The 70,899-nt window shown below is 49.1% G+C and overlaps 2 protein-coding genes across 4 annotated transcripts; one reads left to right on the top strand and one right to left on the bottom strand.

The window, feature by feature from the left end:
- The first annotated feature begins 397 nt into the window (after positions 1–397).
- TMEM37 (transmembrane protein 37) lies at positions 398–8,269 on the top strand. Of its 2 annotated transcripts, XM_081142450.1 has the most exons (3): positions 401–487; positions 5,469–5,792; positions 5,903–7,221. In XM_081142450.1, exons 1-3 carry the CDS (start codon positions 467–469, stop codon positions 6,278–6,280), a joined length of 723 nt encoding a protein of 240 aa, XP_080998576.1. In that variant the 5' UTR covers positions 401–466; the 3' UTR covers positions 6,281–7,221. The 2 variants fall into 2 exon arrangements, with proteins under 2 accessions (XP_080998577.1, XP_080998576.1); XM_081142451.1 differs by having other exon boundaries at positions 398–487; positions 5,469–8,269.
- SCTR (secretin receptor) lies at positions 8,236–43,357 on the bottom strand (the record flags this gene model as incomplete). 2 transcript variants are annotated; one of them, XM_081142448.1, is made up of 12 exons in its annotated part: positions 8,236–8,575; positions 9,621–9,662; positions 9,804–9,917; positions 14,325–14,451; positions 15,876–15,967; positions 18,520–18,589; positions 20,033–20,093; positions 27,155–27,308; positions 29,197–29,326; positions 30,566–30,663; positions 38,006–38,118; positions 43,228–43,275. In XM_081142448.1, the coding sequence occupies 12 exons, from the start codon at positions 43,244–43,246 to the stop codon at positions 8,405–8,407; spliced, it is 1,191 nt and encodes a 396-aa protein (XP_080998574.1). In that variant the 3' UTR covers positions 8,236–8,404. The 2 variants fall into 2 exon arrangements, with proteins under 2 accessions (XP_080998574.1, XP_080998575.1); XM_081142449.1 differs by lacking the exon at positions 9,804–9,917 and having other exon boundaries at positions 43,228–43,357.
- Between the last annotated feature and the right edge of the window lie 27,542 nt (positions 43,358–70,899).

Consider the following 70,899-nt stretch of genomic DNA (forward strand, 5'->3'; position numbering starts at 1 on the left):
TCCGCCCTCGAGGAGTCTGGCCCCCGAGGGACGTCCCCTCCGAGGTTCGGAAGCGAGGGAGTGACTCCCGGCCCCCGTCGGCCGCCGCAGCCCTCCCCCTAGTGGCCGATCCTCCCCCTCGGACCCGGGGGACCCTACCCCGGCGGACGGGGTCCCCGCACCTTCCCCGCGAGCCCGGCCTTCTCCCCACGTGCCCGCTCCCGGGGCTCCCCCGCGCCGCCCCGCGGATTCCGAGTAAACAGAGCCGGGGCGGGCGGCGGCCGAGCCCGCGGAGCCCGCCCCGGATTAGCCGCTCCGCCGAGAAAGCCGCCTCCCCCCGCCCTCCGGCCCGCCCCGCGGCCTCCGCTCCGCCCCGCCCGGGAAGAGGTCCCGGGACCGCGCCGGCGGCCGCGGCAGAGCGGCGGGAGGCGGCGCGGCGAGCGCGGCGAGCGCGGCGAGCGCGGCGAGCGCGGGACCCGGACGCAGCATGACGGCCATCGCGGTGCAGGTAGCCCGGGGCCGGGCCGCCCCGTCTGCCCTCCGTGGGCGAGGGGAGGGACTTCGCACCGCGAGCCAGCCCCACCCGCGGGCCGTGGCCGGGAGGGGGGCTGGGGTGCCCCTCGCCGGCGCCGGCGGGCGGGAAGCGACCTGAGGGCGCCCGGCTGCTCCCGGTCCTGCAAGCCCCCGGGCTCCCCAACTTCTTTTTCTGCTTCCCGTTGGAGTCACCGGTGCCCGTCGGTTAGGTTCACCAGAAAGGTCCCCCTTTTTTAAAAAGTAGGTGCATCTGGGGTGGAGGATCAACAGAACCCACTTGCAAAGTGAGGCTTGCCTCGTGGGACCTGAGGATTCGTCTCGGGGCAGCCAGAACTTTCTTGGGGGGGGGCAAGAAAGACTATCTCCCCTCCCCCAAACTGCGTTTGGGGTTCTCCGCCTGGGATGGACTCGCTGGGGCGCGCGGACGCCTCCGAGAAAAGGGTGTAGTGCGAGGAGCGGCCGCATCCCCGAAGTTCTGTTTTCTTCTCAGCGGTGCAAGATGTTTGTGTTGGCCGGGAGCCCACCCACTCCTACCCCCTCGGGCGTGGGGCTGTCCCCAGGGAAGTCAGCAGGTGGGGGGACCGCGCCCCAGCGCTCGCGCTGCCTTCGCGCGGAGACTTCCCGCCAGCCCGCCTCCCCCGGGTGCGCCGTCTGGGCTGTGCTGAGATTTGAAGCTCGGTGACTTGGTGCGCAAGTACCCCCCCCCCCAAGCTGACCCCCGTAGATACTGCTCCGCCCATTTTATAGGCGAGGCAGCTGAAATTGGGAGGGGAAGGAACCTGTCCATGCAGTCAGCTAAGCGACGGGCTCAAGATTCAAAAGCAGGACTTCTTGGCTCCAAATCTCACTCGCACTTTCTGCCTTTCCATAGCAGTAAACCCCCCCCCCCGGAGGCCACCCCCAAACCCCTTCTAGCTGGGACACAGCTGCTGCGGGTGGGGGGGGAGAGGGGAGAGGGAAGGGGGGTTGGGAGTTGCGGGGGGAGTTGGGAAACGCGATGCAGCAAGTTCCTCCTCTTTGCGCTCAGACAGAATCCTGAGTCCGACCAGGCAGCCCCGGGGGACAGGCCCTGGGAAGTAGAGGACGGGCACTGAGGAGGGGAGACCGGGCTCTGAGGAGGGGAGACCGGGCTGTGGTCTCTCCCCCTGAGGAGCTGACGGCGCATTAGCAAAGAAAGACTTGTAAACAAGGAATTAGAGGAGATCGGGAAGTGAGCGCTAAATTAATTGGTGCAAAAACTGCGGGCTGGATTGAAGGGGGGTGCTTTGTCCTGGGCCAGGAGGGGCAGGAAGACTCAGTCCGTAGGGGAGGAAGAAGAGGGAGGAGGAGGCGGCGGCCCGCTGGGGGGAGGGGGGGGCAGAGGTAGGAGGTCACAGGCTGCCTGGCGAGGGAGGGGGCTGCGCTTATATGACAGCAGTCGCTGCAGCTTAGGTGCGCCTAACCAAGGTGCCAGGAACTGTTCTAAGCACCTGGAGGAATAACTCATTGCAGCCCCACAACCACCACAGGACGTAGGTACTGTTATCTCCATTTATAGGAGAGAAGAGAGAGGATAACTTGCCAGAGGTCAAGCAGCTAAAAAGCTGGCTCTGGGCACTGCATGTCCGGTGCGCTGGGATGGCTCAAGGGATGGTAGCAGGCCAACTGCATTGAAATTTCCAGCCAGTGATGTTGAGGGCCTGACCTGGGCATGGGCAAAGCGGGGGCAGCTAGGGGGCCTGTGTGGGGGTGTGGAGGATGAGTGGTAAGCAGCCCAGAGTGCCTGCTTGGATGTTGATGGGAGCAGATGGGGTCTTGGGTTAGAAGACCTTGGCTTGGGACTCAAAGGCCCAGGAGTGTCAAGCATCACTGTTCTGTGGGTCACAAGAAATCATTCATTTGAGCTAACAGACAAAAAAAGGGGAAACATTTGCCCTTTTTAAACAGAGAATGTCAGAGCTCTAAGAGATTAAAGTGACTTGCCCAAGGTCACAGAGCCCCGGGGCTGGCAGGTCAGGGGCAGAACTCAACTGCCCTCATCTCTGCCCACTGGACCTCCACTACCCACACTGCTACCAGCTCCCTCCAGGAGAGGACTTCAGGTTCTGGGTCGCTAGTGGAGGTGCCAGAAGCTGGAGTGTGGTGCCTGGTGGTTAGGAATGAAGACTCCAATGTGCGTTATAATTGTTACTAATAATAATAGCTCTGGTGAAGTGGGAGTTGCTCGTGTGCCAAGCACCTCTATATACATGATCTCCTTTAATCCTTGGGAGTTTTACTTGTGGTCAAAGTTTAAAGGAGCCCTGCTTTGTAGTGGGAGGGATAAATGAACTGGTATCAGCTGTATTCTCTTTCTGGTCTTGGTGTGATAGCTGAGGGCCTGGAGAGTAAAGTCCTGTCTGTGCTCAGGACAGGTGGGGCCAGGAGAGGGACAGGACGTGCCTGTTCTCCAGACAGCCTAATGTCTAGGGTCAGAAGGTTTCTGGGTCCTGTGTTCTTGTGACTTGTACTCTGCATCTGGGGCTCTCCCATCCAAGGACCTTATCTGCCTCTGGGAGTGTTGTAACTTCACCAGGTGCCTTCATGGCTACTGCTTTTCTGCAGAAGTCACCAACTCCATTTTGTAGGTGAGAAGACAAAGGCCAAAGAGGTTAAGAAACCACCAAGGACTATGCCTTTAATGGTTTGTAGACTCAGAGGTTTCAAAGTTTCCTTGGTTTGTTTCTTAGCACTAGAGCCCTTTTTCCTAATGCTTTCTAATGCAGACTTAGATTCCCACTGTGTCCGGCAGGTTACAGGGATCTGCTGTAGCTGGAATGAGGAAGGGGCCCAGAGCCAGCTTCCCCCACGTCCCTGCTTGAGCACCTGGAAGCCCCTCTAGGAAGCAAGGGGACACAGTTTGAGAATCATAGCCCCGACTCCTGCCTCCGTGCTTGACCCCGTGCCCACGGCTGACTTTGTTCTGACCCCTCGGGTACCACTCTGTGCTCTAATGCTTTTCCTCGCCAGCACTATTGAGCCCTGACACTGGCCCTGCACTTGGAAGGCTGCAGCTGGTGTTTATGGGCTCAATGCATCTCATCCTCTGCACATTAATTGTCTGGGCGGCTGTAACAGGCTTTGTTGTGATTTCCGTGAGTGAGCTTGGACAAGTCACCTGACCTCTGCAGGACAGTTTCTCTCTTTGCATACTCCCCACAGAGCCTCCTGCTCTACCAGCGGCCCAGGTTTGAGAGTAAAAGAGGACCCTACCTAAGCAGAAGTGCAGAAGCAAATGAGGTCCTTATTCATGTATCCCTGGGACTGCAATTAGCAGTAGCTCCTGCTCACCTCTGCAAGTTATCACCCAGCCTGTTCTTGCTAGGGCTCTAACCACAGGACTGTCCCAGGAGCCTGGCTTTGCTTTGTGTCCCTCACTGAGGTGTGGCCTGGACTCGCCTCTGGAAGCTTCCATTGGCACATGGCATAGGGTGTAGCCCAGAGTCCCCATTCAGTTCCTCAGCGTTGGCTCTCATGCGTGAGCTCACTTGTTTTGTTTACCTCCCCAAATGGTGTGTAACCTGTGTTGCTTCCACATAACGGGCTGGGCGGGAGACTTCAGTTTAAAGGCAGGTGGAAGTGACAGTGGTTGCAAACTTGACCGTTCATTTATCTCATGGCTCTTCTTGCGCGCCATTGAACTCCCAGGTCACGCACTGTTCCAGGTGCTGGGGACCCAGCAGTTCTTTACGAGAGGCCCCGCCCTCTTAGAGAGCATAATCTCCGCGTGAGATAGATAATATGAAATACAAACCAGAAGGAATGGATAACTTGTGATCAGAATGGTGAAGAAAACAGACGCCTGATGGAAAATGACAGGAGGGGACCTGGTTTGGGTTGGGTAGGCAGAAAAGACATCTCTGACATTTCAGCTGAGACAGAGCCTTTCGGGTGGAGGGGCCAGTAGGTATGAGAGAAGAAAGTTCCAGGCTTGTCCTAGGCATGGAAGGAGGGCTACTGCGCCTGAGGGAGGTGGCCGCTGGGGCATGAAGCTGGAGAGGGAGTTGGCGGGTCCGCAGTGCCTGTGGGCTGGATAAGGCGTTTACTCTGAAACTGAAGGGTTTCTTTTGCTTTCTGGCTAGTGATCAGGAATGGCACCTGGGTTGTGTCTGAGTGCTATGAGATAAGGGACACTTCACTGGACACCTGGCTCAGCTTGCCAGAAGGCGGGCCGGGAGTGGGGGGAGGGGGGAACCAGGGGCTGAAGAGGAGTCTCAGTGGCTCCCACCCACCCGGCAAGAGGCTGCTGGAACAGAAATTCTCCTTGGCAAGTTTCTGGGAGGGGCAGAGTGAGACTGAAGGGCAAGGTGCACACATCATTGTCAGTACTGGGGAAAACAGGTTAATAAAACATAGGCTGGACAGAATGTGGAAAGTGCAGAGCCAGCTGGGTGAGGACTAGGAGCAGAGTGGACTTGGTCTGGGAAGTTCTGGGGAGAGGGAAACCAGCATGTATTATGTTCCAGTGGCTTTTACAACCCTCACAAGCCTTCCAGGCAGTTTTCTTGTTTTGCTTATAAAGAAATCCAGGCTGGCTGCAAGCTCAAGGTCACGCTAGCCAGGCCAGGCAGGTTTTCCGAATTCAGAAGGGACTGGGATTTGGCCAGGCAGTAATTTGGATTCATTCCTCAGGAGGATCACTGAGGAAAGGTCAGGGAGCCCTTCGGGCCTGGTGAATAACTTGCCAGACGGTGTTTATAGGTCACGAGTGGAGAGTAGGGAACAGGTGGAATGGGGGAAGGGACCCCAAAAAGGTGAGTCTGTGCTGAAAGTATGGGGGAGCTGGGGAGGAAGCTGAGCAGAGGCTTCCCAGTGTCCCAGGCTGCATGACGTTGCTGCGGGAAGGTGGAGGCGGGTTCAGATCTTCCCTGCACAGGATGCGGGGGGGGGGGGGGGGGGGGGCCTCCCTGACTTGCCACCTCTGTGGTGTCTTCCAGGCTCAGAGGCTGCTGGGCCGAAAGAGGCCCCGCCGGTCCTTCTTTGACTCCTTCGTCCGGACCCTCATCATCGTGTGCGCTGCCCTGGCCGTGGTCCTCTCCTCTGTCTCCATCTGTGATGGTCACTGGCTCCTGGCCGAGGACCGCCTCTTCGGGCTGTGGCACTTCTGCACCAGCTCCAACCAGACTGGGCCACACTGCTTCAGGGACCTGAGTCGGGCCGGCGTGCCAGGGCTGGCTGTGGGCATGGTCCTGGCCCGCAGCGTGGGCGCCTTGGCCGTGGTGGCCGCTGTGTTTGGCCTGGAGCTCCTCATGGTGTCCCAGGTGTGTGAGGACGTCCACTCGCGGCGCAAGTGGGCCCTGGGCTGCATGCTGCTCCTCGTGGCCTTCGCCCTCTGCTCCGTGGGGCTGCTGAGCTTTGTGGTCCTCCTCAGGAGCCAGGTCACGCTCATGGGCCTCACCCTGATGTTCTGGTGCCAGTTCACCGCCTCCTGTCTCCTCTTCTTGAACGCCATCAGTGGCCTCCACGTCAACAGCATCACCCATCCCTGGGGCCCACTGAGCGACTTTTAGGCCCTCCAAGGACATCTGGTTCTACAAGAAAGTGGTCAAGATGGGACTTTTCCAACACGTGCCTTCTGGTTGGGCTGGGGTGGGACAGTGACCTTGAAACTGCTGCCTCTTACCCAATAACCTTTGGGGGGTCAGCCAGAAGTGGCCTAGGGGCCTGTGCCCAGGGCGAGAGGGCAGGAGGGTGCCCCAGTGCCACCAACCGCACAGACTTTGCCAGCTTACTGGGCTGTAGATTGTAGAACACGTTTGAAAATCCTTTTCTTGAATCCTTTCTCCCAGGACGGGAATAGATTTGGAAGCAGCTCTGGTAACTGGTGCCTGGGCTGGCTGTACAGCCAAGTGCTGTTCACACCTGTACTATATGGCTCTGTGCTGGGAAACGAACTGAGGGGTCTCTGGGCCTCCCGTGGCTGCTAAGAGTGGATCTTCTTCTAGCTAAGGGTGTCCATTCGGTGCCTAGGACTTCTCCCACCAACTCACAGGACCTCTGTGCACTCTTCCCTGCTTTAGCCTTGGTCATGCCAGGGAGGCAGAGATCTGGATTCCCTCAGAATTTCTCGCACGTGGTAGGTTTTCAAACCGTTTTACTTGATTTGCCCTCTGCCCTTTGGGGAGCCCCATAATCCCTGTATAACCCAGCTTCCAGCAGCTGGTTGTTTCTGGGAGCTCTGACGGTGGGAATCCTGCCTGACGTCTTAGAGAAGAATTTTTGAGCAAGCCTTCCAGAAAATCCCACCTGACTCTAATGCACACCCTCCCTGAGGTGAGTGTGCATGTCCATCTGTGATGAGGATCAGACAGCCTCAGTATCATCTCTGATCCTGCAACACACTCAGAGAGCAGTGTCTGGAGCTGCTGGACCTGGGGTAACAAGTATTAAACATCCCAAAGACGCACGCAGGTGAAGGGGACCAGGAGCCAGTGAAGATTTATGTCCTCACCAGCAGATCAGGGTTTTGGGGTATTAAATGGCCCCTTTCCAGTCCCTTTGTGCCCTCAGCCCATTTTATTCCACACTAGCCCCTTCCTGCCCCCTCACCTGATGAATTCTGGCTGTCCTGGTTCATCTGACTGCCACTGAATATATGAGCTTTTGGTCACTGCAGTTCCCCTTCCTCAGCTGGGCTGGGTGCCTGTACCTACCTCTTGTGACTTTTAAAAAACTTTTATTCCAAAATGCACACGTGGAGATGTCTCAAGAAAGGTGTTGTGGACCAATTGGTAATTGGAGAGCAGAGCTCATCAACCATATATGCTGGGTTCTTAGCCCTGGAAGTGGGCACCTGGCCTCACCAGGAGCAGTCTATAAAAGGCAGAGGGCGACCTTGTCTGCAGGGCAGAGGCGCAAAGTTGGGGGGCCAGGGCCCAGAGAGGGATAGCACTCATCCTTGGCCACCCAAAGCTAGGACTAGAGCTGGGCCCACTCACCGGCAAGATACCCTTTCCTCTACACGGGGGGTGGGGTGGGGGTCTCAACTTTGTCCAGATGCCTTCGCCTGAGCACTGGTAGTTTTGTTTTGTAAAAGGATTCAAGTATTGAGTTCTATTTAATCCTCACGAGGCTGGTGGGGAGGGAATGTTGGTATTCAAGGGAACTGAGAACAGAGAGGAAAGGGTGAGACTAGAATCCCCAAAGGATGGGGAGACAGGCCCTGGTGAAAGAGAGACAGCCTTGGAGCATGGGGATTTGATACCAAAAGCCCTGGACTGGACAGCTGCTCCTTCCTTGCTAGTCGTTTGGGCAAGTCCCAGGGCTGTGGTGAGCCCGTTCCTCTTCCACCGAATGGCATCATGCCCCATCTCCTGCTGTACCTGCCTTGGGGGCTGTGGATAACTGACTGAAAGTCAGTGAGAACAGAGGGGTGCCTCAGACCATGTTAGGGCTACTACAACGGAGCTGGGCGGCCTGGGGCTCTCCTGGCCTCCACTGGGACTTGATCAGATTAATTCAGCTGCCATCTCGAAGGCTCTAGGATGAGCGCTACTGGACAGGTGAGTTGCAGTGAGAGGCAGGGAGGGTCCACCTAGGACCAAGGACCTTGATTTCTCGTGTTTCCTGGGCTTCTAAGTTTGTCCCTGAAAACTAGAGCTGGGATCAGGGAAGCCCCCCGCTCCAGGAAGGGGTAGGGAGTGGACCAGAGCATCCTCCCTCACCTGTGTCTCAGGCAAAAAGACTGACAAATACAGACCAGATCTCTTCCCAGTTACCATTTATTTTCCTTTTTTCTAAGGCCTGGAGGAGAGGCCATTAGTCACAGGAGACAGCCCGTGATGTCCGTGGGGAAGATGGGCTGTCCCGGAGCAGGGTGCTGCCCTCTCGGGACCCGGCCTGGCCCGTGTCCACAGGTGACCCTGCTCTAGCCTCAGATGACGCTGGTCCTCCAGGTGCCCCGGCTCGACTCTGAGGGGCTGGCCTTGGTGCCGTGGGTGAGGCTGCTGGTGCCAATGCTAAAGGAGTTGCTGAGGGCCACAGGGCGCAGGGGGAGCTCGCGCAGGTGCCACTGCCGCCACTTCTTCTGAACCTCCAGCTGCACCTGCCCCGGAGACCAGCCATCAGCCCAGGAGGGAACGAGGAGCTGGTGCCCAGAGCCCTGCTTAGTCCCCTCACGCCCCTGGGGCCTCTGCACGGGCCCTGCCACTCTTGCCCAGTAGTCATGCCTTCCCACCTCCTGCAGGCCACTCATATTGACCAATTCTAGTCCAAAGTCCAGGGGGTACTGAGGCCCTTCCCTGGGCTCAGTCACCTGCCATCTCACTACATATGTCCTGAGGAAGGGGCTTGGAGTTGTCACACTAACTCCAGAATGCCCCAGTCCACATCACCCCATGGAACCAGAGGACACATCCCCAGGAAGCCACCCTGGCTCAGAGCAAATCTGAGGGCCAGGGAGCTGCTTTGGAAATTTCTTCCACAAACCCCAGCTGTGACAGCAAAACCTGGGAGGCCTGGCTTGATCCCTCAGCTTTGGGAAACAGAAGTTACTCCTACTAGAGAGTGGCGAAGCAGACATGGTCAGCAGTCACAGAAAGACCTATGTGCAGTGCCATGTTCAACTACTGATCACACAGCTGCTGTGTGCCAGGAGCCTCATGTCCTGGCCCAAATGCTGTACAAGGGCACAGGCCTTGAGGTACGCGTGCAGCCCCAAAGGAGTCAGTGCCCATCTGGGGGTCTCTGAACTGGCAGAAATGTCATCTGAGCCACGCATTTTACAGATGGGAAGACTGAGGCCCAGAGCGGGGCATTGGTCCACCCGGCCAGCAGCAGAGCAATCGGGAGCTGGGGGTTGGGTTGGGGCGCCTGCACTTTCCTCCCTTTCTTGAACTTCCCGGGGTAAGAAGCACCTGGGGGGTAGGGAGGGGATAGGGCCCCGCAATTGTTTACCAAGCCCTCCAGCTGATTCTGTTGCTTCCGTAAAGTGACTCAGACTCCTCCAAAAGAGGCCCAAGTCAGAAGACCTGGGCCTGCCCTGCCCACACCCCACCACCCTCCCTGCCACCCTTTCCAGGTAGCTCCCCTGACCCCAAAACCAGTGACAGGAGCTCCTCCAGGCATTGGGGCAGCCCAAGTGCACTCACCTCCCCGTTGAGGAAGCAGTAGAGGACAGCCACCACCAGGCCCTGCAGAGGGGGGCGCAGGGTTAGCACAGGTGCTCCAGCTCCAGCCTCCCTCCCACCTCCTCCCCAGCTCTTTAATCACCAGCCCCAGGCTCACTCCCCCACCTCCCTGGAAGTGTTCCAGAGCCTTCTCACACCCCTCACCTCAAGAGGAATGGGCACCCCCAGGGTCCCTCTCGTTTGTTGTCCCCAGTGTCTAGTGTAGACCTTGCACATCCCATAGTGTCGGTAACATTGAAGTGACGGCTGCCAATTACACTGAGGGGAAGGCAAGTCACCTGAATTAGGTGGGCCATCTGGAGAAGCAGGGAGTGGCGGCCCCTGAAACACGCCCACCCCAGGAGGAGGGTGTGGGCCAGACCCTTGGCTCATAGTGGGCTCATGTTTCAGACAAGCTGGACCTTTGGACGGGAACTGCCATCTTCCAGTAATTCACCAAAACGACTGGCACAAAGGGAAAGGGGGGAGGCCCTCCCATAGGTTCTCTAGGCCTTTTAGGAAACAAGAAGTTGTTCCTTGGGCCACATGGGTGTGAATCTACAAGAACGGCGATACTGTGGACATCAAGGGAATGGGCACTATTCAAAAAGGAATGTCCCACAAATGTTCCCTTGGCAAACCTGGAAGGGTCCACAGTGTCACCCAGCAAGCAGTGGGCACTGTAAACCAACAAGGGCAAGATTCTTGCCAAGAGAATGCAAGTGCATGTTGAGCATGTTGAGCACTCTTGAGAGCCAGGCAGCCTCCGAAACGGGAGCCACCTGAAGGAGAGTGATCCGAAAAGGAAGGGAGCCAAAGAGAAAGGTGTCTGGGCTGAACTAAAGCCCAGCCCGCTCCGCTGGGGCAGCTGGCCTGTGAGGACCGTGGGAAGGCGCCTGTGCTGCGGGGGCCACTGCCAGGGAATTCACAGCACCATAGGTATAAAAAGCAAAAGGCCTCTGTACTGGTAAACATGTTTCAGTTGAGTAGAAGTGTGGTGCTTCCTCTCCCAAAGAAATATTTAAAGAAAAAAAAAGATAAGCAGGACATCTGGAGAGGTTTAAACATGGAGGACTATTCCATTTGAAAAATCAATGTGTGGTCAGAGCAAAGCCTGCGTGCGGCCCCGGTCAGCGGGCAGTGGGGCTCCCTGGTCAGGGGCCTCGGGGCCACATCCACTTTGTGTTCCCTGGGGTTGTGAAGTCTGCGCCTCCCTGTTATCTGGAGCTCCTGTTTATCCAATGGTGCCCCCTGGGATCCTGGCGTATAGCTCTGCCGGGGTAAGGATTACAGCTGGGAGCAGGATTTGAGCCTGATAGGCGTGCATAGAACCATGAGCAGCGAGCGAGGTCTCTGCAGTGCAAATACCCTGCTCACTTCCTCAGGGACCCACCTCGGGCCAGCCGGCTCTTCCTTACATTACAGTCCCTGCCCAGAGGCCCAGGTGTCACACTCTGACCTCACCCAGAGGCCTAGGCGTCACACTCTGACCTCAGTGGCCCAAGCCCTCTTCACTACTCCCATCCAGGCCTACCCTTAGCTTCTTACTACATTGGAAAGGACCCCAAAGAGCAATAAACCAGCCTGATTATAGGGGGCTTAATCCTGACGACTGCTCAGGGGTGTTGGCATTTAACCAGGTTTAGTGACAAAACTAGGACTTGCTTTAGATTTTCAGGCATCAATGACTGCTGCCTAGAATGGTGACAGCTTTGGGAGGGGGAGGGAAACACACTCAAAGCAGTGGTTTCCAAATTCTGCTGCACATTAGAATCACCTGTGAGCTCTGCCCAGGTTTCACTCCGCACCCCAAGTCCGAATGTCTGGGGGTGGGGCATCAGCAGCTTTGAACGATCCCCTGGTGGTTGGGATGGGCATCACTTATGGGAACCACTGTCAGGACCGTGTAGGGCAGGCTGAGATAAACAGCTCCGAGCACAGCTTGGCCTGCACAACTGTGGGCTCCTGGGTGCCAGGTGCTTCATTTAATCCTTGCCAAAGCTCTAGGAGGAGGGTGGGAGGAGCCCCTACTCAGGTGAGTGAACTGAGTCACAGGGATTTAGGCAGGACGGGAGCTGTGTGCGCGTGGCCCAGAGCTGGCAGTCAGGCTGCCAGCTGAGGCTGCTGCCCACCTCACCTGGCCCGGGGTTGCCTGGCCTCCCGGTCTGGGCCTCAAGGGTCCATATTTTCACCGTTCAGGGGAGGCAGGAGCCCTGGGCGAGGGAAAGTCATATGTGCTCCAGGTACATATAAGGCAGGCCTCACGCAGCCAACAACCTTGAGAAACTCTACAATCATTCAAAATGGAGTCTTTAAAGAATTTCAATGACACGGCTAATTGTTCAGGATGGACATGACGGAGAATTAAACAGACCAGCGGGATACAAACCACATGGCATGATCCCAGTTACACACGCCTATGGGTGCACCAGTGCGTGTCTCCCTGCACAGGAGAGACACTTGGAAGGAGACACACCCACATCTCAACAAATGTCATTTCTGGGTTCTAGATTATGAAAAATTTTTTCAACTTTTCCTTACTTTCCAAATTTCCATCAATAAGCAAATTTTAGTTCTACAATTAGAAAGAGCTAATAAACTTTCATTTTTAAAAATATATGTCAGGGGTAATAGTATTGTCATTCTGTATGTTTTCTTTTTTTAGAAATGCCTACTAAAATATTTACATTTGAAATAAAACTATGTCTTGGATTTGTCTGAAATGATGGGGTGGGGGGCGGAGGTAAAACAGGTGAGCCATTGGCAATGGCTACGGGGATTCACTATGCTCTTCGCTTTTATAAATTTTGTATAATACAAATTTTAAAAATATATGTTATATATAACATAAATGCATACTATATCATAAAATTATATATATATTTGTATATAGACAAATGTTCTTCAAAAACAACTCTTAAAGACCCCTTTTCTTTGTAAACATTTCTATGGGAACATTAGGAAAGTGCCCTTGGTTTTTGTGGACAAGCCATCTCCCCAGAGAAAAGCCTTTGCATGGGTGGTCCACAGCCCCAGCTCCAAGCCCCGGCACCAAAGGGCAGGGAGTCCCATCCATACGGGGGGCAGACCTGGTCTCCTTGCTCTCAGAGAGCTCTCTACCCCTCTGTCCACTGGGCGAGGCCTTCCATCTGTCTGGACCTGGAATCCCCCACCTGCTAAATGGGCCACTGTGAGCCCAGCCTCCCTATATACTCCAAGAGCAGTGGGATGAAAGCTTCCTGGCCCAGAGAAAAAGAATCATGGGTTACATAAGAAGCTGGGTTTCTGGAGGTCTGGGTGCCTCCAGGGGCTCTGGGCAGAAAGGAGGCTCAAAGAAGAGCAGAGAGGACAGCCCTGGGGTAGGCTCTGAGGGCGTGAGCTAAGGCAAGAGTTGACTCCACTCAATAATGTGTTCCCAGCTATGTCTCCTCCCTGGAACCTGAGAGTGACGAAAGGATGGCCCTGGCAGGCCCACCCTGAACAGAACTCTGGGAATGAGGGCGGCTCTGAGCACCCGCCCTGGGGCCCAGACCAGCTAGTGAGGTGGGGGGCAACACCATCCACATTGTTGCGGACAGGCTGGCCTCTTTAGGAAAACCCACTGGGAAAAATTTCTCTCAGGCCCCAAAGCCTATAATCACCAGGCCTTTCCCGGGCACTAACTTGTTTTCATCTATGGATACTGGAAATCTTGAAATAAGTTGTATGTCTGTCTTTGCTTTGGCTACTAGGAAGCTCCAAACCCAATTTATGACCCACTTCTTCTGCCTTTATAGGACTTGAATTGAATTTGCTTCTGTGTATGAACTCTTTCAGCTTTATTTTCTTTTTTCACTGATCCCTCATCTATTTCTTTTCTGCCCTCTGTATGTTTTTCCTGAAAGCCACATCACATTATTTTTGGAAGGAGACAGCTGAGTAAATAAACAACCCGTGACATTTGGGAGTCACTTCTGCCCAAACATGTTTACTACTGTTTCTTGACCTCACAACATCTGTTGAATTAGTAGGTAGGTGATTTCTCCCTTCACTTTTTTTCCTTTTAAGTTGGTTTTTATTTTTAATAAGTTGTGCATGCACATGGTTTCAAAGAATCAAATGATTCCTGTCACACAAAAACAGCAGCCTCCTGACACCCCCACCCCCACTTCCTGTTCCTCAGACGCAACTGCTTGGAAGTCTCTTAACTGATTCTAAATAATATGCTGATGTTGCTACTTCTGAATTTTTCGGTTTGGGGCATTTTTATGGACTTCCCAGTACAAATATGAGGATATTATTCTTTCAAACACCCTCCCACAACACTCATCTTCCTGCCTCACTTTTTGATGGCTCGGCCAGAGCCCTCAGGGCTTACATTAATTACTGTGGCTGTGTAGACGCTGGGAGTTGCACAATATAGCGTATTAGGGTTACTGTTTCCTTCTGTTTTCCCTGGAATCAGTCTCTCTGCCCTTAGTCTTACCTCCCACCCCCGCTTGACTGGGGGGGAACTTGGGTTCCCCTCAGGGCCACACAGCACAGTGCAGTCCTGCCCCCGCTGCTCTGGGTCTCTGCTAAGTGAGGCATCCACCTTGCCAAACCAACTGCACCCTCCCGGGTCTGGCTCGCTGCTTTGGGGCCTGCAGGCTTCTCTAAGGAAGCAGGAAACTCCTTTCACTTAAAGTCACAGCCCCTGAAACTCACCTGGAATGAGCCAAGGGCAAGTTCAAAAAACAGCTGGATCTCCATGGCCTCATCTGGCGAGAAGGCAAAGATGATATAGTGGGCGCCGAAGAGAGGGATCAGCAGGAGGGTGGACTTGGCCAGGCGCCTGAGGACACAGACACGCGCAGTCTGTCCCTCGCCCCGCCTGCGGGCGCACGGCTTCACACACACCATCCACCTACTTGCAGGAGGCGGGTGTGGCAGTGTCCCCAAACTTTTTTAGTTTTACTTTTTTTTTTTGGAAAATTTTCAACTCTCATGTACCCATCACTGAGATACAACACTTATCAACCCAAGGCCACACTTATCAACCCATGACCAGTCTCAAAACTTTCTGATCAGGCACCCCTACTAGTAAAAAAGCCTGAACATGGACCCACTCAAATAACCATTTATTCATAAATAATGTGCATATATGACTCCACTCTAGGCCTAATATAGTATCAGCAAAGCCCGCGTTCTTATTCGTTTGATAATAAGGAGAAGTTTTTTCATTTTCTTCCCAGGTTAGAGTGACCAAATTTAGCAAGTAAAAATACAGGATGCCCAGCTTAATTTGAATTTCCGATAAACAATGGATTTTGGGGGAGTATAAGTACTAAAAAACTATTTGTTGTTTATCCAAAATTCAGATTGAACTGAGCAGCCAGTATTTTATCTGGAAATTTCACCCTGTATGCCCAACTCCACCCTACTTTGGAGCCCACTGCCCTTAAGACATCCCAAGGAATCTGTCACCAAGTAATCCAGGCTGCTGCTGGATTCTTAACACTCTGAACATCGCAGAGAAAGCCTTTGTGAGACACTAGTTTGCCTTTGACTTCTGTGATGGGTTGAATTGTGTCTCCACCCAAATTCACAAGTTGAAGCTCTAACCTGCAGAATGCGACTATATTCTCAAATAGGGCCTATAAAGAGGCTATTTAGTTGAGGTCATTAGCATGGGGCTTCCGTCCAACTGACACCAGGGATGTGAGCACAGAGAAAAAAACCATATAAGACACAGCCAGAAGGCAGCTGTCGGCAAGCCAAGGACAGAGGCCTCAGTTGAAACCAAATCTGCTGACACCTTCATCTTGGATTTCCAGCCTCCAGAACTGTGAGAAAATTAATATCCTTTGTTCAAGCCACCCAGTCTGTGGGATTTTGTTATGGCAGCCCTAGTGAACTAATACAGCACCTCTCTTTAACATCTTAAAGGCTTTAAAGTATTTCTGGATGCACATCTTAAAAATCTGGTGAAAGTTAAGGTCATTCTCCCCTGAAAAATAGATAACACTATCTTTGCCCCAAGGGTAAAGTTTCTGCCTCCTGAGATCCTACAGAGATTTTCTAACTCCTCCCCCCCAGGGAAGTGTCTCAGGCTTCACAATGGACCCATCCCCCCCCCCATTTATACCACAAACTCCTTGGAACTCGGTCACGGTTTTCCCTTCTCCTCCATCTCCATAGTGCCTAGCACCTGTTGGGTAAACAGTTGGTGCTCGTATCTGTGTGCTGAGCATGCCTAAGTCTTTGCCCCCCACTTACTTATAATGGTTTACTTCATTTCCTCTTGTTTCTTGGGTTCTGAGTTTTCTCATCAGGATTCTTAGAATGTTTATAAACAGGATGAAATTAATCTGTAAAACACAAGGCAGAGGCCTTTAAAAGTGATTTGCATTCCCTGCACCTCTTCTGGCCCTGCCCCTGGACCTGAAAGCAGAGAAGGCACTGCAGACCACACCCAAGCTGCCCCCCAGGATGGCACATCACTGCTCCCCCCACCCCTCTCCTCCTAATGAAACAAGCTCTGTGGAGGCCCTGGAGACCCAGCACTCCTCCCCACCCTGGGCGGCAGGACTCTAAGGCCGGCTCAGCTGCAGCAGGATTCCTCACGCTTAGAGTCCTCTGGGGAGCTTGTCAAAATACAGGCCTGGGTGGGCCTGAGATGCTGCATTTCTAACCAGCTCCTGGGAATGCTAAAGCTGGTCCTTGGACTACACTTTAAGTAGAGCCTTTACAGATAGGTTCTCAAAGTTTAGAGTGCAGATTGCTGCATCTTCGGTAGGGCCCAAGAATTTGCATTTTTATTAGCTCCTAGACAATGCTGAAGCTGCTGGTCTAGGGGTCACACAGAACTGCTTCAGTGCCTTATAGTCACTTGGCAGCTCAGTCACCAGCTCCAGGAAGCCATCCTTGATTACCGCCCTTTCCTAATTCATTGTAGCTAAGGCTAATGATACTGCGTAAGAGCACTTGAAATATGTGAGAGGGGCCAAATACATGCATCTGTCAAACTTCTATGTTTGTCCACTTACCTGCCAATTCCATCATAACTTCCTAGAGGACAGGAATGGAGTCTCTTCACTTCTTTGGTGTCTCCTCCCCCAACCCTGGTGCCCAGTGCCTGAACATTATGAAGTTGCCCACATAGCGGCACCTCTCCTCCCCTCTCCCCCACCAGCCCCAGCACCCTTTACAGAAGCAGGGAGGAGTGGGGTCACCCAGCCAGGCACCCTCTGTGTTCATACAAATAGCCTGGGGCTGGGGGACATTTGCCCAAACCACAGGATTAGTGCCCAGTCTAGGACTCCTAGCCAGGTTGTTATGCATCTTGCTCTGAGCTGGCTGTGTATGGGGCGAACTAATAAAGGCTATTAATTTTATTTCATTTGATTGTCTTAGAGTTGTATTTAATTGAATAGGAAGCACTTGTAAGCAAAAGAAAAAATTCGTAAGATCCCAAGTATGAGATGGAAATAATGGAATTCTAGGCCGAGTGACAGGCTGGCTGGGGGACATTTTGCATCAGGAGTCCCCACCCCACATCCCTCAATCACGATGGACCGCAGTCCCGTGAAGTCAGCCTGGACACTGGGGCTGGCCGCCCCTCAGCTGGGGCCCCACCGGGCTGGGCTGTCAGAGTCCCAGAGTTACAGAAGGGAAACCGGTTTAACTAGATGAGGAAACGTCCTCCTGGGGGAATAGTACGCAGCTGCGCACGCTGGTCGGTCAAGGAACTTCAAAGGGCTTGGGAGCGCTCACATCTATTGCTAAGAAAAACAAACAAACAAACTAGGATACAAAACCATATTAAGCATTTAGTGGGGGAAAAAGTATGTGCACTCAAAGGAAAAAATAGGAAGGAGCCCTGGCTGGTTAGCTCAGTCGGTTAGAGCGTTGTCCTGATACCCCAAGGTTGTAGGTCCCATTCCCCATCCAGGCACATGAAAGAAATCAATGAATGCATCCATAAGTGGAATAACTAATTGATGTCTCTCTCTCTCCCCTCCTTTCTCTCTAAAATCAACCAATCAATAAAAAATTTTAAAAAAGATAAGACGGAAAAACACGTGTTTTCACGATGTGTATCTAGATGCTAATGGTGATTTATGGGTGATTTTATTCCTGTTTAAAATACATATTTTGTGACTTCCCTTTTTTTTTTTATGCAAATGCTATCATTTTCCAAAAAGAAGAAAGAAAGCCATGGGACCCGTCTCCTCCGCTGGCTGCAGGAGGTCACCCAGCCAGCCGTGGAAGAGGACAGAGCTGCTGTCCCAGCCACCGCGCTCTCCCTGCCCCAGCCAGGCCCTGGGAGGCACCCTGTCAACTGGTCCTGCTGCCTTGGGGTCCCTCTGAGTCCTGTGCCCAGCTGTGGGGCTGATTCAGCGCATGAGACAACCCCACTGTGTCCCCCCTGTGTCTTCCCTCCTGTCCCCATATTCTTGTCTGTAGCCTCAGCAGAAGCACCTGGAAACTTACAGTTAAGACTAGTGCCCAGGCCAGAAACCACAGCCTCACTCAGCTTCCCAGCCACAGCCCAGCCCTCCCTCCACGGTCCCAGCTCAGAGATCCTTCCCAGTTTAACAAGAGGACGCTTATAAAAACACCGAGACCCAAAGATCTGAACCAGTGGAGTGGAATTAAGCCAGCCAGTTTAGGGCAAGGGCTCTGCTCCCCACATTTCAGCGCCTGATCGTGAGTTACATGAGCTCCTGCGTGTCCCTGACCCCACTGCCGTTCCCATTCCCCAGGGGTGGAACCGCTGCTGGCCAACCTCGGGAAGCCCTGAGGCTCATTCCTCCCACACCTGGAGGGAGCAGCGCCAGCCTGTCCCTTCTGTCCCCACAGCCAGTCACTGTTGGGTCTCCCTCACTGAAGCCCAGTGCAGGGGAGGATGGCCACTTACCAGGATGGACAGGATCACAGGCCCTCGAATGACCCACCAGACGGACGCGTTGGCGTTGATGTCCCAGCACCTACGGAGGCACAGCCAGGGTCGTTAGGCGTGAGGAGCTGGGCTGACCAGAAAAGACTCATTCCCTGAGGTGCCCTTGGTATGAAGGACCCATGCCGTGGTCCTGCCCCGTGGCTGTGTGCTCAGAAGCGACCCCCTGCTGCCACCCGGAGCACTGCTGGGGCTGAGGAGCGGCGCCCTGACTCCGCGCGTGCTGGTGAGCGTCGGGGAGCAGACGCGTGAACTGGGAGCCAGAGACTCCAGATCTCAAAGCTGGCAAAGTGGCAAACTCAACTGCCAGCAGGAGCCAGGCAGGTGACTTCAGTGAGTGAAGTGGCTGGGGGACTGGCATGTGACCTCCCAACCCCGGGGACATCAGGTGTGGGGGGTTCTTGGCAAATTGGAGAGCGTGTGCCTGGCCTAAGGCAGCCGCAGCTCTGTTCCAGCTGGTTTTGCCACAAAAGAAAGTAGGAAATGTTAATGGGACTTCCCGTTTTTCCTAGAGAAGCTGAAAATCCACATTATTTTTTTAAAAGTGGATTTACCCAATTAAAAAAATTATTTTGAAGCAATTATTCGGGGCCGATTTTGAACTGCAAGTCACTTCTAAGCCTCTTCGACCAGGTCTCCTTCCTGGCCTGGTGTGACAGCGAGGACCAGCCTCCTGCCTTGTCCTGCCGCCTCACTTCCTCCCTGGCTTCACCCAAGCTTTCTTTCCAGGTGCCTAGTCCCTGAAGGCCCCCGCGCTCACCTCCTGCCCCAGCACCTCACATCTTTAAAGAACAAGAAGCTGTTGAGGATGTGGCTGCCACTCTCCAGGCTGGCTCTCAGACACCCAGGTATAGTAGGGAGAAGCGAGGGGAGAGCCCAGGAGAGAGGGAAAGCTGGCTTGGCCCTAACAGCTTCCCGGCTGAGCAGCACCCACTTGGAGTTTTGTTTTGGTTTGGTTCTTTTGTTTGTTTGTTTTTTGTTTTGTTTTTAAAAGAAGGGGGAGAGAGAGAGAGAGAGAGAGAGAGATATCAATGATGAGCGAGTCATTGATAGTCTGCCTTGTGCACGCCCCGACTGGGGATAGAGGCCAAAACCCGGGCATGTGCCCTGACTGGAAATTGAACTGCTATCTCCTGGATCCTAGGTCGATGCTCAACCACCGAGCCACGCCCGGCAGGGCCTGCCCCGAGTTTTGAAGCTCTTGTCTGACACAGGACTAACCACAGAGCTGCTGGGGAGGCAGGTGGGGAGGGAAGCCAGAGAGGGTGCAGGTGAGGTGGAGGCCTCGGCCCACCTGTGAGCTCACCCCCTTGGAGAGCGGGGCACTGGGCAGCCTGGCACTCCAGAGAATTTTCCTGTGGCCCCAGTGTGAGAAACAGGCCTCTCCCAGACAGTTCCAAAGAAGTGTCCATCCTGTCTGAAGAGCTGGACGATATAAAATACACTCTTGTTACCTCTCCTTCAAGCAGCTTACCCAACATCTTCCAGAAAGTGTCTGGTGATAGCCCACGAAGTGACAAAAATGGCTGGGGAACCTGAGGATTTAAAACAAAAGGAGAGGACTCGATTTTCCAAACTCATGAGGAACAGGACAGTCAGGTATGGGGGCCCAGATAGGCAGCAAGTGCTATGGAAACTGCCTTGTAAAGAAATCTTGTGTAAATATGTAGTTTCCTGCTTCAAGGGTACCAGGGGTGTGCTGGGGACTGAGGCAGGATCAGATGGGTCCTGAAGGCCACAAAGGGCATGAGGTCCCTGAGGAGCCTGAGCCAGACTCTGGAGGACCTCTGCAGAGAAGAGAGGGGACGCAGTGATGGTCTACACCTGTGGTGTCCAGGACAGGGGTCACTTGCCACATGTGGCTATTGAGTGCTTGATATGTGGCTGGTCCCAATGCAGATGTGCTGGAGGGGCAAGATAGATACCAGATTTTGAAGATTTAGTACAAATAAAAGAATGTAAAAGATGTTATGAACAATTTTTATGTTGATTATACGTTAAAATGAAAATATGTGATTTATATTTGGTTAAATAAAACATTATAGTTAATGTCATCTATTTCTTTCTACTGTGGCTACTAGAAAATGTTACATTACACGTGTGGCTCAGATGCTATTTCTAATGGACATGCTTGTCTACGTGCTGAATGGTCAGAGGCCCACCCGGGCTGCTGTTTTCAGACCCCTAGCAGCCAGGTTTCTACCCTTGCTTCAGCCGTCCGCCTCTACCTCAGGCAGGAGATTAAAGGGCCTATAGATAGCGATGCTGGCGCCCCTCCAACCCCGTGGCCACTTCCAGTCCAGTCTCCTTTGAGACACATGCCCCCCCACGCAGGGCCTTCAGTCAGCTCTGAAGTGACCATGCTTAATAAACATGAAGTCAAGGCCAATGACACCTGACGGAAGCTGATTACAGAAATGACAAGAACCAAAACAATCAGAGAAAAGGAACTCAGAGGAAACAGACCTTATGGGCTGCAGGAGGAAGCTGAATAAAGGACTCTAAGGGACATCATCAGAGAGATAAAAGATTACATGTGCAAGATACAGGCAAGATGCTGAAACCAGGGGGCACTCAGAGAACAAGGAAGAGGGCGCAGAAACTGAATACAGGATAAGCAAGATTTTAAAAAATGCCATAGATGTGTTCGAAGATAAAGACTAGGAATTTCCCAGAAAGCAGGACACAAAGGGTGAAATTAAGAGCAGGAAGACACAATGAGAAAATTAGAGGTTGATTCCAGGACTGCACTACCTGGTTAAAAGTTTCAGTAAGAGGATAAAAACCAGAGGGGGGAAATGATCAAATAGATAATGTAAGAATATTGTCTAAGAAATGAAGAATGTGAGTTTCCAGATGAAAAGGCACCAGATGCGAGCAAAAAGAATGAAGACAAACTTTCATGGGGACACATCCCTATGACATTTTAAAACATGGGACAGAGAGATAATCCTGCAGCTTATATAGAGAGATGAATAAAAAGGCTTAAGAAACAGACTGACATGGCACGTCCCATAACAACAGATGCCAAAACAGAAGGTCTTGAAAATTCTGGGGGAAATGAATCTAATTTCTATGACCAATAAAACTACAAATCAGGAGTGAAAGTTGAACAAAGATATTGTTAGATATGCAATGCATAAAAATGTACCTTCCATGAACTCTTTCTTAGAGAGATATTGGAGGATGTGCTCCAACACAACTAGAGAGTAAACCGTAGAGAGGGATAAAAGAATAGGATTTGTGGAGGAAAATAGAGGAAATTTTCAGCACAAAGGTTAATGGAATTGAGCAAATCTAGGGAACAACCAGTCCAAATAGAGCAGGAGGGCAAAAGTCTCTAGAAAGTGCACTGGTGAAGTTAAAAAGAAACAGTAGACCCAAAATGGAGCCACTTTTGCTAGGCCTTACCAAAACTTAATTCCTAACCTAGCTGCAGTTTCAGCCTCTCCCAGGAGTGAAATTTTATATCAGTCAATCTGGAATTCTCTGATCAGACTAGTGAAGTCATCTGCCTAATGAGGCCTGTGCCTTCCCCTAAGGGAAGGTGACACTGCGTGAAATAACCCACTCTTTTAACTTTCTTGCCCACCCTCTTTCTGCCTGTAAAAACCTTCCATTTTGAATCACTTAAAAAAGCCAATTAGATCTTCAAATTTACTCCACTGAATTTGGTTCTTTAATAGTGAGTATATTTGGTTGAATAGTATACCCCCGAAATTTATATCTACCCAGGGCCTTAGAACGTGACCTTATTTGGAAATAGGGTCTTTGCAGGTGCAATTGTTTGAAACGAAGTCATACTTATAAGAATGCCAGTCATTTTGGGAACCTAATCCAATATGACTGGTGTTCTTATAAGAAGGCCACAAGAGACACAGAAAGAGAGGAGACACAGAGGAAAGAAAGCCATATAAAGATAGAGGCAGAAATTGGAATGATGCAGCTACAAGTCACCAAGAAGCAACTATCAGGAGCTAGGAGAGATGGGTGGAACATGCTGTCCCTCAGAGCCCTCAGAAGGAATCAACCCTGCCAACACCTCAGTTTTTGAACTTCTGGTCTCCAGAACTGTGAGAGGATAAACTTCTGTTGTTTTAAGCCACCAAGTTTGTGGTAATTTGTTAAAACAGCCCTAGGAAACTAATATACAGCAGGAAGAAAACAAACAAATGGGAACTAATAGATTTTATGTTGCATTTGATGATTTGGAAAATAGCATTGGAGGGTTTTCCAGTTCTGTTGGACAATTTGGGAGAATTAATACAGCAATATAAAATAAATAACTAAATTAAAAATAACTGCATGAAAAACAAATAGTTAAATATTGGGAAATCATTGCATACCACCTGGCCCAGTAAAACAGTATTTACATAGATAAAATGATGTATACATTGACTATGATTTAACCAAAAACTGTGAAAAACTCTAATAGTAGGATAAAGGTAGTGGATGAAGAATTTTTATACCCTTATCTCCATCATCAGGAGTCAATAAATAATGCCTCAGGTGGATGAATTAAGAAATAGAATATCGTTTAGAAGCATGAGAGTACATTTTAATAGGAACAGTTATAGAATTGAAAATGTGTTACCTCTGGGAAGCAGAAGCAGGGAGAGGAGACAGCTTTTTAAAAATTATTACAAGCCTTGTAGTCCTATTTAATTCTTTAAACCAAGAACATGCATAACTTTGATAAAAGTAGCAATTTCAAAAAATTTCCTGCCTCAATTTGCTCCCAAATTGGACAAAGAATACCGATTTTGAGGTCCACCTGTTCATTTTTTTCCATCTCTAATAGAGAGATAGTGGAAGAGTGAAAAACTGACAATGGCTTGAGTCAAGGTTCTCAGTGTGGTCCTCCGGATCAGCAGTGTCGGGATCACTTAGGCCCTTGTTAGAAATGTAGAGTCTCAGGCTCTACCCCTGGCCAGTGGCTCAGAGACTCTGGGGCCCAGCCTGCTGGGTGTGACACTGTAGGGGAGGAAGAAATTTTCCTCTACGCTTCTTGGTTCTTCCAGCTGGTCTAATAATCAAATTGACATGAGCCAGATTAACAAGAGAAAATACCAAATTTAATTACATACATACAGAAACCTCACATACATGAGAGAGTCAGAGACACCACATGCATGAGAGGTTCAGAGACAGAAAGGGGAAATGAGGAATCAGGGACAGAAATGAGGTGAGGTGTCTTGAAGCTTCAGAGGGGAGGAAGAGCAGATGTTCAGCACTTAAAAGTTTGCCCTGACATGTACAGAACTCATAAAAAGTTATTTCTGATAATAACTCTTATTATGGGCAAGACCTCAAATTTAAATTCTTAAGAGAGAGGTAAAAATTCCTTGTGAGCCCACAGGACCTCAGTTGCCTTCAGCTCAAAATAATCCACATGCCAAAGTGGCTCGTCCTGGGGAACCTGATCTGAACGCCTTCATCATGCCTCTATGTGACTCTGGTACCAGCTCCAGCTGCAGAACCACCAGCTTAAGTTCACTGGTGAGTGGGAGCTTGGTTCATGCCCATAAAAGCCAGAGGTATCACCCCTCTCTGGGTGCAGACTGACACCCCAGCCACCTTGTAAAAGCTTTGGATAAGTATTAAAAATCTTCCAAGTGTTCATTCCTTCTCACTCAAAGATCCCACTTCTAGAATTCTGTATCACACATGGAATAAGCTTTGCCCATAAAATTCATCACTAAGTTATTTATAATAGTGAAAAATTGGAAACAAATGTCCAAATCATAGGTATCTGGTTAAATACGTCCACAGAGTAAAGATGTTTGTGAAGAGTTGAACGAACACAGAGTTTGTGTGTTAATGGAAAGAAGCAAGACCCAAACTTCTACATACAGAATAACCACAACTGTGTGCAGACAACTGGGAGTAGGAAGAACAGTCTGAAAGAAAACCCCAGAAAATGTTCATTAGATGGGACTAGAGTCATTCTTTTTCCACTTAAAAAATTTTTTTGCAAAGTTTTACAGTGGGCACAATAGTTAAGCAACTGTCCCTGTGGAAACAAGTTAAGTAGGAATTGAGGAGGGGCCACTGCTTTTGGAAGAGAAAGGCATCTCACAGATTGGGAACTTGAAGCCTTCCTGAGCCCCAGCATGGTCTCCTCGGGGCTGTGTAGGCAGAGGGGCCCGGAGGGAACAACTGCTTCTGTTTCATGTGCTGCTCTATCCCTAAGGCCTGGCACATAGTAGATGCTCACTAAATATTTGAGAAAGAAAGGAAGTCTCTCATCATCTCATTTAGGCCTCCTCGAAACCTGTGAGAGATATCACAATGCAATTTTGTCTTCTTGCTGGATGACAAACCCTTTGAGTGGTGGAACAGGTTTTGTTTTTGTTTTTGAATCTCTATAAGCCCCTCTGAGCTCAAAGAAGTGTCTGCAGAAAGTTGAATAAGTTATGCTCCTGATATTATAGAGGATGAAACTATTCATGTTCACACGGTGAAATCTTGGCAGATCTGGAGTCAAGACTCAGTGAGTTGGGCTCCAAGCTGGGTGCTCTTCTGGCCTACAGCTCTTGCTGGCCAAGTGTCATGCGCTAATCTGGCTGCTAAAGTTCAGAAGCAAGAGGGCTCAGCCAGCTCTGCCAGCTCAGGTGACTTCCTGATGGTCTGATGAAGAGATAGGGCCATTACAGGTAAGATTTAGACAAGCAGAAAAGAAGTGTAGGGCACTATACTTCCATCCATCCATTCATCCATCCACCCATGGACAATGAATTCATTCATTCATCCATGAAGCTAGTGGCTAGTACACATGACTATGATCCTGTGATTCATCCCTATGAACCTGGCTTTCTATCCAGAACCAAGGAGGTAGCTTATATATGTTTATCAAATGACCAACTGATAAATAAATGGATGGATGGATGGATGGATGGATGGATGGATGGATGGATGGATGAATGGATGGATGAGTGGATGGATGGGGATGATGGATGGATGGATGGATGGATGGATGGATGGATGGATGGATGGATGGATGGAGGGATGGATGGATGGATGGGGATGGATGGATGGATGGATGGATGGATGGATGGATGGATGGGGATGGATGGATGGATGGATGGATGGATGGATGGATGGATGGGGATGGATGGATGGATGGATGGATGGATGGAGATGGATGGATGGATGGATGGATGGATGGATGGATGGATGGATGGAAGGATGGATGGATGGGGATGGATGGATGGGGATGGATGGATGGATGGATGGATGGATGGATGGATGGGGATGGATGGATGGATGGATGGATGGATGGATGGATGAGTGGATGGATGGGGATGATGGATGGATGGATGGATGGATGGATGGATGGATGGATGGATGGATGGGGAGGATGGATGGATGGATGGATGGATGGATGGATGGATGGATGGATGGATGGATGGATGAGTGGATGGATGGGGAGGATGGATGGATGGATGGATGGATGGATGGATGGATGGATGGATGGATGGATGGATGGAAGGATGGAAGGATGGAAGGATGGATGGATGGGTGGATGGATGGATGGATGGATGGATGGATGGAAGGATGATGGATGGATAGGGATGGATGGATAAGTGGATGTTCGTTAATGGTAGAACAGAAGTAAAGGAAATTTAAAAATAGGCCATGGGTCTGCCCTTATCTATAGTTTGAGTTTAGCATATTATGTCTCTGAAACAAAGTTTCTCTGAGAGGACTCTGAAGATTGTGATAAAATAATGCATGTGAAGTGCTGAGCTCAATGCCTGGCACATAGTAAGTGCTCAAGAAGTGGGAGCTGCTATCATTCTCATTGACCAGAAAGGAAAGAAGAAAGAGATGTAATGGGGCCTGCAGTTGATTGTCTTGCTACTGTTTCCCCTCCTTCCTAGAAACTGAATCCTAATTTCCTTTGGGAAGCCATGTGGTTTGAGTAGCTCAAGCCAATCAGTGTATTCCATTCCCTCAGGCCTCTGTGATTGGTTCAAGGATGTGTGTGAGACTTACGCTGGTCCAATCAGACTGAACCTCTGACTATTTGCTGGGAATGCTAGGACACAGCGTCTCTCTCTCCTTAGATGCCATGAGGAAGCCAGTAGCCCAGAGCTGTGGGCAGCTACGCTGGGAGCACTAGCAGAACACAAAGTAGAAAGACAGAAAGAAACGCTGAGCTGTGAATTCAGCCTCGCCTGAAGTTAGTGATCCCTGGGCTTTTCAGTTATATCAGCCAATTAATTTCTTTTATGTTCAAAGCCTATATAAGTCAGATTTTATGATATCTACAGTCAAAAGCACCCTAGCTTACAAAGGAAGGAAGCAAATATGAGGGCATTAAATGGAACATCTAAGGAAGGTGAGGCAACAAGTGTTGGGTGGTATCAAATTGTTAAAGGCTTTGGATGCCAGAAATTGGGGCTAAATTTTAGCTAATATTTCCCATTTGACAGGTAAAGAAACTGAAGCCAGATGGTTAAATAGCAAGTAACTTATCTAAGATTACACAAGTTAACTAACTTTAAATGTGGAGCTGGAACTAGAAACCAAATTCTGACTCAGTGCCCTTTCCCACTTCCCACTCAGCCACTGTACCCACAGAGAAACATACCCCATCCCAGGGCGACACAGCCCTGTAGGCACTTCTTTTCTGAGAAGAAGGAGATGGCGAGGAGGGTGTGAAGGTAGAGGCCCTCCACCAGCAGCCAGGCATAGTTGGCCACTATGCAGTACTGGAAGAAGACCATGACCAGCTTGCACCCCACCTGGAAAAAGAGAGGCAGGTGAGTCCCAGGGCAGGCGGCTGTGGGCTTCCCTCTGGTGGCCAGCCTTACAGGCAGTGACAGGGTGTGGTAGGGGTCAGAGGCCAGGCCCCGGGGTGAGCCTCTGGGCTTCATGGCCATCCCCTGTGGCCTTCCACTACCAGAAGACTAGGCCCATGGAGCTCCCCGGAGAGTGGAATCACAGCCCAGCAGGCTTAGTCACGATGGCATCAGGGAAGCAGGAACTGCATTCAGATTCTGGAATTGGCTACTAGCTATAAAATTGTGTCAGATATTGCCCAGCTCCCAACTCCCTCCTTTTTCAGACAGGGAAACTGAGGCCTAGAGAGAAAAAGGCACATCTGAGCACAGGGTTAACATCCTTTCCAAGCTCAGTTTCCCTGGAAATAGATGAAGACGGGAAATACCAACTATGTTAGGGGCAACATTGATCATAGTGAAAACGGCCCCTCACTGGAACAGTGCATCGGACCAGAGACCTCGAACACCTGAGGAGGGTCCACAGTGCCAGCTCTGCTCGATGCAGTGACTCTTATAACAAGCTTGTCCCTTGCAGGGATCCTGGGAGCTATGCCTATGAATTGTGGGCTTCTATGCCAACATGGCTCCTATACTTACCCCATAAGGGCCCCCTTTCCTCTCACTGAGCTGTGCCCTAGGGACAGGACAGCTCCTGGGGTGGCCTGAGGGCTGCTGCATGGACTGCTGCAAGGTCACGTCCACAGAGGGGGAGTGCCCACTACTGCGCTGCTGGCCCTCCGTGGTTCCCACCCTGTGGCCTCCCAGAGACTCTGATTCCAGGCGTGGTTCATGGTTAGTTCGAAAGTCTAATGTTAGTAAAATCCAAGAAGGTTCCCTGCTGGGCACTGCTGGACTTCTCCACCGCTGGTCAATTTCCAGTCCCCTTCTCCCTCACTTGCCTCTGCTTTGGAGACTATACCAGTAAAAAAACTCAATCTCCCAGCTTCCTTTGCAGTTAAATATGGTCACATGGCCAAGTTCTAGTCAATAAGAGGTAGGTAGGAGTCTTGGGGAGGGTGTCCTTTTTCCCAAATGAAAAGACAAAGTCTCCTAAAGAGAAAAAGTGTTTAACCTTCTACTTAACTCCTCTTGTCTGGAACATGGATGTGGGGCCTGGGGTTGCAGGAGCCACATCGCAGACGTGGTATAAAGCATGGGATCAAGAATGGCAGAGCAGAAAGAGGGGAAAGGACTGTGTCCTTCGTGGCATCATGGAGCCACTGTGCCAGCTCTGGATTGCCTGCCTATGGACTGCGCATGTGGGAAACAACCCCCATCTATTAAAGCCGCTGATGGACAATTTTCTGTTATGTGCACCAAAAGGTATTCCAACAGATACAAAGTGATATCATGATGAATTAAGACTCGTCTGAGCATTCAGAATGAGGAAGAGGGTTAGATTTAACAAAACACGATTGTTTCGCTGCGCACCCGTGTGCGCAGACAGACAGGCACATGCTCAGCCTTTTCTTTCTGCAACCAACCCAGCCCTCTCTAGGCTTCGCCATCTGTCTACAGCTGGGACTTGGCGAGAGTAGGAAAGAGGGTCCTTGCTATATATCTCAATCTCAGGGGGGCTAATCCACTCCCAGGCACTGGGAGTTGAGTGGCAGCCCCCACTGGCTTCGCAAAAAGCCGATTTCCTACACGGGCCAGGCTGTGCATGTGGGGACCAGGAGCTCTCCCTGAACCTCCCTACCCAGCCCCACAGCTGGCTCCTTTACCATAGGTGCTAAATGCAGCCTCAGCAGGGACTCCAGGGGAGGACACCGGGGCCACCACCCTCTCCAAAGTTAGGCTGGGAAGGCAGGCAGGACGAGCCACACCCTGGGGCACCGGGGCTTGTTACCCTGTGGGTATCGCAGTGGAGACCGTCGTCTGAGAAGAGCACAGCATCCTTGATGAAGTTGGACAGAGCGCGCAGGATGAAGGACACAAACAGGTGCATGTGGATGTAGTTGCGGGTGCAGTGGAGCCTCCTGCGGGGAGACAGAGCGGGGCCATAGGGACCAGTGCTGGGAGGGGCTGGGGTGCAGCAGGCCCAGCCCTCCCCCAGTGCACAGGGGAAACCCAGGCCCTGGACATCGACTCTTCCCAGGTGAACGTTTCTCTGTAGCTCTGTTAGCACAACCTAAATGAGAACCCAGGCCTCAGGTGCCCAGTCTACTCTGTCTCACGCTGTAATAACAATAATCATAATAAAAAGCTGGGGTCACAGGGGCAGCATTATATTCTTCCTTGGCCTACTACCATCTCTAGCTCCCAGAATTGTTTAGAAGGTAGGGCAGGAGTTCCAGAGGCAGGCAAGCAGAACACAGGCTGCAGGGAGCAACCAGGCCCAGGCTCTGCCTTTTCCCTCCCCAGAGCCTGAGTTTCATACTCTGCTGCTGGGGACAGAAGCCTGTTACTTGTTCCCATTCTTCAGGTACCAGAGCCAAGCTTTCTCATGGGGAACCCACTCCAGTTCTGGGGGGATGGGGGGTTGACTGCACCTCCCACCCTCATGACAGACCTGACCAACTGGAGGTCTCCAACCTTGGCCACCGTGACTGGCTCAGGTTTGGGCATGTGACCCGAGCTGGGCCAGTGAGAATTCCCCCAAGACTTTCATTGCAACTAATGGGGAAGGGGCTCTCTTGGCCCTGGTGTTGGAGACCTGGTAGAATGTACCCCTGCAGTTGCTGGTGGCTGTCTCTGCCTCCCCTACAGAAGGCCTACCCAAGGATGAGGCCAATGCAAGCGGAAAAACAGAGGGAGACAAGCCTAGTTCTGCTGACACTGTCAAGCACCTAGATTCAGCCAGATGCTCCTGAACTTGTCAATTATGTGAGTCGGGTCACCTTTGTTTTCCCTAAGCTGTTTTAAGGTGGATTTCTGTTTCTTGCAACCTAGAGTCTGGCTAATACACCTGTAAAATTGGGAAAATGATACCTATCTCATAGCATTGTGTGAAAATTAGAGATCACAACATGGAAAGCAGCCGGTGCAGTAAGTGCTTAGTAACGCCCAGTAAATGCTGAGCGAATAAAGGAATGAGCAAGGCCGCAGGAACTTCACAGGGAGCTCAGTCACAGGAACTTCGGCCACAGGTCAGCTTTAGATCAGGAGGTGACGTGGCCCACCCAGACCCTCCTCCTCCGGCTTCAGCAGTTAGAAGAGATGCAAGGTCTGTGCCCAGGGCAGGCCGCGGAGATGCAGAGTTGGCAGCGTGTTCTCACCGGAAAGAACAGAGGATGCTGAGGGCCACCAGGAGCATCACCAGGGAGGAGCTATAGCCCACGGTGTACATGACCTTCAGCTTCAGCAGGTACTCGTGCTGCAGAGAGAGGAGCGTCAGCCCCGCCCTCCCACCCGGCTGGCTCGGCGCCTTTCCGCCTCAGAGGGAGCCTGCTGCAGGCTGCTTGAACCCCTTCAACTCATATCCCAAGGACACCCATTCATAGGCTCCATCTTGGCGCTGGAAAAGGTCTTGGGGATCATCTGATGCCAACTCAAACTTATATCCCACTCACATCCCCTTGGATTTAAAGGCTTTATTTGAATGTCTCAGGGGCAAGGTGCTTGTTCCCTTTCAAGGAAGTCACTCATACACAGCAGTGCGAAATATTAGATATTTTTTCCTCGTGTGAAGCTAAAATCTATTACCTTTTAAAGTGTACTTACTGGTCTTTTTGTTTTGGGAACCACTTAAAATAAACTGAATTTGTCTTGTACCTAAGGCCTGCCTTATTTTTTAGAAACAAACTTTTCATTTTAGAATAGTTTTAGACTTATAGAAAAGTTATGAAGATCTTATGGAGAGGCTTGTCATTTTTAATACAGCTGTTCCTCCAGTCTGTCCTTCACTTATCTTCTCAGCATTAAATGTTCCCTGTGTCTTTAATCTCTTTCCACATCCTTCACCATTTTGCTCAATTAATATACTCTGATTTGTCAATGTCCTTCTTAAATAAAATATCCAGAACTGGATAGCTGAAAACTCCAGATGCATCTTCTAACCAGAAAGAAGCAGAGTGGATATCGCCTCCCCTGAACTCCACACTGTACTCCTATTAATGTGGCCAAACAGGCACTTACTTGTTCAGCAGCCACTTCACACTCTTGGCTCATCTTTGATTCAAAAAGATCTCAATGGGATAGAATAATTTGATATACAGAGATAAATGTAAAGACCAGTATTTAGGTTCAAAATATAAATTGTACAACAGTCTTAAAAAGAATCAAGGAAATAAAAATTAAAACAATAATGCCAGACCATTTTTTAACCAACCAAATTAACAACTATTTGGAACTAATCATATGCTATGCAGGTGAGGGTATAGTGGGAGTGAAAATTGGTTCAATCTCTCTGGAAGGTAACAGGGATTAAGAATCTTTGAAGCAGGCATTTCTTTTGACCCCTCCTTCTACCTCTAGGAATTAATTCTAAGAAATAATCAGAAATATAAAAATATATTTATATGTAAAGATGTTTATCACAGCCTGGCTGGGTGTGGCTCAGCTACTGACCATCGGCCTAGGACCCAGGAGATCGCAGTTCGATTCCCGGTCAGGGCACGTGCCCGGGTTGCGGGCTCCATCCCCAGTCGGGGGCATGTAAGAGGCAGCCGATCAATGACTCTCTCATCATTGATGTTTCTCTGTCTCTCCCTTTCTCGCTCTGAAATCAATAAAGATATATTTTAATAAAAAAGATGTTTATCACAAAACTATTTGTGATGAAAAACATTCAGATATCCAACATTAGAAGAATAGTTAACTAAATTGTTTTCATGTTAGACCACCATTAAATGCTGCTTACCAAGAGTTTGAAAAGATGTCAGGACATGCTGAGAACGTAATGTGAGTGAAAGGCAGAATTCAATTCACAGGACAGTATGATTCCCACTCTATGTAAAAAAGTGTTAGGTTGAATCGTATGAAACTGCCCCTTTTTGTAGACCCAAAATGATCAAATATGGGCCATTTCATGTAGTCCAATCTCATACATGCATAGAAATAAGATTGTAAGGAAATGTGTTACATGTTAATACCGGTTAACTTTGGATGATGTTTGTGGATAGCATTGTTATTTTCAGTTGTATTTGTCTACAGTGGGTAAATACTACTTTATACCCAGAAGATAAGGGTAGCTAATTTAAAAAGAGAACAGACACAGCAATAGTATGGGGGAAGCTGGGCTGGCTGACGGCTGTACATATGAGAATGACCTTGAGGTCAGAATGGCCAAAGCTTCAGGGTGTTAGGGAAGTGTAGGACAGAGAAACAGGCTTCGGATCCAGGAGACAACAGTTTCAAACCCAGGACTGTTACTCACCAGCTGTGTGACCTTGGGCAAATTACTTAACTTCTCTGAGCCTCAGATTCCTCATCTGCAAAATGGGGATAATATCTACCTTTCAGGCTTGTTGGAAGAACAAATAAGGTATCAGAGTGTCTAAACAATGGCTGGCAGCTAGAAGACACGCAGTGCATGTTAACTTTCCCACCTCCACCCTCCACCCCCGTCGTCCACCCTTGACGTGAGGCAGCAAGCAGTTGGAATCGCTGTGCGAGGTTATGGCATGGCCCATGAGGTTCGAGGCGGCGGCTGGGGAACTGCGCCTGCTCTCGGTGGCAGAATGGAGTGCTGTGGGGCAGCCGGCCACACGGGGATGTTTGCAGTATCTTGGTCTAGTTTTGGGCACTTTACTTAAAGAGGCACATTAATAAGCTGGAGCATTTCCAGAGAAGGCTGATCGTGTCATCTTACGAGTGTGTAATAAACGGGGTACATGACTCCAAGAGGGGAAAACAAACAAACCGAGGGAAGGAAAGTCTTAGGCCATTGACACGTAGAAGCAGAGTAAGACCTAATGTGTGAGCTCTGGTGGGAGGACGTTACCAGAAGGTAGATTTAACTTAAAGTCACCAAAATTTTTCTGGCAGCAAGAGGTGACCTTTGACAGGATGACTGCCTTGTGATATTGAGCTTCCCCACTGATGTCACTGCAGTTCCAGGAGCCAGGAGCCACCTTAAAGGCACAAGGCAGAGAGCCAAAAGGCCAGTAGGTTGCATCAGATTAATGGTTCCCAGGCTTTGGCACATCAAAGAGCAGCGAAATGTCAAAATATTGGAGGACCAACACGAGCCCCATGGCTGAGGGTGTTGGCCTCGCTCCCGGGGACACCTGCTTTTGCAGCCCTCAGTTCAGGAGCAGTATAGAGTGTTCAGGCTGAACATTCTGTCCTGTCCTGTGACCGTGGTCATTGTGCACCATCGAACCCTCAGGACACATGGGCCAGCTCTCATACAGACCTGGTCCTGCCCTGTGTCTTTAAGGTCTGACCCAGAAAGAGCGCTATTCCCACGAGTCCTGATGCAACCCCAGTGCCCCTGCCCTCGACAATGGCACCTGTGCACTACCTGCCAGAGGAGTTGGGTTCCAGGAGCCTCACTGCTGTCCATCCTGGGCCAAGTTTCCTCTCTCTCTGCTTTGCATCCTGACTGGGCCACCTTCCTTCTGCATCCTTTAGATTGGGGTCACCAGACTTATTTCCATAAAGTGCAGATAGTAAATATTTTAGGCTTTGGGTGCCGTGAAATCTCTTTCACAACTACTTAATTTTGCCCTTGTAGTGCAAATGGGAGTGGCCTTGTTTCAATAAAACTTTATTTGCACAAGCAGGTAGAGGGCCAGAATTGGCCCAAGGGCTATAGTTTGCCAACCTCTGCTGTAGGTAAGCAAACTCCATTTTATTTACCCAACTGGCATCTTTGCCTGGTCTTTCTGCCAATCTGAGTCCAGTCTGTCAATAATATTTGTCAATAATAGAGAGGTGGCCCAGCCAGCATGGCTCAGTGGTTGAGCACTGACCTATGATCCAGGAGATGGAAGTTCAATTCCTGGTCAGGGCACATGCCTAGGTTTTGGGCTCGATCCCCAGTAGGGGGCATGCAGGAGGCAGCCGATCAGTGACTCTCTCATCACTGATGTTTCTCTGTCTCTTACTCTCTCTGAAATCACTAAAGACATATTTTAAAAATAATAATAACAGAGAGGTGTATGCCAAGTAAGGAAGTTGAAAGAAAACTAACAAACTCAGATTTTCACTATCATTTGACTGAAAGAAAAAAAATCAACAGTAATAAATAGGATGATTCAAATCTCAAAATAAAAGACAAAGCTTGTGCCAATTTGTGGACCAACATTTACGGACCAAGGTGAATCATATGGTCTGAAACCCTTCCAACTTAGGGACTTCTTAATTTTTTTATGTGAGCTGAAGTCAAGGTAAGTCTCCACTATTTTTGGACAATAATTTTCTGAGGTAAGTCCAAATTTTGCAATTACCTTAGTTAAGTTTCAGCTCCTTGTCTGGGGATATCACAGTTTCGACCTTGCCATGGATATCAAGGTCAGGCCCTGGACTCATTCTTTCCCAGCTGACTACTCGGAGCCAGAAGCTCTCATGTGAGGTTTCAATAGATATAACTCTCAAAAGCAGAAGCTCTTTGGGGACTCAATAATCCTTAAAAGTGTAAAAGGGTCCCAAAGCTAAAAAGCTTGAGAGCCACTGGCATAGGCCAATCATGTACCCAGCCCTCTGCCAGAGGCGGTCCAAAGGTGGGCAGGATCAAGCCTCTTTGAGCCAGTGCGGTGTTTGGACAGGCTTGCGGGGGTTGGGGTACAGCTTTCTTGCTCTTAGGAAGGAGCTGTAGGAAGTCAGGCCGTCCTCCTGCGGGACAAGCAGGCGCGGGGAAGCCTGTAGCCGCAGTTGGCAATGGCGGTCACCTTCCAATGGGAGCGGCGCGGGCCTTGGAAGGAAGCACCAGGTAGCAGGAGAGACGGGACGGGCCTGGTCGTGGTGGCTGGCAGCGCAGCTTCATAAAGAGTCCTGACACTTCCCTGCACCCTCAGGTCCAGGAGCCAACTTTGCTTATTAAACCAGTTGGAAATTTCTGTTATTTGCAGCCCAGAGCATCCTTTTGAACCCCTATCCTGCCACTCATCACAAGAATGTTTCCTCTTAATTTTACAAATATGACATTCATAATCCCCTGTCTATCTGAGACAATGATAGCGATGGTCTTCAGGGGCCAGAGCCTACCCACCACACCCCAAGACTGCATATACCCACGGGTCAAGTTTTGTTGAGTCCCGTGATTAAACTGACCCACTGGTGATTAAATTGACCCACTGTGGCCAGATCTGAGGCCTGGCCTTATTCATGCGTTTTCTCCACCTGGATGGCAAGCCCTGGAAGGGAAAAAACTCCACCGTCCATGTTACTCCATCAATCAAACTCCTTCACATAGAGCAAGGCCGACTGGCTGTAGAGGGGTCTTAGAAAAAACTCAGAAGGAGGCCTGGTCTGCCTCCCAGCTACATCCTTTCTCCTTAATTCTGCTGCTCCCCCTTTCACGGCTCTTCTAACACGACCCCATCCCATCTCCAAGGGAGTTGCAAGCTCGCCCGTCACACTCCCGCTGGGGAGTTTAGCTCATGCGACTGCTGAAAGCGCACCTCCCAGGGGCGCACCCTCAGGGGGCAGCAGCAGGCTCACCGGCTCTTTGCGGAGCTACGCTTGGTCTGAATTCTGCCTCCATGACTTTTTTTTCCCCTTGACTTTCTTTCTCAGTTTTATTGAGATATAATTGAGACACATCACTGTATAAGTTTAAGGTGTAAGCACAATGACTTGACTTGCATATATTGTGAAATGATCATCGCAATAAGTTTAGTTAACATCCATCATTTCACACAGATACAGGAAAAAAAGAGAGAAAAAATTGGTATTTTTCCTTGTGATGAGAACTCTTAGGATTTACTCTCTTAGCAACTTTCATATAGACCATAGAGCAGTGTTAACTGTTGTCATCACGCTGTACATTATATCCCTAGTACTTATTTATCTTATAACTGAAATTTTGTACCTTTTGGCCACCGCCATCCAATTCTCCCTCCCCCATCCTCTCCTCTGGTAAGCAGGAATCTGATCACTTTTGCCATGAGTTTAGCTTTGGGTTGTGTTTTTTCTTTTTTAAGATTCCACATATAGGTGAGAGCATACATTATTTTTCTTTCTCTGCCTGACTCATTTCACTGAGCATAATGCCCCCAAGGTCCGTCCATGTTGTTGCAAATGCAGGACTTCCTTCTTTTTGGTTGCTGAGTAGTATTCCTTTGTGTGCGCGTGCCACCATTTCCTTCTCCATTCATCTATGGATGGATACTGAGGTTGTTTCCATGCCTCGGGTATAACTAGTAATGCTGCAGTAATCATGGGGGTGCAGATACCCCTTCAACATCTGCCTCCATTACTTTCTAGGCATTTTCCTTAATCCCTTTGAGCCTCAGTTTCCTCATCTGCAAAATGGAGAAAATAATGAACTTACACTGAATGCTTTTGAAGATTGAATGTAATTGTGCACTAAGCAGCTGGCACAGGGTAGGTGTTCAGTCCAAAAATGAACAGTTATTGGGCACCTTATAGGTGCCAGGCATCATGCGGGGCAATGGGGCCTGGAAATGACTCTTGGATTTGTCACTGTTGTATCTCCATGCTTAGACCCATGCCTTGCCTATAGTAGATGCTCAACAAATGTTTGTCAAGTGAATGGATGCCTTTGAGGAGCCCATATTTTAGTGAGAGAGACGGATGCACATGGCACATACTGATGATTTCATATAATACGGTAGGTAACAGCTAGAGGCTAATATAGTACTAAGGGAGCCCTTCCTGGCGGGACAAGAAGGAAGAGCTTTCTGGAGTTGATGGGCTGGAGTGGGGTTTTGAAGGATGTGTACGAGTCAGTCAGGAAAAGCAGGGAGGGAAGGGTCTGTGGAACTAACAGCCACTTCAGGAGGCACCTGGAGAAGTGTAGCCACAGCTCACAGTGTCTTCTCAAACCAGGATTGCCTGGTGCTAGGCTCTCTTTTTATATGTATATATGTGTTTTTATTGACTACAGAGAGAGGAAGGGGAGAGGGAGAGAGAGAAACATCAATGATGAGAGAGTCATTGATCGGCTGCCTCCTGCACGCCCCCTACTGGGGATTGAGCCCACAACCCAGGCATGTGCCCTGACCGGGAATCAAACCATGACCACCAGGTTCACGGGTCAACGTTCAACCTCTGAGCCACACCGGCCAGGCTGGGCTCTCTCCTTTGAGAACAAACGTTGATTGAGCACTTACTATGGCTAGGCACCTTCTCAGCACTTCCATAGATTAACTTATTTAGTTGTCTTGGCAAGCCTGTGAGGTCAGAACTATAATTAACCCCTTTTCCCCATGAAGAAACTGAGGCACAGAGAAGTGAAGTCCTCCCCACGCCCACCAAGATCACAGGTCAGGGTTGAGACTCACCAGCCTGGCTCTGAGCATGGAGCCACCACGTCACTTCTCTTTCGGTTTCATGACTAAATCACCCCGTCTCATGGTGGCATATGGCAGTCCCCTGCACCATGGTCTTCATGACCAGCGTCTCGGGGTTGGACCAGGGCAGTGAAGCAGGCCCACCGACCCCCAGGTGATGCGCAGGAGACAAGTGGTAGGAGGGGCAGCCCCCAGGTCGCCTGTCCCTGGCCCTGGGCTGGCTCTACTCTGTCCCCTCCCGGGGATGTCTCGCCCTGCAGGCCCCACCTGGGGAGGAAGGGAGGCTGACAGGCTTACCCGCTTCTTGTTGGTTTCGTTGGACGAGTCATTCACGTTAACCCCACAGGCCAGGTCAGGCCTGGGGAAGGCTTCTGACCAGCCGCCCTGTGTGCAGTTTCGAAATATGGAACCTGTGGGTGCCAAGCACGTTATGTGTGAGCAGTGGGGACCGGGGACGGACAGCTGGGTCTCCTGGGTGCCCTCAGCAATGCCACAGGCGCAGCCTGGAGCTTCCTTCTGTCATTTTGTCCCCAGCTGCCTTTCTCTGAACCATAGTCAGCTCCCAGTTGGCCCAACTGATCCTTAAGATACGTAAGTCTGCCAGTCAGGCAAAGTGGAGGGAAAAGTAGGCGGGCAGATAGGCCTAGAAGGGGCAAAGACCTGGATGTGTGTGTGTGTGTGTGTGTGTGTGTGTGCATATGTGTGTGTATGTGAGAGAGAGAGAGAGAGACCTGCTGATCCCTGACACATCCATCTACAAACTAGGTCGCCCCTGAGCAAACACCCCTCGTGGCCTCCAGCCACAGCTTACCTTCCTCCCACCACCTCATCACACCCCGTCCCACCATGCCAGGCACCAGGGCTCCATGGCAAGGAAGGCTGACTGGTGGCACAGTGCTCAACAGTCCCAACAACTCCCCAACCAGGGCCCAGCCCCCAGATGGCCAGGCCCCAGCAGAACTTCAGTGTCCTGCTCCCGGCCCAGCTCGCTGCTCTGGGGCCCAGCCCGACTCCAGGGCTCTCTTAGGCCCCTGTTCACTCCCACCCCGCCCCTCGCCCTTCTCTCTGCAGGCTCCAGACTCAGCTCCAAGGTCCCTCCGTGCTCTAGGAGGGCCTTCCCCTCCCCGCTCTCCGCCCCTGCTGGCAGGGTGCGCAGCTGGCATTTTGAGCTCACTGCCCATCTCCAGCACAGGCTGTATTCCATTTCCTTACAGGGGGTGGCAGTGGCTTCCCTGCCTCCCCTAGCAGATGCTTTCTAAGGGCTCCCAGGGCCTGCGCAGAGTCCTTGCTAACCAAACATTGGCTGGCTGGCTAGAGAAGCAGATGAGTGGGGGTGAAGAGCCTGCTCTGAGCTCTCTGTGGAGAAGAGGGGAGAGCTTGCCCACAAGCTTGCAGAGCAGGAGCCCGAACACTGGGGAAGGGGAGCTGCCAGCCAAGGAGAAAGCTTTGGAGAACCAAGAGTCTCCCTCCTTGGAACGACTGGCTCAGCTGCATCCGCCACTCTGGGCTGCCAAGGAGGGCTGAGTTCCAGTGTCAGGCCTGGCTGCTGTGGGCATTGCAGGGGTGCAGGGAGTTGATCACACCCCTGTCACTGCTTTGCTCTAATCTGTACCCTGTCAGGGGCCCCTTGAACACCCTACCTGGGTTGGCATGCACCTCTTGACAAGCCTCGGGGTCTGGGTTTAAGGTCAAGCAGATTCCACTGAGCTGGAGCAATGGGGCTGGTATTTCCAGAATCAGGCACTATGCTAATGTATGGATTCTGATCTAATCTTCATAGGGCCCCAGTGAGGGAGGTGCTGCTGGCCCATTTTACAGATGGGAAAACCAAGGCTCAGATTTGAGCAACGGGACCCAGGTAGGACATGTCCCATCACAGTACCTCCTTCCTGCCTGGCCCCCTCCCTACAGACCCAGGGGCAGCCTGTAACAACTGGAGATCATGGCTTTTGGGCTCTAGGCATACTCAGCCTATGAAGGCTCATGAGGCCTGGAGCACAGAGTTAGAACCAGCCAGATCCGAGTGTGAAACCCAGCATTTCCTCTTGGCTGCCGTGTGACCTTAGGTGCATCACTTTCTGTGCCAAATGGGAACAATCACTCCCATTGCAGAGCTGAGAGAAAAGCATGGTGGCCCACAGAAATCACCCAGGCTGGTGCCAAGCACAAGATGGCACCAGCGTTACTCCTCGCTGCTCTGGGTCTTTCTGAAATAGACCAAGAGTGCTGGGGCTTGGAGTCTTGGAATTTAGGAGAGGGGCGGAAGTTGGGTCAAGGGACTTAGGTTGTCAGACAGGAAAGAATGGTGGTCAAATTTAGGCCAGTTGGATGGGAGGACGAGGTAAGAGAACACAAACTCTGCGAAGCCCAGAGCCGGCTGTCAGGCAGCACAGGCCCTCATCAGGGTGGGTTGCCTGTTTGGCGCCCTCTCCTCACTGACCCAGCAGGATTCCCAAGGCAAGTGCTGCATGTGATTCAGGCCAGTGGCCCAGAGCAGCAGAACTGCAGGGAGACGAGGGTGGGGCTCTCTCCCGATCCCCTCAAGCCACCCACTTCCCCTGGATTTAATGCCTAATAAGTAAGGGTCCTTACCCAGGTTCACCCAGGACTCCTGAAAGCACAGTCAGTTTTTTTGTGCGCGTACATATGTGCAGTCCAGAGCTCTCACCTGATTCTACAGAGGCCCCGGGACCCTAACCTGGTTAAACCTCCGCTGCTTTAAGGCTCCCCACTAAGGCAGAAGGGAAAGGGCCAAGGCCTGGCCTGCCTGGGAAGTGTGTTTTCAGTAAGGAACTCTGGAAGACCAGTGCCCTTTTAAGAATCAAGGGGAACATTTTAGGCCCTGGCACACACAGGGAAATATCTGGGCAGAATCCAGCCTGCAGTTTTTCCAGTAAAACGGACACCATCCTGTCTGGGCCCATGCAGTGGCTGCCCTGAGGTAGAATTAAGTTATTATTAGTTTTTCTTACTAAAGGAAGGCTCCAGAACACCAGCTTGTCCTCACTAGGCGCTCCTCCCTAGGTTGGGGTGGGGACCCCACTGAGGGAGGCCTTCTCTCCTGAGAGGAGACAAAGGGGCTGGGATCTAACCCCAGGTGGGTCTATGGGGAAGGAAGGTAATGATGGGAGGATGGCTCTTGGTGGGAGGCTGGACTGGTTCTGACCTATGTTCTCCTAACAGGCCTTGGGCCTGGGGCTGAGTATGAGCAGAGTAGTCCCCCCAGGTTGAGATGATCCCCACCCCCTGGGGGTCTTTGCATAGCACTGAGCAGGCAGAGCCTCAGTGTGGCCAGCAGGCGGGTCCTGTAGCCCTACAGCGACACCACGTGGTAATGAGAAGAAACTGCAGCAGAGGTTGGCAGAGGAGCTCCGCTTCCTTCCCCACAGCATGCAGGTCTGGAACTGCACCCCTGGGTGACCCCCGGTGGGTCTTGAGCAATTAAAGCATTGAGGAGCCTCAAGAAGGAGACAGTTGGATTCTAGTTAACGAGGTAGGCAGGGGTTCAAGCAATTGTTTGGGGTGGGATGTGGCCATGAGCACGGCTCTGCGTGGCTGCCCTGCACAAGGGCAGGTGGGATGGTGGCAGGGAGGCAGAGGCACAGTGGCTCTGAGAAGGCTTTGAAAGGAGGGCTTGGAAAAGAGGAGAGCTCCCAGGTCCTCCAACAGGAGAACTTGGCCAACCAGAGAGGAGCACTGGATGGGGAGTTGGAGACCAAGGTCTGATCCTGGCCTTTCACCTGACCAGCAAGTTACTCAAGGTCAACCATATGTGGATTAATCTCTTGTGTCCTGAGCTCCACTTGCCCCAGAGACAGGCATGGAGGGGTCATGCCAGGAGATAGAGACTGTAGATAAGTTTGCTGCTGTGTGTGTGCCGGGGGGGGCAGGGGGGGGCACTTTGGGGTAGAAAGGAAGGACAAGAAGGAAAACAAAGGGGAGAGAAGAGACAAAGGAAAATATTTAAAATTTATTTCCAAGCACAGCCTTATAGGGCTGGTGTTATTTATTCTCCCCCTTTTACAGGTGAGAAAACTGAAGCTTAGAGACTATGAGGAACTTGGGCCCAGAGGTAGAGACTGGCACCCAGTGGGACCCCATTTCCCCACATCCCTTGCAGCTGGGAGTTGCCATGGGACTGAGTTCTGGCAGAAGCAACATGGGGAGAAGTGGTATCACTTTCAGGCCTGGTCCTTCAACATCTCCCTTGGCTGATCCCAGTCCTTCCCCTTCACCAATTGGCCTGAGAGCTTTGTGCTGACAAAGGAAGGAGTCTGGAAGCCAGACCCACCATGGAAGAAAGAGCCTCCTGCTCAGCAGAGGCACCTGCTCTGGCCTCGGGTGCCAGGCACTGGATGAAAGCCTGGAGATTTGGGGATTTGTCTGTTTCAGCAGCTAGCATTCCCCAAGCAGCAAATGGAGGGCTGGGGTTCAAACCAGACTCCCTGGCCCCCTCCAATTTCTATATCATGGGGAGTCAAGTGAGGCTGAGGGGAGCAGTGAGCCAGCAGCGTGGTCCCCAAATCTGCATGTGTGCACAAGTGCATGTGCACTAAGAATCATATTGCAAAGAATTTATACTCCTCTCTCACGCTGCACAGCCTTGGTCTGGCTGGTCGTAGTTTCCTGACTTTGGAAGGCTGATGGGTTTTAGTGTTAAATCTTTGTTTTTGGTTCATTCTTGTTAAGGGCCACATCGGGCAGCTTTTCCTACCCCACGTGGATGAGGGGAGAGGGCGGCAGGGGCAGGCCAGGCTTTAGACGTTCAGTGAGCCCACTAAGCTAAGGGGCCAATGGGCCATGAAACTACCCTCCCCCCCCCCGGGGGGGCCCAGGCCCACCATGACCATGGCCTCGAACAGAGCCCCAGTTTTGAAGTCAGAGGAATCTGGCTTTGAGTCCTGGTTTCTCCATCTCCCAGCTGTGAACCTTAGGCAAGACTAGACCCCTCTCAGTCGCTGTTACTATTCCTCTTGACTGGGTGGAGCGTGGGGAGGGAAGGTCTGTGATTTGCAGGGGGTTGTGAAGACTAATGCCTGGCACATACGCAACTGTAGCTGGCATTAGTCCCTGAGCATTCCTCTGAGAGCCTCCTCACTTCCCTGCCTGAAATTAAGAAAGTCCTGTAAACTGTAGCTTCCCTCAGGCAAGAGATCCCCCCGGAGGCCAGGGGCGCCCAGGGAGGGCACAGTTTATCAGCAGGGCCTGGCAGAATGGGCACCGGAAGTAGGTTCTGGAAGGCCAGGCTGTGCCAGGGCAGGACCCAGACATGGTGGCTGGAGCAAGGGAGAAGCAAGCCTGGCCTCCTCTATCATGTCCCTAATACGGTGCCTGCTGCCCCCTTGCTGGGAGCCTAAGGATCAAGCCCACCCCACCCCCCCCCAAGCAAGGTTTTCAGTCCCTACCAGGGGCCCCACCCCATCACTTCACTCATTACTTGTCCCCAGAGAAGTTTCCTTGGCCTCCTGGGTTCAGGCTGAGGCCCCACGCAGAGGCCACCCCTTGGGCCGAGTGGTTACCGTTCCTGCCCGAGAGCATCCAGAGGAATCGCGGACACTCCACTTCCACCGTCTGTCCAGGCTCGGAGGAGGGCCAGCAGCTCATGTTGTCCCACAGCCCCGCGCAGCCTGCCAAGAAGAGCAGTGGCATCAGGCAGGGATGGAGCGTGGACCGAGGGCCACCCCTGCCCTGTCATCATCGCCAGCACCCTCCCTGCGGGATCTCCCATTAGGCACTGCCCTTCTCAGTGCCTTTCCTTCTTGGGGCCTTGGATTCTCCCATCTAAATAGTGAGTGCCCAGTGTGGAAGACAGGGTGGGAGAGCGGGAGGGAGACATGATCTCATACAAGCGGAGGGAGGGAAACGTAATCTCATACAAGCCGCACAGAGCAGGTCTGGATTTCTCTAGAGCAGAGATATGCCTGGCCTCGGCTTGCATTAAATGACTCACCGGCAGTGGGCCTCCTGGCTATACAGTATAACCATATGGGGAGCTTTAAAAAATGTATCTAACTGGGCCCTACACCCAGCGATCCTGATTTAATTGGTCTTGGGTGGGTCCTGGGCATGATACTGTGTGTAAGCTTTCCAGGGAACTCTACAGTGATGGCAAGGTTGAGAATCCTTGGCCATGATTCTCAAACTTCAGTCTGCAACAGACTCATCCAGAAGGCTCGCTGAAACACAGACAGCTGAGGCCCACTCCCAGGGTCTCTGTGGAACCTGGGAATTTGCCTTTCTAACAAGTTCCCAGGTGAGGCTGCTGGTGCTGACCTGGAATCACACTTGGAGAGCCACTGTCCTGGCTTTTGGAAGCAACTACACAAGCGTGGCCACCACTTTTGCAGTAGAAATATTTGTTAAGGACATTGCTTTCCAGCTCACTGGGTTCCCTTTACAAGGCCCCTCCTGGAAGATGAACTTGGTCTCAATGCAATGAAAAGCTGAACGTATGGTGAACCCATCTGTCTTATAAACACTGAATCTTGAGGCTGTTTCCTCTTTGACTTGGCTGCCAGGAAGCTCAGAGCCACATTCATGGCCCACTTCTGGCAAACGATAGGCTTTGAAATGAGTCAGAAAGGCTACTGTGTCTTCACGGCAGAGCAAGGCACTGTCTGAGTCAGCCTTCTGGGCTTTCTGACGCTCAGGGTCTCGACTTTTACTGTCTTGGGGGCGTTCGTTGTCCTTAAGCTACTATGCAAGTGTAAGTTGTAGATAACTGATAGCAATACAAATGATGCTTGTCCACAGGCATGCAAACGAACTTTGTCCAGTCATATTTCAACTGGACAAAACTGTACTCACTTTTGCATCTATGTGCAAATTCATTTCACCCTTCAGCCTTATATGTTGGGTACTTTGAGTTCTATGAGTCAGCGGTAACATTTTACTGGTTCTCTCATTTACTCAGTACAATGTTTGGCAGGTATTCAGTTTATATTTGTATGCAAGTTTTATAATTATACTCTCTTTTTAAAAATTATCATTTATCATAACCAGCCTCTAATTCGCCTAGAATTGACCCCGGGAGTAGAAACCCAGGGAAACTGCTCCCTGTGACAGGCTTCAGGGGCCCACGGCCCCTGAGAGAACAGCACTGCCGGCAGGTTTGGAGGGGCCGGAAAGAGCTGAGGTGACATCATGGGGCAAGAAGAGTCAGCCCTCATCCAGGTTGGGGGACAGAGCACAGACTTCCCCACACCACAGCCCAGGACTCACAGGAAGAGCCCCGTTTCCGGAGTCCCACAGACCTGGGTTCCAGTCCTGCCTCAGCACCCAGTAGCTTCCCTGGCTCATTTCTCTTCTCTTCGGGGAACAAATGCCTCCTCCTGAGGCTGTCAAGGGGAAGAGACCAAGCCCACTCCTTGGGTGCAGATGAGCACAGCGCCCACCAGCCCGTCCTGTCCTCCCCGGGCTCCTTCCTATCTCCTCCGGGCCAGGCTGGGGCTCTGGCCGCAGGGCGAGTTTCTGCTCCGGGGCTGGGAGACGGGTGTGGCCTGTAAGCAGAGGGCAAAGCCCAGCTTCGGTAAAAGGTCTCTTCAGGAGTGACTACCTCCAAGCTCAAAGCATCAATATCCTTCTAATGCCTGGGCCCCCTCTAAGCGAACTCCCTGGAGACCTGTCCCACTGCAGAATGGCCTGAGAACACACCGGCCACGCAGATCTTTAGGACGCACCCCGAGATTCCCATTCAGTCGTCCCCAGGCCCGGAGTGTGTACTGTAGCGACTCCCTGGAGACCCTGCTGCTTGTGCTCACGGGCCTTGCTTTGAGAGCCTCTCCTCCCCACGGTGAAGGCCCTGTTCTGGGCTCAGATACACTCTTGGCTCCCAGGAACAAATCTGAGAGTGAGACAGGCAGCCTCCCTAGGGCCGGGGAGCTCACTGTCCAAGGGCAGCTCTCCCGGTGCCTGGGTGCAGGTGGCTCCCTCCACGGGACAGAGCCCATGAGAGCGGGAACCTGTGTGATCCCCACTGTCGCAGGCCTGCACCTGCAGTGGGTCGGGCCTAGCACAGGCACTGAACAGACATGGGAGCCACATTTGACTTCTAAACTGCATGTTAAGGTCGGGGCCTTCCGGTCCTCTGCCTGCCAGCTCTGCCTGGTGCTAGCGGGGGTCACCCTGCGCTTTACACAAGGAGCTCATTTAATCCACAGCAGTGCAGCCAGAGGCTTCCTGAGCCAGGACATGGAGGCCAGGACTGTCTCGCCACATTGCTTGGTGCCAACTCACAGGCTTTGCCCACTTGCCCTGCCCTCGGGTGGCACCAATGCCAGCTTCCTAGAGCCCTCCCAGCTGGAGCCAAGCTCAGAATGTTGGAGAGAGGCCAGGGGGTGGAGGGGAAACAGGGCATGGGCCTGGAGAGGATGCAGGGAGGAGACTGGAGAGGGGCAGGTGGAGGCAGGCGTGACCAGCTCTCCCCGGGCAGCAAGACGAGCCCCCAGAGGGAGAAGGGGGACAAGGGGACGGAGGAGGCCAGACCTAGATCAGGATGTGGGGCGGGGGGCTCTGGAGGTAAAGCAGCCCCGAGGATGACAGGACACGTTGCGGCCCTGGCAAGGGAGGTGGTGAACGGAGGGGAGAGACCATGGACACAGAGGCAGGGTTTGGATGTGGCTCCCACAAGGACTGTCAAAGTATCCATGGGACAAAAGGACCATGTGTCTGTGTCCTTTGAGGAATGTGGGGGATGAAAAGCCCCTTGGATATTCCTAAACCTTCACCCACACTCACAGTGAGCCCTGGGACAGGAGGTGCTGAGCTCCCCCCAAACTGTCCGGACACTGGCTGTCAGACTCCAGCAGGAGACACTGCTCGCCAGGCCTGGGTGGGGGGTCCTGGAGCTCACAAGCCCCTGGGTGACTCTGGCCTCCTCAGATGCCCTTAGAACAGTGACATGACCCGCTGTGTCTGTCTGCTCAGAGCTCTTCTGGCTCCTGAAGCCTGGAGGGTGAGGGGAGTCCCTCGCCCTGGCTCCTTCAGCTGGGACCTCGTGTGGTGGCAGGCGCCTCGGCCAGAGCACAGCCTCCTGCGAGCTCAGCAGCATCTCCTGTATGAAGTCCTGGGGGCCCTTCCCGACTGTAGAAAATGCAGGAGCCCCTTTCCTCACTTCGGGAGAAATGGACCCAGGGCTGGGCTGGCCAGGTGATGCTGGCCCACAGCTCCAGTCCATGAGGCTGGACAACCCATGGCCAGCTGGCCAGACAGATGGGGAGAGTGCCAGGGCATCTGGCAGCCTTCCCAACCCCGGCCACATCAGGCAGGGACATTGGCCTGGTGCTGGCTAAAGGCAGGGCAGCAATGGCTGGTGATGAGAGGTGAGGAAGAAAGGGGAGCAGACTCCCCTGTGGGGTCCCTGGGCAGCTGGTTCACTGTCACACCTGTCATATCAGCCACGTAGAGAGAAAAATGTGGGCAAGGGGCTATCCAGGCCTGTTCTGGACACGCACCAGACACTGTGGAGCCTGTAGGGGTCAGGCAGGGTCACTGCCCCACAGCAGAGATGACGAAACCCAGGCTCCAAGGGGTAAAGTGACATGTGCAGGTGACAGAGTGTATAATGCTGCAGCTGGGACCCCACCTGCTGGGCTGACCCGTGGTGGCAGCAGACCTGGGTACTAACGCCACACGCATTGTTCGTGTCCCAAGCACCGTGACGTGACCACACTCTCTCCAGCCTCGGTTCACCGTCTGGTCATGGAAGGCGTGGGACAGACCCGGTGCCAACGCGCAGGGAGCACATCGGGGTGGCGGGCACTTTTAGCTGGTATGTGGTGGAACACTTTTCATTCTGGCAGTTACACATTTTTAGAGAGAATTTTAAGTATGTATTAAAAAGTTATAGAACTAGCATATCACATTTGTGATTTTATAGCTACTATTGTTTAGGATGAGGCTAAGTTAGAAAAAAGTCGGTTGGAGAAGAGGAAACCCTCGTGGCGGTTGGTGGGACTGTAACCTGGTGCAGCCACTGGGGAGCGCAGCATGGAGGCTCCTCAAACTCAGAGGTAGCCTGTCACCCCATCCAGCAGGCCCACTTCTGGGTGTTTATCCAAAGGAAACGAAATGAGCATCTGGAAGAGACAGCTGTGCCCCTATGCTCACTGCAGCACCACTCACAGCGTCCGAGAGAGGAAAACAGCCTAAGTGGCCCTGGGAGGGCGACCGGGTAAAGAAAATTACAATAAAACATTACTCAGCCTTAAAAAAGAAGGAAATCTGGCCACTTGTGATCACGTGGATGAACCTAAAGGACATTATGCTAAATGAAATAGGCCAGACCCAGAAAGACAAATGCTACTCGATCTCCCTCTTCTGTGGAGTCCAAAGGAAGCCCAGCTCATGGAGCAAGGAGTCGAAGGGTGGTTGCCGGGCTGGGGTCAAAGGGCACAAAGCTGCAGTTTCATAGGATGACTAAGTCTAAGATTCAATGCACAGCCTGATGGGGGAAAGTTAATTGTTTTAAAGGAAAAATTATTAAGGAAATCCCAGTTCAGGTGTACGGCTGCAGTGGGGCTGGAGGGACTATGGCCGGGGCGGGGGGGGGGTCTGTGTGGCCTCTGGCTGCTTGCAGGGATCTCGGGCCCCACTCCCCACCAGGCTCCTGCTCTGAGTTGGGGGAGGAAGGAGGGCATCCTGTCCTAGTCTTCCCGAGGGCTCCGGCAGGGAAGGGACAAAGTGGAGGGTTCGGGTCACTGTGGGATCTGCTAGTTTTAGGTCCATAGTGGCAAAGCTCGCAGCCTGAGTTGGGTGAGGGCAATCCAATGAGATGAGGGATGGAAGAGCTTTGTAAACAGGCCCACTGCTACTGAGCCAAGAGGAGGGGTTCACTTCCTCTGGAAGGCAGGGTTGGAATAAACAATTAGCTGCTGCGTGAGTGGGCAGGGCCCGGGGCAGGTGAGGGGCACACCTCCCACCCCTTCGCCATTTCTAATGGTCACCTGTCATCAACTGCCTGGCTGGAGAGAAGGGATGAAAGGCTGGGGAAGTTTCAGTGGGGAAGCAAGAAAATACAACATTGGACCACAAAGGCCATCTGGGGGAGCAGGGGTGCCTGCCCAGTGCCCAGGGCCAAGTGGGCAGCATGGGATCCTGGCCTGAGGCAGGTGGTGTGGTGGAGATAGGTGAGTTTTGGACCTCAGTCTACTCTGGGCTTGCCACTTACCTCTATGGGCCTCAGTTTCCTCGTCTATAAAATGGGCATAGTAACACCCCCAGGATTTTAGCGGGAATTAGATGATTTGCGTGTGCAATGCAAAATTTCTCATCCATTAACCTTTGTTCCTGTTTTTCCTCCTGGTATATTTTCCCTTTCTCTGCCCTTCCTCCTCAGATTACTGGTTCACAGTCTCAGAGGAGGGCAGGAAAACCTACAATCTCCCTGGCTTGGATCCCACAGCCCCCGGGGGAGTGAAGAGGAATCCTGGTGTAATACAAATGCTTGGGAGAAAACAAAAGGAGCGGGACTTTCCTCAGGCTGGGGGGACAGGGAGGGGAAGTGATGAGTGGGACGCGGAAGGTTCCAGAAAGGAGCAGAATGCCCTGCTGCCTGCCCACCTAGATGGTGGAATAGTCGAGGGGGAGATGGCTGTGAGGTCACGTCTAGATAAGCAGGCCACGGGCAGCTGGCAGAGCCCCGCCTCCCATGAAGCCCAGGAGGGCCCTGGGGCCTGAAGCAGGGTCCGCCAGCCACCACTCTCTGCAGCAAAGCTCACGACCAGATGGGCTCCCTCAGACACACTGGTGCCAGTGAATCTCTGTGGGGAAGATCTGGAAAATACCAAGGCTTAGGCTCCTCCCATCCCAGGAGAGTGGGGTCAGAATTGAAGTGATAGAAAATGGAGAAAGTTCTATTTTTGCCTTCTGCAGTTTACGGACAAAGACTGTTTCCTTCATACTTGTGAAGCCCCTGGCACTAGGCCAGTCCCAGGGTAACCTTAACTCCCTAGGGGCAGGGCCACCACCTAGGGGCAGGGCTGGCGGTGGGGAGGGGGCTGAAATAGGAGAAAGGACAGGCCAATGTCCTGATGCCCCACCCAGCTCACCACAGAGGAGCATCACTGCGCAGTCCTTGATTTATTTATAAACAAGCTCAGATGGCCTGGCGATAACCCGGGATTATTTCAGGAGCAATGTGTCAGGCTGCAGTGACATGGGACGAGGATCAAGCCAGGCACCCTGGGGCCATGCTGGGTTGGCCCCTCCACACCCGTCCCTGGCCCCTGTGCTCACTGGGCCTGAGGATGGAGATCACCAAGGAGTCCACCTCCTCCGGCCTTGCCCCTAGGTGCCCTCCTCTAGCTTCTGCCTTTGTCAGTGTTAACTCTCTCCTCCTGCCACATCCATCTCCCGGCACCTCATGACCCTGCTCACCGCCACTCACCTTCTCCCCTCCCCAAGACCCCGCGGCAGTTCGGGAGGAGCTCCTGCTGCAGCCCCTGGTTTCTAGCTCCTTCGCGCCTCCCCTTGCCCTTCTCAGCGCCCTGCAGCCCTGTCCCCAGGCCATCCAAGACGCAAGCTGGTGAGGTTTCCTCGGCTTTGCTAGTGACCTGACCTATAGCATTTAGGTCAGGAAAAGTGTTGCCCTCCTGTGAGGGTTGGAGCACACAGAAGTGGTGGGAATGGGGCTGGGAAACCGAAGTTCCCGGGTGGCAAAGGCGTTTAAAAGCACAGGAGGAACAGCTAAAGAGCCTTCTTTAAACCAAGAAGCACGGCCGTTCCATGGGATGAACTGCCTTGGAAGCAGTGTTTCTCACCACTGAAATATTCGAGCAGAAAGTGTCATGGAATTAGGAGGCTGGGAAATGCAGAGAGGCTACACTAAATGAGGTAGAGGACCCTTCAAACTCGAGGCTAAGGCCGCTTTCTGGAGCAGCCTGCCAATCTCCCCCAGGAGGCCAGCTTGAAGGGACCTCTGAGTACTGTATGCTGAGCCCTTCCCCTTCTAGGAACTACACACACTGTTCCTTGTCCCACAGAACCTCCACATCCACCCCCAGCACTCTTCCTCACCTGACCTAAGCTCTTAGTCTCATGCTACCTGTCACACTAATTAAAGATTAACTGGTATCAATAATCTCTTTTTTTTCCCCCTAAAACAAATCCCTTCTTGGAAGGGTGAGGCCACCAGTCATTCACAGCTCAGTTCCGGTTGCAAACCAGAAAATCCTCAGGATTCAGAGTCAAAAGATTTGGGCTGAGAGCCCTGTTTCGGCTCTGGGTGGTCCTGGGTCTCTCAGGGCCTCAATTTCCTCATCTGTGAAATGAGGATAATGGTACTTACTGCAAAAGTTGCTTTAGGAAGTAACCAAAAAAATGTCTAAAATGTTACACAAACATGAGTTACTTGTTTCTGAAAAATGAGCCAAGATCAGTTGTGCCAAGGAAAGGATGGGAGACGTGAGCTATGGGTGACCACAAATAAAGACTGATTCACATTAATAAAATGAAAGCATTAAACACTGGGCAATCACATGTAAAAATGGAATGTAATGAAACATACTGGCTTTAACATTATTAACAATTAACTAAATGCTATTAAATTATTCAACCTAAATTTATGTGAATTTCGCAATAAAAAATGGCCACCACCCCCAAAAGTAGCCAGCCATTCCTCCTGCCCATGTTCTTTGTGGGTGGGAAACCAGCTGGCAGAGAAGAAAAGGAGGAAGGCATGTCCCTGTGTTAGAGGAGAGGACACTAAGGCCCAGAGAGGATCAGTGTCCTGCTCAAGGTCACACAGCCTCTACGTGACAGCCACGCACGCCCAGGTCTGCCTGACTGCCAAGCCCAGGTCTTTCCTGCCACCGGACCGTCTCTCTGGAACATTCTTCCCGAGGGAGAGCCAAAGGCTCCACCAGCCAGCTCCGCGGGGGTATCCGCTTCTGTAAACAGAGCAATAAATAGCACGGCGAGCGGGCCCTGCCTCTGTTAGGGTGACCCTGAGACAGTCCCACGGAATGCTGGGAAGCCTTGGCCACGGAACCCGGAATGGCTGAAGAGTTAATTTTTTATTTGTGATAAGTGTGCTGTGCTTGGTGACAGTTCCGTGAGTGGCATTTCCTGTGACTTGTCTGGAGTTCAAACATTAACCTCCTCCCCAGGGAGGGCCAGGCAGTTTAACCATTAACCCTGTGCCCCCAGCGGAGAGGCCCACCACCGCTTCCCCACCTGGGTGTCAGGACAGGTCCCTGTTGAGGGTGGAGGCCTGTGGGCCGTGGGCAGCAGTGGCCCTGGGCTTCAGGAGTCATGCTCTCTGGAGAGCTGCTGTGGCCATCAGGGCATGGGCGACAGGGCTGGGCCCAGGGCCGGGTGGCCGCAGCCTCAGCCCTGCCACCAGCTTGGTTCAGAAGTGGACACAGTGGGCTTGCCCACCCCATGGCTCTGCCCCTTGTCATTTCTCCGCCCCTTTCTGTCTGTGAGGAAGTGTCCCTGTCGTCCAGCACATCGGTTCTAGACTCCACGCTGGGCCTTTGGCTCTGCTCAGCAGCCCCTCAGCGGAACAGGCCTGAAGACTTTCCCAGCAACCAGGGCCTCGGTCAGCCTCTGCCTCAGGGGCTTTTAGACCAGGTTTCCAAGGCAACAGACCCCTTTCCTGAAGGAAACTTGCAGAAGGCCAACATGCAGAGCAGAGCAGATCCAAGCGGCCTGAGCCACGCGGGACAGGCGGGGCCAGCCTGGCCACCCTTCCACCCGCTGCCCCAGCCGTGCCAAACGGTCGCAAATCTTACAAACCCAGCACAGCCCTTTTCTCACAGGAGGAGAGGGAGGTCCAGAAGAGAGCGCCTTACCCACATCTCCCCAGGAAGTCGGAGGCAGCACCCGGGGGGCCTAGTGAGCTTTCTCAGCTCTGAATGCACCATTAGGGCCACCTGGGAGCCTTAGGGAAAACAAGTCACCAGACCTGCCCCAGCGCAGTCCACCTGGGCACGGACATGCTTACACTTTCCCCGAGGACCAGTACCTAGGCAAGTGGGTCACAGGAGAGGAGCCTCCCAGGGGCACAGCTGGGTGCGCAGGGGGGCAGAGGGCCCCGGTGGACCCCACCCACCCATGGCAGAGGGCAGCCTACCCGCACCAAGGAGTCGGGCACAGGCCATCCGAGAGGCTCCCTGCTCCAATGAGATGCCCTGGCATATTCTCAACAGCCTCCTGAGGTCAAGAGATTATTCTCCTCATTTTAAAATACATAAATTGAGGGGTGGAGGAATGAAGTCTCTCGCCCAAGGCGGTAGAGAGGAGCAGCAGAGCTGAGGTTTCGGCGGGCTCCATCTGGCCCAGCCTGGCACTTGGCCCCTGGGCTCAGCTCACCAGACACAGATGGTCAGAGGCCCAGCAGCCCAGCACCTGCTCCGTGGTCAGCACCTGCAGGAGCAAATCTGCCCTTGCACTGGGGGAGCCCAGCAGGAACCCAGGGAACCCAGAAGGTCGAGCAGAAGGCCCCAGCCAATGGGGTCACTTGGGGCCCGAGTGGGGCTGGCAGAGCCACTCACTGTTCTTTATGGGAGGATCTGGGAGAACAAGCCCTCGCCTTGCTGCTCCCAGGCCAGGCTCCAGGCAACATCCCTCCAAGGATGATCAGGCTACACTGCTCACTTCAGCTAGTTTGTGACAAGTTCTGCAAGCTGGGGACCATCCATATCCTCCGTGGGAGCCCTGCACCCTCAAAAGGCTCTGCTCCATCTCCCACTCTCTCCTGGGGCCAGCTCTCTTTTGTTTTCTCCTCTCTCCCTGCTTCTAGTCAAGAACCTGCACTCACTTGTTCACTCAGTAAGTCAGTCAACAAGCACACGCTGAGTACCTGATCTTGCAGGCCCTGTGCCACACACTGGGGAAGAAGAGGAGAGTGACACGGTCCCTACTGAGGCTGAGGCAGGAACAGTCCAGCAAACCTAATGCAGTGCAGAGGTGCCAGGAGGAGAGAAACCGGGGGCCATGTAGGAGTCAGGGCAGCCAGTTGAACCAACGGAGCTCCAGGCATTCAGGAAATCATTCCTGGTGGAGTCTAAAAGGGCGAGTGGTTGGCAGAGTGAAGAGAGAACAGTGTAGCAGAGGGATCAGCATGTGCAAAGGCCCAGACACATGAGAGAAAGGGACACAGTCAGGAAATTATAAGCAATTTGGCTGAGCCAAGTGGAAACGTTTGGTCTGGAGGCCAAGGAGCTGGACTTCGTCCTGGAACCACTGGAGAGCAATGGGTCATTTAAAACACACCAGATGCTAATTTTTAACATAACTGTCCCTTACTTCTCAATGTGAACTGAAGTTCGCCATCATCTCTCCCAAATGCTTGACATTCTAAGTCTTATCTCTCAGCGCTGAAGAAGAGCCAGTGCCTGTCATTTTTAGGCATTCATCTCGGGGACATGCAGACAGAGGCAGCCGCCAACCCTGCTGCACCCAAGGCCGGCCGCGTTGGCGCTTGGCTGACTGCTGTTGCAGACAGTTTTCGGGGCAGCAGGAGGGCCCGGGGAAATCAGGCGGCTCTGGCTCAATGGTGCCCCAGTGAGCATCATAAGGCCGTGGTCTGGCTCCCCACAGGCAGCTTGCAAAGCCAGTGGAGAGGAAGGAAAAGCTCGAGCTATGGGAGGAAGTCACCTTGTCACTGTCCTTCAGGAAGGAGATGAGTGAAGGGTCTAAGGCCACTGCAACATCCAACCGCTTGGCCCCTGCGGCCCGCAACACCCTGATTTTCCCCGTCTCTGCCTGCTCCTCACAAGTGCTGGCGATTCTGAGGCCTCCCCTGGTGCTTCCTCTGCCCCTCTCACACCCTCACCGGAGCAACCACAGCCACATTGCCTCCTGTACAGGGGAGTCCCCAGCCCTGACCTGCTCTGAAATCTTGACTCCACACATCTAAACAACTCACAATCTTCATCTCTTCGCTCCCAAACACCTGGTCTCCCTTCACCCCTTCCTACAGCTGCTGAGGTCAAACACTGTGGGTCATCCTGGACCCACCCTCTCCCACCTCACTCCTGAGCCAATTCACCACCACATCCTGCCAGTGTTACCCCCTAAATAGTCCTTACACGGGCCCACTCCTCTCCACCTCCTTTCCTTGGAGCAGACCCTGCCTGTATCTCCTTGGTCTTGACCTCTCCTGCACACGCCAAGTTCACTTTCAAATGCTGGCCTGGGGGCTTTCTCCAGCCATTGGAGCCCACTTAACCCCAAAGCACAGTAGGCGGGAAGTGCAAGGGAGCGGGTTAATCTGCCTTCCCCAGAAGCAGCCCCAGGCTCTGATGATGGGGAACAGGAGGACACACAGGCCAGCTCCTTTGTCACTCCCAGGAGAGTGTTCTATGCTGAAGTGCCCCAGGGGGATTAAGCTCCCATAGCCCACAGTGATAATGCGAATCCCTTCTCTGTCTCTGTTCCCCACCCCCTCCTGGGCTTTCCTGGAATCACCTGCCAAACGCCCCTTGCATTTTGTTTTCTTTCTTTCTTTTGTTGTTGTTGTTGTTGATAGTTTTTTTTAATTCTTCAATTACAATTGACATACAATAGTATATTAGTTTCAGGTGCACATCATAGTGATTAGGCATTTATATTCCCTACGAAGTGATCACCCTGATGAATCCAGTACCCACCTGACACCATATATAGTTATAATATTATTGACTGTATTCCCTGTGCTGACCTTCACATCCCCATGGCTAATGTGTAACTACCAATTTGTACTTCTTAATCCTGTCGTCGTCTTTTTCACCCCAACCCCCCTCACATCTGGCAACCATCAAAATGTTCTCTGTATCTATGAGTCAGTTTCTGATTTGTTTGTTTATTTTGTTTTTTAGATTTCACATAAAAAGGAAATCATCTGGCATTTGTCTTTCTCTGTCTGACTTGTTTCACTCAGCACAGTACCCTCTAGGTCCTTCCATGGTGTTGCAGACTCAAGGTTTCATTCTTTTTTACGACTGAGTCATATTCTATTGTATATATCACCACTTCTTAACCCATTCATCTATTGATGGGCACTTAGGTGATTCCATATCTTGGCTATTGTAAGCAATGCTGCAATGAGCATATGGGTGCATGTGTTTTTTTGATTTAGTGTTTTGGGTTTCTTCAGATAAATACCCAGAAGTAGAATTGCTGAGTCTATCTTTGTCTCTTGTTATAGCCTTTGTTTTAAAGTCTGTTTTGTCGGGTATAAGTATTGCTAACTCAGCTTTTTGTTGTTGTTGTTTCCATTTTCATGAAATATCTTTTCCCAACCCTTTACTTTCAGTCTGTGTGTCTTTCAAACTGAAGTGAGTCTCTTGTAGAGAGTGTGGGTCTTATTTTCTTCTCCATTCAGCCACCCTATGTCTTTTGTTTGAGCATTTTAATCCATTTACATTTAAAGTAATTATTGATAAATAGATAGTTATTGCCATTTTATTATTTATACTTTTTACCTTTTTTTCCTTTTTTTCCTTCTTTTTCTTAAAGAAATCACTTTAACATTTCTTGTAACACTGGCTTGGTGGTGATGAATTCCTTTAGCTTTTTCTGGTCTGGGAAGCTCTTTATCTGTCCTTTGATTCTAGGTAGAGTAATCTTGGTTGTAGGTCCTTGCTTTTCATCATTTTGAATATTTCGTGCCAATTCCTTCTGACTTGAAATGTTTCTGTTGAGAAATCAACTGACAGTCTTATGGGAGATCCCTTGTAAGTATCTCTTTCTCTTGCTGCTTTTAAGACGCTCTCTTTGTCTTTAATCTTGGTATTTTAATTATGATGTATCTTGCTGTGGGCCTCTTTGGGTTCATCTTGTTTGGGATTCTCTGCACTTCCTAGACTTATATGTCTATTTCCTTCTTCAGGTTAAGAAAGTTTTCTGTCATTTTTTCACATAGGTTTTCAATTCATTGTCCTCTCTCTTCTCCTTCTGGTTCCCCTATGATGCAAATGTTGATAAGCTTGATGTTGTCCCAGAGGGCCTTTAAACTATCCTTTTTTTTTTTTTTTTTTTTTGGATTATTTTCTCTTTTTGCTGTTCTTATTGAGTGTTTTCTCTTTCCTTATCTTCCAAATCCCTGATTCATTCCTTTGCTTCATTTAATCTACTGTTGATTCCCTCTAATATATTCTTCATTTCAGTTATTGGGTTCTTCAATTCTGACTTGTTCTTTATGTTTTCTATCTGGATTTTTATGTTTCCTATCTCTTTGCTGAATTTTTCACTGAGATCACTGAGCATCCTTATAACCAGTATTTTGAACTCTGCATCTAGTAGATTGCTTGTCTTCACTTTGTTTTGTTCTTTTTCTGGAGTTTTATTCTGTTCTTTCATTGGACACATGTTTCTTTGTTTCCTTATTATGGCTGTCTCCCTGTGTTTGTTTCTACATATTAGGTAGAGCTGCTATGTCTCCTGGTCTTGGTAGTGAAGCCTTATGTAGTAGGTGTCCTGTGGGGCCCAGTGGTACAGTCTTCCTGGTCACCTGAGCTGGGTGCTCCAGGTTTATCCCTTGTTTGGGTTGTGTGTGCTGTCCTGTTGGAGTTCAGTCTTGATTGCTGTTGGCACATCAATGGAAGGGACTGACCATCAGGCTGACTGGTTGTGAGGACTGGTCATGATTGTAGCTATTATGCAGAGACTGACCCTACAGAGAAGGATTGGCTTTATCAAGACTCTGGTGGCTGCCAAGTTTGCCCTTAGGGTGTGTCATTTGTGGAGGTGGTTGGGTGGTACTCTGGAGTGGCTAAGGAATTGTGCAGTGACCCCCGCACTCCAGCAAACAAGGTGCTGCAAGCAGCGTAAAGTGTGCAGTTCATAGCCTGAAGCCTGCTCATGGCTTAGACAGTACCCACTGCTCCTGCCCACTGGCCCTGGGGCCTGAGAGCAGGCATCATCTGGATCTGGTACACCAACCCCAGCCTGTTCTGGGTGAGTAAATTCACAAAGAAACATGGGTAACAACAGAAAATAGTATTGAAACAGTGAGAATCAGCAATTTTTGCACAGGAGGCTTTGGGAAATGTTTACTGTAGTCTGCCTGAAATTGGGACAAAATTGAATAAACAAGATGAGTTTGGTGCTTAGGAAAGTGTGAAAGCTGCTAGTGAATCCTATTCTCCTCTATCAGAAGTAACTAGAATTAACGAAGCTCTTGCAGAAAATTCAGGACTTGTCAACAAATATTGTTATGAAGATGGTTGGCTGGTCAAGAAGACAGTGAGTAACCCTTCAGAACTAGATGAACTAACGAGTGAAGAAGTGTATCAGAAATACATAAAATCGCCCTGCCGGGAGTGGCTCAGCGGTTAAGCATCGACCTAGGATCCAGGCAATCAGGGTTCGATTCCCGGTCAGGGCACATGCCCTGGTTGAGGGCTGCCCGATCAATGACTCTCTCATCATTGATGTTTCTCTGTCTCTCTCTCTCCCTCTCCTTTCCTCTCTCTGAAATCAATAAAGATATATTTTTTTAAAAAAAGAAATACATAAAATCTACTGAGGAGTGAAAACGGAACCCCCTAAATGAAGTAGTATGAAACAATGTTTTTTAAAAAGCAACAAATCTGCAATAGCATCAAAAAGAATGAAATACTTAGGAATAAACTAACCAATGTAAAAATTACAAAATGTTGCTGAAAGAAATTAACGAAGACACATAAATGGAAATCCTGTGCTTATGGATTTGATGACAATATTGTTAGATGTCAATACTACCCAAACTGATCTACAGATTTAGCAGCTTCCATCAAAATCCCAACAATAGAAATATTTTACTTAATATTTATTTAATTAGTTAGTATTTATTTAACATTATTTGCAGAAATAGAAAAATTCATCCTAAAATTTTAATGGAATTTCAGGGGACCTGGAAATAGTCAAAACAATCTTGAAAAAAATAACAAAGTTGGGATCTCACACTTCCTGATTTCAAAACTTACTACAAAGCTATAGTAATCAAAATAATGTGGTACTGGCATAAAGACAGACATGAAGACCAATGGAATAGAATACAGAGCCCAGAAATAGATCCTTACATATACAGTCAAATTAATTTTGACAGATTTTTCAAGACTATTCAATAAAAAAAGTATAATCTTACTACAGCCACTTAAGTAGACCATGCTCTTTTACCCATGGGAGCCTGGTGTCCAATGGCTGCAAAAAATAGCATCCTTTGTAGTGTATGCAGCTTGTTGCTAGTGTGGGTTGCCTTAAGGGACTTCAGTACAGCCCTTTCTGGTGGACACTCACATCTGAATTCATGCTGTCCCCAGTGTAGGCTCCAGACAGGTATGCAGGGTACCTTTGGAAAGCCCCAGGGCACAGTGGCCTAGGTCTACATTGTCCAAGTCATCATGTCCATCCACACCAAGCTGCAAAACAAGCATGTGATTGAGCCTGTATGCAGAGCCAAGTTCAAGTTCCCTGGCCTCCAAAATATCCACATCTCCAAGAAGTGGGGCTTTACTGACTTTAATGGGGATGAGTTTGAAGACATGGTGGCTGAAAAGCGGATCATCCCAGATGACTATGGGATCAAATACATCCCTAAATGTGGTCCCCTGGACGAATGGTGGTCCCTGAACTCATGAGAGTCTTGGTGCTGCCCCCACCTTACACCCACTAATAAATCTTACTTCCTGTCCAAAAAAAAAGTAGAGTTTTTCAACAAATGGTGGTGGGAAAACTAGATATCCAAATTCAAAAGAATGAAGTTGGACTCTTACCTTACACTATATACAAAAATTAACTAAAAATGGACCAAGAACTTAAATGTAAGAGCTAAGACCACAAAATTCTTAAAACAAAATAAAATGGGAAATCTTAATGAGCTTGGATGTAGCAATGGTTTCTTGGATATGACACACCAAAAGAACAGACAACCAAAGTAAAAACAGATACACTGGACTATATGAAACTTAAAAACTTCTGTGCATCAAAGGACACTCTCAACATGGTAAAAAGATAACCTACAGAATATAAGAAATTATTTGTAAATCATATATCTGATAAGGGCTTAATATCCAGAATATATAAAGACACCTACAACTCAACAAAAAACTAAACAACCTTATTTTAAAGTGGGCAAAGGGCTTGAATAGACATTTATTCAAAGAAGATTTGCAAATGACCAACAGCATATGAAAAAGTGTTCAACATCACTATTCATTAGGGAAATGCAGATCAAAACCACAATGAGATAACATGTCACAGCCATTACTATTTGACTACTCTCAAAAACACACAGAGAAAATAACAGGTGTTGGTGAAGACCTGGAGAAATTAGAACCTTTGTGTACTGTTGGTAAAAATGTAAAATGGTGCAGTCACTGTGGAAACCAATATGGTGGTTCCTTGAAAAATTAAAAACAGAATTATGATATGATTCCAGCAATTCTACTTCTGGGTATATACCCATGAGAATTGAAAGCAGGGACTTAAAGAGATATTTCCACACTTATGTTCACAGCAGCATTCTTTACAATAGCTAAAAGATGGAAGCAACTCAAGTTTCCTTCAGTGAACGAATGGACAAACAAAATGTGGAATATTATTCATCCTTAAAGAGGAAGGAAATTCTTCTATATGCTACAACATTGATGAACCTTGAGAAAATTTTGCTAAATGAAATAAGCCAATTACAAAAAAGACAAATACTATGTGATTCCACTTACACAAAGGACATAGTAGAGTCAAATTCATAGGAACAGAAAGTAGAGTGATGGTTTCCAGGGGATAACGAAAGGGAGAAATGGGAGTTGCTGATGAATGGGTTTTGTTGAATGGGTTTGGATTTCCAACTTTACAAGATGAAAAAAGTTTTGAAGATTGGATGCGCTACAATGTGAATGTACTTAACACTACTGCACTGTACACTTAAAAATGGTGAAGACTGTAAATTTTATGTTATGTGTTTTTATCACACTAAAGTTTTTAAATTTATAGTAAGTTTTGTTGTTATATGTATTTTCCCACAATTAAAAACAAAACAGACAGCACCAAATGCTGGCAGGCATGTGAAGCAACAGAAACTATTATTCATCGCCAGTTGGAATGTAAAATAGTACAGCCATGGATGGAATCTAATATGGCTGCAAAGTAGGTGGAAGCTACATGCACCTGCTCCTGGACCCAAACTAAATTTACAGTTAAATTATAGAGCAATCATTCTGAATAACCAGCTGAAGGCTAGCTGAGCTGAAATACTATAACCAAGGATTTACAGAAGAAGACACATAGGGATTGGTAAGAAGGGTGAAGAGGCAAAAAGGGGTGCTCCCCACACCCACATGCAGTAGACAAGAAACTAGAGGGATGTCAGGGCTATAAAACTTCATCTCCCAGAAACATGGGGCCTCAACCCCATGCAGGGGTCCCCAATCCAGAGCAAGAGATGACAGGAATAAAAGCCTGCATAGCATCTCGTGGTGAAAATCAGTGGGGATCCAGTCTGCCTGGGAGAATAAGGAGTTTACTGGAGACTCAGATGCCACCTTCTCAGTGATGAGCACTCCTGATGTTACAGCACCAGGCTGGGAAGTACACTGCCTTGTCCCCTAGTTACCCGACTGCTGGCAAGGCCACTCTGCTGACCTAGGGTCCTGCAAAGGGGCCTACTAGCTGCACCTCTCAGTGACCTTTGGGGCACTCTTTTTCTGGGAGGTTCTTGGCAGATACTCAGACAGTGACTGAACTATGTGTCTTTGGAAATGGGACTGGTCTTTCCCACCTTGAGCGTACCACCACCATCTGTTGAATCACTTGGCCAGCCTGTCCTGCTGAGTTCAGTAGTGCAGGGGAATTGGAATGCCATGCAGACCTGGGACTTTCAGAACACAGAGCTGGGACTTTTGGAGCATGTCTTCATGGGAAGCTTTTGTCCAGGAATCAAATGAGTGGATGATGGGTTGTGTGGCTATATCAAAGGGGGCCAGTCTTATCTCCCCTGTGAGCTCAGTTCATGCTATCCCAGGAAGGGGAAAAAGTGCTCACCCCCCTCCTATAGGCTTGTGGGCACGATCCCCAACAGGAGACTGTTTGGATCTGCCCTTCCAAGCGCTTGATTGCTGGCTCTACTGAGATCAGTTCTGGGGGCGGGGGAGAGGAGAGCTGCTAGAGCTGAGACTTTCAAAGGACTTTGTCTGGAACTGGGAATGGCATTACCCCCATTAGGAGACTTTTTTGATCTGTCCTCCTAAGCCCAGTGCCTTCACCTGGCTGAGCTAGCTCCCACAGAGCTGGCTGAACACAAATTAAACCTGTTGTGCACCCCTCCTGAGGGAACTAGAGTTGGAGATTCTGGCAGAGAACAAGTGGTTTGACTCTGGAGTAGGGGCCACTTTCCCCTCATTGACTGGGTAACCCCCCAAGTAGAGGACCCATGAGCCTTGTCCTCTCATTCCCAATTGCCCCACCCTACCATGGACAACCTGGGTCCACTTCACAGTCTTTCTTCAGAAGGTTCTGGAGGAAAACCAAGCAACCACAAGGGGAGGCAGAGTAACTAGCTGACAGGTAGAAGCAGACCTCAGGGAGCCCCAGTCCTTTTACAGATCTGCCTCCAGCTCTAAGCTGAAGAAAGCTGACCCTTCTATACAGATTTTCCCCTCCCACGCATCCAGGCCCAGTAGATGCAGCCACAAACAGTGAATAGTGCAGCAGCTCCAAACAAGTAGTCAAAGGCCGGCTACACACAATGTTTAATGTTGACCTGTACCTGAACCCCTCCCAAGTGAACCCAGGACCAACACAACCAGTGGTGGGTTTCAGACCACACCAGAGCTTGACCCAACTAGCTACACAAGTGGCACACCCAAAGAGAGATTACAGCAGGCACTAGACCCTGCCAAAGGTTAAAGACAAAAAGAGAATCTTAAAAGCAGCAAGAGAAAAACTATTAGTTACCTACAAAGGAGCTCCCGTGAGGCTGTCAGCTGATTTCTCAACAGAAACACTTCAAGCCAAAAGGAATTGGCATGAAATAATGAAAGTGACAAAAAGCAAGGACCTACAACCAAGATTACTCTATCCAGCAACTCTGCTGTTTAAAATTGAAGGCAGCCCAGCCTTCAATTATTTGTTAATATTGTTAACTAATATTGACAAAATATAGTTAAGCATAGACCTATGATCTGGAGATCTCAGTTCGATTCTCAGTCAGGGCACATGCCCGACCTGCGGGCCCAATCCCCAACAGGGGTCATGCAGGAGGCAGCCAATCAATGGCTCTTTCTCATCACTGATGTTTCTATCTCTCTCTCCCTCTCCCTTCCTCTCTCTGAAATCAATAAAATATATTTTATTTTTTAAAAAAGGCAAAAAAAAGAGCTTCCCAGACAAGCTAAGGGAATTCATTACCACCAAACAAATATTGCAAGAAATGTTAAAGAGCCTGCTTTAAGAAGAAGAAAGAAAAAAAGAAATTGGGGTAGGGGGTACATAGGTATAAAGATATAAGGGCAACAAACAAGTACCTATCAATAATCACCTTAAATGTAAGCAGATTAAATGCTCCAATCAAAAGACATAGGGTAACTGAATGGATAAGAAAACATGATGCCTATATGCTGTCTACAAGAGGCCCACCTCGGAACAAAAGATATACACAGAATGAAAATGAAAGGACGGAAAAAAATATTCCATGCAAACAGAAACAAAAAAATAGCTGGGTATCAATACTTACACCAGACAAAATAGACTTCAAAACAAAGGCCATAACAAGAGATACAGAGGTCAGTACATAATCCTAAACAGATCAATCCAACAAGGGGTTATAACTCTTGTAAACATATATGCACCCAACATAGGAGCACCTAAATGTATAAAGAGAAAATTGATGGATATTAAGGGAGAGATTGACAGCAATACAGTTATAGTCAGGGATTTTAACACCCCACTGACATTAATGGGTAGATATTCCAGGCAAAAATTTAACAAGGTAACACACTGAATTGGATGGGTTTAATTGATATTTACAGAAAGTGGTAGAATATGCATTCTTCTCAAGTGCACATGAAACATTCTCAAAGATAGATCACATGTTAGGACACAAAATAAATCTTTTTTTTTTTTTTAATATATCTTTATTGATTTCAGAGAGAGGAAAAGAGAGGAAGAGTGAGAGATAGAAACATCAATGATGAGAGAGTCACTGATCGAGCCCGCAACCTGGGCATGTGCCCTGACCGGGAATCAAACCCCAATCACCTGAATCCTAGGTCAGCGCTCAACCTCTGAGCCACGCCTGGCCGGGCACAAAATAAATCTTTATAAATTCAAAAGGATTGAAATCATATCAAGCATCTTCTCTGACCACGATGGTAGGAAACTCAAAATCAACAATAAAAAAACTGAAAAACATTCAAATACATGGAGGCTAAATAGCATGTTATTAAACAATGAATGACTTAACAATTAGATCAAGGAAAAAAATAAATGAAAATGAACACACAACAACCCAAAACTATGGGGCACAGAGAAAGAAGTCCTTAGAGGGAAGTTCATAGCATTATATGCTTACCTCAAGAAACAATAAAAATCTCAAATAGACAATCTAGCCCTACACCTAAAAGAACTAGAAAAAGAACAACAAACAAAGCCCAGAGTAGAAGGAATTAATATAGATTAGAGCATAAATAAATGACATAGAGACTAAAAAAAAGCAATACAAAAGATCAATGAAAGCAAAAGCTGGTTCTTTGGAAATGATTAATAAGATTGATGAACCTTTAACCAGACTCATCAAGAAAAAAAGAGACGAACCAATAAATAAAATCAGAAATGAAAGAGAAGTAACAACCGACACCACAGAAATACAAAGGAGCGTAAGACTATGAACAACTCTATGCCAACAAATTGGACAACTTGGGCAAAAGAGATAAAGTCTAAAACACATACAATTTTCCAAAACTGAATCAGGAAGAATCAGAAAACCTGAATAGACCAACTACACCTAATGATATTGAGACAGTAATAAAAAAAACTCCCAGCAAACAAAAGTCCTGGACTGGATGGCCTCACAGGTAAATATTTACCAAACATTCAGAGAACTAACACCTATCCCTCTCAAACTATTCCAAAAAATTAAACAGGAGGGAAGACTTCCAAGCTCTTTCTATGAAGCCAGCATTATTCCAATTCCAAAACAAGATAAAAACACTAAAAAGAAAGAAAATTATAGGCCCATATCCCTGATGAACATAGATGCTAAAAGCCTCAAAAAAAAATATTAGAAAACCAGGTCCAGCAATATATTAAAAAGATCATACAGCATGATCAAGTGGGATTTATTCTGTGGATACAAGTTGGTACAATATGGGCAAATCAATAAACATGTTACGCCACACAAGCCAAATGAAGGGTAAAAACCACATGATCACATCAAGAGATGCAGAAAAAGCACTTGATAAAATCCAGCGTCCATTTAAGATAAAAACTTTCAGCAAAGTGGAGATAGAGGGATCATATCTCAACATAATAAAGGCTACATATGACAAATCCACAACCAACATCATACTCAATGGGCAAAAACTAAAAGTGTTTCTCTTAAGATCAGGAACAAGGCCCACTGGGTGTGCCTCAGCAGTTGAACATCAACCTAGGATCCAGGGGATTGTGGTTCGATTCCCGGTCAGGGCACATGCCCGGATTGCAGGCTCGATCCCCAGCTGGGTGCATGAAAGAGGCAGCAGACAGCTGATCAATGACAACTCTCTCATCATTGATGATTCTGTCTCTCTCTCTCTCCCTTCCTCTCTCTGAAATCAATAAAGATATATTTTTTAAAAAAATGATTAGGAACAAGATAGGGATATATGCTTTCACTCTCTTATTCAACATAGTACTAGAAGTGCTAGCCACAGCAATCAGACAAGAAGAAGAAATAGAAGAAAACAAAACTGGAAAAAGAGAAGTAAAATTGTCATTTTTCACAGATGACATGATATTGTACATAGAAAATCCTAAAAACTCCACTAAAAACTTCTATATCTAATAAATTAATTTGGCAAAGTAGCAGGATGCAAAATTAATATTCAGAAATTGGTGGCATTTTTATACACCAACAATGAACTATCAGAAAAAGAAATTAAGAGAACAATCCCATTTGCTATTAAATTTTTTTTTTTTAAAAAAAAGGTACCTAGGAATAAATTTAACCAAGAAGGGAAAAGACCTGTACTTGGAAAATTATAGGATATTGAAAAAATAAATTGAGTAAGATACAAATATGTGGAAGCACATACCATGTTCATGATTGGAAGAATTAACATCATTAAAATGTTCATACTACCCAAAGCAACCTATAGATTCAATGCAATTCCTACCAAAATACCAATGGCATATTTCACAGATATAGAAAAAATATTCCAGCCCAGCCGAGCTTGGCTCAGCGGTTGAGCATTGACCTAGGATCCAGGCAATCGGGGTTCGATTCCCTGTCAGGGCACATGCCCGGGTTGTGGGCTCAATCAGTGACTCTCATCATTGATGTTTCTATCTCTCTCTCCCTCTCCTTTCCTCTCTCTGAAATCAATAAAGATATATTTGAGAAGAAAAAAAAAGAAAAGAAAAAATATTCCAAAAATTTATATGGAACCAAAAAATAGACCCCCAAGTAGTCTCAGCAATCTTGAGAAAGAAGAATAAAGTTGGAGGGATCACACTACTTGATATCAAACTATACTACAAAGCCATTGTAATCAAAACAACCTTATACTGTCATGAGAACAGACATATAGATCAATGGAACAGAACAGAGAGCACAGAAATAAACCCATTCTTATATGGTCAATTAACATTTGACAAAGGAGGCAAGCGTGTAACGGAGTAAAGACAGTCACTTCAATAAATGGTGTTGGGTAAATTGGAGAGGTACATGCAAAAAAATGAAACTAGACACCAACTTACACCATACACAAGATAAACTTAAAATGGATTAAAGACTTAAATGTAAGTTATGAAACCATAAAAATCCTAAAAGAAAATGTAGACAGTAAAATCTCAGACATCTCTTGTAGCAATATTTTTGCTGATATATCTCCTAGGGCAAGGGAAACAAAGGAAAAAATAAATAAATGGGACTACATCAAACTAAAAAGCTTTTGCACAGTAAGAAACCATCAACAAAATGAAAAGGGACCCCACTGAATGGGAGAACATATTTGCCAATAAAACATCTGATAATGGGTTAATTTCCAAAATATATAAAGAACTTATACACTCAACATGAGGAAGACAAACAACCCAATTTAAAAAATGGGCAAAGGACCTGAATAGACACTTCTCCAAAGAGGACATACAGATGGCCAATGGATATATGAAAAAATATTCAACATCATTAGTCACCAGAGAAATGCACATTAAAACCATTATGAAATATCACCTCACACCTGCCAGAATGGCACCACCAGTAAATCAACAAACAACAAGTGATGGCTAGGATGTGGAGAAAGGGGAGCCCTGGTGCACTGCTGGTGGGAATGCAGACTGGTGCAGCCACTGTGGAAAACAGTATGGAGTTCCCTCAAAAAGTTAAAAATGGAGCTGCCTTTTGACCCAGTGATCCCACTTTTGGGAATATAACCTAAGAATCCCTAAACACTGATTCGAAAGAATATATGCACCCCTGTGTTCATAGCAGCATTATTTACAATAGCCAAGACCTGGAAACAGCTCAAGTGCCCATCATAGATGAGTGGATGAAAAAGCTGTGGTACATTTTATATAATGGAATACTACTTGGCCATAAAAATAAAAATTAAAAAAAGGAAATCTTATCTTTTGAGAGAGCATGGATGGACCTGGAGATTATAATGCTAAATGAAAGAAGCCAGTCATAGAGAGACAAATACCATGTGATCTCATTTATATGTGGAATCTAATGAACAAAATGAACTAACAAAATAAAAACAGAAGCATGAATGCATGGAACAAAATGACAGATCTCAGAGGGCTGGGGTTGGGGGAGTGAGAGGGAGCTGGATGAAAGAAGGTGAAGGGATTAACCAAAAAACATATATACATTACACATAGAGATAACAGTGTGGTGATAGCCCGAGGGAAAGGGGGTGGGTGGCAATTGAATGTGAGCAAAGGGTGGGGGAAATAGGGACTGGAAGAGACTTTGCTTGGGGTGATGGGTGCATGATGCAGTGTGTAGATGATGTTGTATTTAGTTGCACACTTGAAACCTGTATGGTTTTGCAAACCAATGTCACATAAATTCAATAAAGAAAGCAGTACATCTACTTTGTAAGACAGTTTGACGGTTTCTTACAAAACTGAACATGCTCTTACCGTATATGATCCAGCAATCATGCTCTTTAATATTTATCCAACTGAGTTGAAAACTTATGTCTACACAGAGCAGCTTTATTTATAGTTGCAAAAACTTGGAAACAACCAAGATGTCCTTCAGTATAAATAATGTACATCCAGACAACAGAATATTATTGAGCTCTAAGAATAGATGAACTACCAAGCCCATGAAAAGACATGGAGAAAACTTTAAATGTATATCACTAAGTGAAAGAAACCATTCTAAAAAGGATACATCTTGTATTATTCCAACAATATGACATCTGTAAGAAACAAAGCTATGGAAACAGTGAGAAGACAGGGGCTAGAGAAGAGGGGGGAATAAATTGGTGGAGCACAAAGGACTTTTAGGATTGAGAAATTGCTCTGTATGATATTATAACGGTGGATATAGGTCATTATACATCTATCAAGACCCACAAAATATACAACACCAAGAGTGAACCTTAATGTAGACTACGGATTTGGGTGCTAATGAGGTGTCGGTGTAGGTTCATCAGCTGTAACAAACGTACAGCTCTGGTTCAGGATGTTGATGGCAGGGAGGCTGTGTGTTCGAGGAATAGAGCGTATGTGGGAATTCTGTCCTTTCCACTCAATTTTGCAGTGAATTGCTCTAAAACAATTAAATCTATTAAAGTAAATTCAAATAATATCAAGTTAACCATTTTTAAGTGTACAATTCAGTGGCATTGACAGTATTGCATAACCACGACCTTCCTATGGTTCTAAGACATTTTCACCGCCACTGAAAGGAAATCCCCAAGCAGGTGCCCCTCATTCCTTCTCCCTTCAGTCCCTGACAACCATAGTTTGATTTCTGTCTCTAAAGACTTACCTAAAGTGACATTTCATATAAATGGAATCATATACTACATGGTCTTTTAAAACTGGCTTTGTTACTTAAGAAGATTTTAAGATTCATCCCTGTTGTAGCATGAATCAGTACTTCATTCCTTTTTAAGATGAGTAACATTCCATTGGACATACATACATTTTGCTTATCCATTCATCAACTGACCGACACTTGGGTATTTCCACCTTTAGGCTGTTGTAACTAGTGGTACTATGAACACACATGTATAAGTCTTTATTTGAATACCTGTAATGGACTATTTTCTTAATGCAACACTTCCTTGCCCTTAGATGAGGGAAAATGAAGATATGTTAAAGAAGGTACTAGAAATAAAATTAACATTTAAATATCAAATTACTAATATTTAAAGCTTTGTTTAGTAATAATAATTAATATTTAAATTAATAATATTTAAGAAACACCTGATTTAACATACTTTATCTCATGCATCATTATAATTCTAAAGTAGACAACCACTTTATAGAGCAGGAAACTGTGAGGCTCAGATGGTTAAATAATTTGTTCATGGTCGCACAGCTAGTGACCCCAGGTTTTTCTGACCCCCACACTGCCTTTCTGACTACCTCACTCATCAAACTAGCATTGGAAGTGAGAGAATGGATGAAAGGTACACTGCCTTGACAAGTAATTCTTACCAAACTTTTACCTTGGTGAAGTTATCATGCAGAAGTTAATGATACAAAAACCTTGGTTATGTATACAAGCCCAGAGAAAGAAAGAGTGATGATGATCTGGCTTTTTGGGTGTGAGTGGACTGATCACCAGCTGATTATCTGAATGAATGTAGCTGGTCCAGCCCCCTACAACCCCACCCTGGTCCAGAGGACAAACTTACCCTGACACAGTGGGACTGGACACGGCCCATGTCAGGAGTGGACTAAGGTGGGCTACATACCTGGGGTTGGCTGCACAGTGCCTAGGTCTTCTGTCCTCTCTTTGGAGAGTTCCTGCAGGCACTGGTCCCGCTCCTCCCGCAGCACCCGGAGCACGTCACACAGTCGAGGGAGGGCTCCAATCTGCAAATCCAAAACCAAGAATGTTCATCACTGCAACTAAGTTGATTCTGCCACATAAGGATTTACTGTGAACAAAAATGGGGCTAGACAATGAGATTACGAATTCAGGGAGGCAAAGCCCCTGCCCACAAGAAGCTCTGAGTCCACAGTGAAGTACAGGCAGCCACTTCTAGGAAGGATTTCAGAACAACAATCTGCAGCTTGTTCACTGCAAATCTTGCCCTTAAGTTTATAAAGGCCCCCAAGTCCAATAAGCTACCTGCTTTTTGGGCACCTCATTATTAGTCTGTAGGACTTCATGTATTCCACTCCAACTGTATTTATTCGTCGGGTTTCCAAAGCTTAGCTTGGTTCAGACAAGGTCTTTGAAACCTTTATGTGCCTAACTCAGACCAATAGCGACTGCAGGGATGAGTTGAACAGGGAGGCTGAGGAAAAACTGGCACACAGTCCTGGCTTCCTAGCTCTTCCTAGGTTCCCAAAGCATGACTTCATTCCTTCATTTGTACTTGAGACTTAAAAAATATGTGAGTGAATAAATGAATGAATGAATGAATGAATAAAACTCCTACTTTACTTTTTACAGAGTATACAATTACAATATTACAGATTCCTTTCACATACATTGACTTATTCAGTTCTCAAAATAACCCTATAAAACTCTCAGCAAAGTGGAAATACCTCAATGTAATAAAGGCCATATATGACATCATACTTAAAGGTGACAAGCTAAAAGTGTTTCCCTTAAGATCAGGAACAAGATAAGGATATCTACTTTCACCACTTTTATTCAACATAGTATTAAAAGTCCTAGCCACAGCAATCAGACAAGAAAAAGAAATAAAAGGCATCTAAATTGGAAAGAAAGAAGTAAAACTGTCATTATGCGCAGATGACATGATACTATATGAAGAAAACCCTAATGATTCCACCAAAAACCTATTAAAACTGATAATGAATTCAGTAAAGCAGAATACAAAATTAATATTCAGAAATTGGTTGCATTTTTATACACCAATAGCAAACTA

Source organism: Miniopterus schreibersii (genome assembly GCF_964146895.1).
Source record: "Miniopterus schreibersii genome assembly, chromosome: 7".
Lineage (NCBI taxonomy): Eukaryota > Metazoa > Chordata > Mammalia > Chiroptera > Miniopteridae > Miniopterus > Miniopterus schreibersii.

What these genes read in the sequence shown, in the direction of transcription:
- TMEM37 (XM_081142450.1), top strand. Translation starts at nt 467, where the DNA reads ATGACGGCCATCGCGGTGCAG. An exon ending in TGACGGCCATCGCGGTGCAG is followed by an intron (nt 488 to 5,468) that starts GTAGCCCGGGGC and finishes GGTGTCTTCCAG; the next exon opens with GCTCAGAGGCTGCTGGGCCG. An exon ending in AGCTCCTCATGGTGTCCCAG is followed by an intron (nt 5,793 to 5,902) that starts GTGTGTGAGGAC and finishes GGTCCTCCTCAG; the next exon opens with GAGCCAGGTCACGCTCATGG.